Source organism: Dendropsophus ebraccatus, chromosome 6, assembly GCF_027789765.1.
Source record: "Dendropsophus ebraccatus isolate aDenEbr1 chromosome 6, aDenEbr1.pat, whole genome shotgun sequence".
NCBI classification, from domain to species: Eukaryota; Metazoa; Chordata; class Amphibia; order Anura; family Hylidae; genus Dendropsophus; species Dendropsophus ebraccatus.
In genome coordinates this window covers 109,263,157-109,335,245 of record NC_091459.1, presented here as the reverse complement: position 1 = coordinate 109,335,245, position 72,089 = coordinate 109,263,157, and the positions used below count along the sequence as shown (strand labels likewise).

Here is a 72,089-nt window from a genome sequence, read left to right as displayed (position 1 = left end):
ACTAGCCTGGTGTTCATAGTACAGGACAGATAATGTCATGATGTCCTGATTTGTGCAAAATTGCCATTAAAAAACAGTGATTTTTTGCAAATCATGGCGGAAGTGTAGCCAGGAGACAGTACACCACTGAAAGTATAAGTCTTTTTGGGTGGTCATGGGCCCCCCAGGAGCTCAGGGCCCCAGACTACCGCCCGAAACGCCCCTATTATAATCCACTACTGGATGTGTGTATATTTTGTGCATATTTGTATGTAATTACAGTCAGGGGTACGGCATGTGGCAGCATTACAGTCAGGGGTACGGCATGTGGCAGCATTATATACAAGGGCACAGCATGTGGCAGCATTATATACAAGGGCGCAGCATTATATACAAGGGCACGGCATGTGGCAGCATTATATTCAAGGGCACAGCATGTGGCAACATGATATACAGGGGGCACAGGTGGCAGCATTAGTCAGGGGCACGGCATGTGGCAGCATGATATACAGGGGGCACAGGTGGCAGCATTAGTCAGGGGCACGGCATGTGGCAGCATGATATACAGGGGCACATGTGGCAGCATTAGTCAGGGGCATGGCATGTGGCAGCATGATATATAGGGGGCACATGTGGCAGCATTAGTCAGGGGCACGGTATGTGGCAGCATGATATACAGGGGGCACATGTGGCAGCATTAGTCAGGGGCATGGCATGTGGCAGCATGATATACAGGGGGCACATGTGGCAGCATTAGTCATGCTGCCACATGTGCCCCCTGTATATCATGCTGCCACAGCTGTGCCTCCCGTGATTCCCCCGCACTCCTGCTTCTGATTCTCCCGCTCCTGAGTCTCCCGCACTCCCGCTCCTGATCCCCCTGCTGCTGATTCCCAGGCACTCCTGTTCCTGAGTCCCCCACACTCCCGCTCCTTATTCCCCCTGCATTCCCACACCTGATTCCCCCCTAGCTCTCCCCCGGAGCCTCCACCTGTCGGACACAGCATGTGGCAGAGGATGGCGCGGAGGACAGTCGCTGGTGTGGGAGTGGACACGTGCGTAGCGCCGCAGCGGACGGCCACTGCGGCGTAGGCAACCAATAAGCGGGAGTGACAGGGGATGTGGCCTATCGCACGGCGGCCTTGTGCCTGGCCACCTCCACCTCCACCTACTGTATCCCTGCTGACTTCTTTACCGTGCTCCTAAGCAGTCAGGGAGCGCGGTGAAGAAGTCAGCAGGGATATTTTACTATTAGCCGGGGGGCCGGGGGCCAGATCGAAGGACCTTGCGGGCCGTATCCGGCCCGTAGGCCAGATGTTCCCCACCCCTGATTTAGAAAGTTATAACGACAGTGAGTCCCCCTGTTGACCAGTGTCCTGATAGTTTGAAATTTTTTTTCTTCTTGTGGCCATTTTTATATAGAAAAAGGAGAAAAGTGTACACTGCCAGGGATGCAAAGATAAGCATCTATTAGCAATAGAGATAAGCGAACTTGTCAAAAGTTGGGGTTCACACAAACCCTATCGATTGACATTTGAATGCTGCTGCCTGGAGAAGGTGGATGCTGCCCAAGTACTGCCTGTGGGTACAGCATGGTGTCCCCCTGTTTTCCAGGCAGTCTTCGAGATGCATCCACCTTCTCCAAGTGGTAAAATGGTTCAAATGCTGATCGTTTAGGCTAGTGGGAACCCAAACCATCTGTAAGTGCACTCATTTCTAATTGCTAATTATAAACACCTCTAAATATTATTTTTTAAACTCTTTATTAAAAGGGGAACTCTAGGTAGAGGTAAAAAAATGAAACTTCTGCAGAAGCAAATTTACCCATCTATCCCAGGTTTGAAACTACCAAAAATCTATTTGCTTTGGGGTTTTTTTGTTCTGTATTGTGTTTCTGTACTTCCTGGTTGAGCAGTTGTACACAGTACTGGTTCCAGAATGCAATGCTTTCCCTCAGCTGTTCATCACAGTCCCCCACCCTGCACATTCCCCCTCCAAATCTGTTGCAGAACATCTAGGCTGTTTTCACACATTGCAGTTTCATTGTGTTACTGAATTATTTTCAGTACTTTATCATTTCATTGTCGTCCCACCCACACAGCAGTGTATTTTATGAGCTCTATTTTCTCTCTATACTTGTACACAGCCTACATGATTGTCCCTTGCAAAATGCCTTCTATCTGCTCTCCTCTCTCTCAGCTAACACCCTGGATTAGGCCACCTGCTACCTAAAGTGTATAGGCTACTTTAATGTATCCTTAACTAGAGATGTATCTTGAAGCTTGTGGCTTCCAGTACAAAGACCATACCTAGATCAGTCACTTGTCCGCTCTGGAAAATTTATAATGTAGGGTGGCAAGAGACCCATCATCAGAGATTAAAGGTTCTCATACACCTTAGACTAAAGTGACTGCACCTGCCACCTTCAGTGGATTCAGAGGATTGTCTAATGTGTATGGTGGCCTCCTGGCGTTCACCGACAGATGATGATGTTCTTAGAGGGATAAGTCAGCACCAGAGCAGTCTGGCTGCAGTTTACCCTTCCTAATGGAGAACACATGATGAATGATATGGGAAGTTCAGGAAGTATAGCTGTCAGCCAAACATTCAGCCACCAGTTATGGGTCTTCCAAGGGAGCTCAATCTACAGTAGTTACAGCATTGGCTACTTAGTACATGTCATTGCTCTTTAAAACATAAACCTCTATGATCATATGTGAGTCTCTACTGCCACATTAGAAAGTTGCAAAGTGTGGCAATAGCTATATGTATTGTGATCTAGAGCAGTTATAGGGTTAAAGGTACTATCCCCAGTGGCCTAATTTAATAAAAAGGGTTTTGATAACCCTGGGGGCCTAGGCTATTGCAGAAAAAGGTGTTTATATCCACGTTCCTGACAATGGGAAACAGGTGGAAGTCAGAGGAGTACCACTATAAATCATCAGCCCAGAACAGTACAAGCCTGTTAGTGCACTTTCATCAGAACTCTGCCATGGTATAGCAGAGAGGATTATGTGATGTGTTCTGCTGTGGTTGGCTGGAGAAGTAAGAGCTTTCCAAAACAGTAGCAAATCCCCATGGAAAACCTTCCCTGCTCTGGACAGTTCCTGTCATGGACAGAGGTGGCAGCAGAGAGCACTGTGTCAGACCATAGAATACACCACTTCCTGCATGGCATACAGCAGCTGATAAGAGTCCATTTAAAAACATTTTTTTTCTCCAGAGTATCCTTTAAGGCCTGTCGGGGTGTATCAGCCAATTATCATGTACACTTTGCTCTGTGACCCTCTCAATTTACCTCTAATCAAATCCAGATGACCCATGTAAAATTCCTGCTCTCATCAGTGGCTCTGCCTTGGGCCTAACCATTGTGGCAGCAGAGCAGACCAACTTTGTTACATGTGACTGCCATCCTGGCTGAGTTTTAAAGGGATTTTAAGGAACTGAGCTGTACCTTTTTTGTATTGCTGCACCTTAAAAATAACATATTTGGCTGGAATTTATCACTTTGCTAAAGCCCACTGTTTGTGTGTTTTTTTTTTCAAGTTTTCCCTGACTGTCCAGTTTTAGTCTGGTATGTTGTTAATGGGTATGTATGATTGATCATCCACATTCTGGCCGATCACAATCAAGTTTTTGGTTCCAATCCCCTTGAAAATCAAGTCACTTCTTGCATTTGTTGACTGAGATGTGAAGAACATCACTTCTGCTGTTACTTAAAGGGAATCTGTCACCAAGACAATGCCATCTAATCTATTACCATAATGTTATAGAGCAGGAAGAGCTGAGCGGATTGATATATATCTTTGTGAGAAGATTCAGTATAACTTGTATCATGTTTAATGAAATCCCTGCTCATTATGTGTTAAGGAGTCTGACTATTTAGCATAGAAACATCAGAGATTTCAATCAATAAATTACAGATTATATTGAATGTTTTCCAGTAAAAATATATATCAATCCGCTCAGCTCCTTCTGCTCTATGACATGATCGCGATAGCTTAGGTAGCATTTTTATGGTGACAGGTGCCCTTTAACCTCTTAAGGACATATGCCGTACCTGTTTTCATTAATAAAAAAAAAAAACCTTCCCCTAATAAAAGCTGAATCACCCCCCTTTTCCCATTTTATAAATAAAAATAAATTAATTAATAAATAAACATGTTTGCTATCGCCGTGTGCGTAATCGTGTGAACTATTAATTTATCACATTCCTGATCTCGCATGGTAAACGGCATAAACGCAAAGACCCGCCAAAGTGCAAAAATTGTGCATTTTTGGTTGCATCAAATCCATAAACATTGTAATGAAAAGCGATCAAAAAGTTGTATATGCACAATCAAGGTACTGATAGAAAGAACACATCATGGTGCAAAAAATGACACCCGACACAGCCCCATAGACCAAAGGATAAAAGCGTCATAAGCCTGGGAATGGAGCGATTTTAAGGAATGTTTTTTTTCTGTAGAAGGTTTTATTTTTTTTTAAAGCCATCAAATAATATAAAAGTTATGCAAAGTTGCCTATCGTTTTAATCGTACCAACTTAAGGAACATGTAAAACATGTCAGTTTTTCCATAGAACTAACGGCATAAAAACGAAAAAGCTACAAAGAAAAAGAATTAAGTTTTATTTTTCAATTTCACTGTGCATATAATTTTTTCTGGATTCACAACATATTTTATGCAAAAATTAAGTATGCCATTGCAAAGTACAATTAGTGATGCAAAAAATAAGGGCTCATGTGGGTTTCTAGGGGGAAAAATGCAAGTGCTATGGCCTTTTAAACACAAGGAGGAAAAAACGAAAATTGTCTACGTCCTTAAGAGGCTAATAACCTCTGTGCCTCCCCTCTGTCGATGGATCACCTATTCTTCAGTGTTATGTCCATTTCCAAGTGGGATACCGAAGAGCCCTTCATTCTAGTCCTTCATAACTTCATTATACTTGTACTCTTGGGGGTGCCCTGTCTTATAGGTCATTTAGCCAGATTCATTCTGTGCCCACTTGGATCAATTACTTCTTTGGTTTGGCTTCCTCAACAATAAAGAGAATATGAATATCTGTCCAGAGCAAGAGCGGTTTTCTGTGGGAATTTGCTGCTGATCTGGACAGTTCCTTTCTCAGACAGAGATGTCGGCAGAAAGCACTGTGTCAGACTGAAAAGAATACACCAGTTCCTGCAGCACATTCCGCATCTGATAAGTACTGGAAGACTTGAAATTTTTAAATAGAAGTGAATTACAAATCTAAATAACTTTCTGAAACCAGTTGATTTGAAAGAAAAAGTTTTTTGCTGGATAACTCCTACAATTGTGCCATTCTGCTGCTTCAAAGATTTACACCTCCCAGGAGTATATCTATTTAGCCCACTAAAGACAAAGGCAATGTTGGCCTTTTTGGTGTGAAAGATGGTAAAAGGGGGGGGGGGGGGGGGTTACATGGATATATGGGGGGTTATATGGATAATATGGTCTCCTAGCCTTAACTGATAAATTATGGTTTTGGACGGATAGGAGCAGTTTTTCATTATTGTGCATTGACACATGTCTACAGGGCAATTGAGTTGTCAGAAAATTCTGTAGGTGTTGAAATTGTGGAATTGACATCTGTGGTTGTTGTACAGATAGTTCCTAGACACGACAAGACAGACTGACATAATACTCTTGCTATGTTCATATCGGAGAAAAATCTATTGTAAATATTATACTTCATGTACTTTTAACGCATACCTAATAAAATTGTATATTTTAGTTCAAGCGCATCCTTTTTCTTCCAGTGATTTGTATACGCAAGGATACTTTGACTCAAATTCTGGTGGGTGTACCATTGTTTACACTATATGTTTCTATTACAAACAAGCTTAGATTATGAGTAGGAATTTAGCAGGGTTACATTTTCTTAAGGGGAGTACCCCTTAAATTAAGACCCTGTATTTTTGTGGTCAAGATACAAGTTGAAAACATGTACCTACTTATGTTGACTTCATATATATTTGATTGAATCAAAAGATCTGTTAGTTCTCCAAGATGGATCTGCATAGGGCATTTCACCTAATTTGGATCAAAGAGGGAAATGAATGGAAGATTGCTTAAAGGGGTACTCCAGCGTGTAGGCACTTTTTCCCTGGGACCGGGGAGGAGGTGGCAGAGGGAAAAGACGTCCACTCACCTCCCCAGTTCCAGCAGCGGGTCCCGCATCGTGGCGCTCCGGTGCCCGGCTGCTTCCGGGTGTCTGACGCGGGCCCGAGACGTCTCAGGTCCGCTCAGCTACTCAGTGAAGGAAGCGGGATCTGAACGAACTTGAAACGGATCCCGCCTCCTTCACTGAGTGGCTGAGCGGACCTGAGACGTAACGTCACGGGCCCGCGTCAGACACCCGGAAGCGGCCGGGCACCGGAGCGCCGCGATGCGGGACCCGCCGCTGGAACCGGGGAGGTGAGTGGACGTCTTTTCCCTCGGCCACCTCCTCCCCGGTCCCAGGGAAAAAGTGCCCCCACGCTGGAGTACCCCTTTAAATAACTGGGATGGAAAGTAAGGGGGTATGTATTATTTGCGCAATAATTTTTGCTCTGTGCAAAAGTCTCTGTTCCATAAAAATGATCTTTAATTATCCTTATTAAATGAGGATCACCAGCCTTGATAAATGTTATTCAATTTTGCACTTTTTTTTGGCTAAGAAACTACACCAGGGTTTGACTGGAGTACTGCTGCACAATTGTTTATGCACAAAACAAAAAAACACACATTATAAATCTGGCTAAAAAAGTAGCTGACAAAACCATTCCCCCCTTTCAAGCGGAAAAAAAATAATCTGCTCAAAAATAACACAAACAGCTTGATAAATGCTGCGAAACAATGTACACTCTCAGCAAAAACACCTTTTTTTTACCAAAATAATGGTCCAAAAAGAAGGATACATATGCCCCTAAGAGTACATGGGGATTTGATTTGAGCAACACCATGCAGTCCTTTCATAGTTTGTGATCAGCATCTTCAGGAATGTTCTGTACAAATATGTTCTTGTCTATCTGGACGATATTTCCATCTTCTCTGTGGACCCATCACCAGATTTGTTCTGTGCTGCTGTGGTTACGAGAGTGTACACTTTAAAAAAATATGTTAATGATAATATATTTAAAAAAGCACTAATTTAGGCACTCCATTGAGATCCGTATCTGCTTTTAATGTTGGCCAGGCTGGAAGCGATAACAGATACCTTCAAGCCTCCTCAGTTCTTTGACCTATTTTAGCTGAGCCTTGTACTGATTTCAATGGACTTTATCATTGTCTTGCCTCACGCTTTCACTTCCATCTTAATGGTAGTTTATTACTTCTCAAAAATTGACAGTTCTGTCCTTTTGTCCTATCTAGGATGCCCTTTGCTCCTTAATTAGATCAGAACGTCTTCAAGAAGATCAGCTCCCACTCAGATTGTCCTACATCAGGAAGTGCAGTTTTCCCGACTTCTGGAGAGCATTGTTTAAGACATTGAGGAAGGTCCTGAACTTCTCCCCTGGATACCATCCTGAGAATAACAGCCAGACGAAGTGGATCAACCTGAGGTTAAAGGAGGTGGGGAGAGTAGTAGATGAATGTCATAAAAAAAATCAACAAATGTGGATAGAGGTCTAAAAGAATCTGGTTGCCCCTGCTGATAATGCTAAGGAAGCACTGACATCCAGGTCCCAAAATTGCTCCAGGGAATACAGTCTGGTTGTCTACTAAGGACACCCATTTAATGCTGTGTTACAAGTCTTACAAGTTTGCTCCCAAATACTAATTCCTTGGGTTTTCATCAGGTGTCAAGATTAATCAAATTCTTGATTGAGTCAGTGGAAAACTCTTATTGGAACTCTTGATTAAAAGGGATATGGTCCTTAGAAAAGAAGATGGGTTCCTAAGGGGGACATTCATGCTCCTTGGCTCATCATCAAGAATATTACCCTTAAAGTATCCCCTCAAGCTTCAAAAAATCTCTAAGGGCCCTATGAGATGGGATACAGCTACTCACCTTGAAAGTTTCCAACCCTACATTCTACCGAGGCTCATACCAATGGCGGCATAGTGCTGCAATTCAACCTGAGGCTACCACCTATTCTGCTCCAGTCTCCATTTTCCACTGCAGTCCTATGGAACCAGATCACGACTCTCCTCTCCTGGCTGCATGGCGTGTTAGATTGTTAGGGCAACCATCACTTTAAAGTGACGCAAGGCTTGGTATTTAAAGAGGAATCAATCCGCCATGTCTCATCTGCTAATTTAGAAAATAGCAGTGTACATTGTGGGGGGGATTTAAGAAGACCGGTGTACAAGTGCGCCGATCTTATATTAGGCCCTGCCCCCTTTTCCGCGGCAGGATTCACTAAGAGGCGCAAGCGCCTGAACCAGTCCCCGGCGTACTAAATCCACACCTGCTTCCAGCAGGTGTAGATTTGGATCATGATTTACGCCTGCGAGCATGATGAATGAGGCACGGGAGGAGGCCATGCCTCCTCCCCGCCTTGTCAGCCCCCTCAAGCTCCCTCAGCCCACCCATCGGGCGAGCGGAGCATACGGTAGGCGTACGCCAGGGAGAAGGGGCAAATCTGCATTTCATAAATGTTCCCCTTTGACTCTTGATCCTCTTGTTTTTTTGTGCCATCTTTCCAGGCTTTGACTCATTGATCCTTGGCCTAGTTCCTGAATTTTGCCTCTGTCTCACCCTTGAGATTGATTGTCTGGTACCTGCTGTTCTACACTGCTCTTAGCACTAAGGGCCGTATTATATGGCTTGATGCCTAGTGTAAGCAAGTGCCAATCTGCTAGATCGGCATTCGCTTACTGAGTCTATTATATGGCTCAATAATTGTGCAGGAAGAGCTGTATATATATTGTTAGCGATGTCCGTGCAGCCCTTGCCGTAAGTGTAAAATAATAAACTGTATAAATACCTCTCCACACTCCCGTTTATCTCCTTGCTTCTACTTACTGTCCACAGCTGCCGTTGGAACTTTAGTGCTAATCTCTAAAGTGACAGGCCGCTCAGCCAATCACTGGCCACGGCGCTGTGTCGTCTCGGTCAGTGATTGGCTGAGCCGCTACTTCAGAGACCAGCTCAGAAGTTCCAGCACAGCGAGCAGAAGCGAGGAGAACACCAGTCATCATGATGATTTTTAAGCAGGTTGAAAGACATCGATCAGCTAATAATCATCTCTTCGGCTGATCGTTGTCTTTATTACACACAGTGTTAATATGCCCAATCGGCCTAACTGGCCAGATTATCGCTCCATGTAATAGGCCCCATAGACTCTGCACTGTCATCTAGTCAACACCCTGCAGATTACAGTTTAGAGAATCCATAACCCCAGCAGCTACACCGCACATGCTTGCATAGACTTTAATGGGATTTTTTCATATGCCTTAAAAAGGCAACAAAAATAAATTATTTAAAAATTACTATTAAAACAGCAGTACAGTAATACCTCGGTTTTCGAACGCTTTGGAACTCGAACTGCTTGGTATTCGAACGAAAATTTACCCAGAAGTAGTGTTTGGAATTCGAACTTTGCTCGGTTTTTGAACGTTTTTCGAACGTTTTTGTGAGCGTGGATGGTGGGTTGTACCTGGCGAGTTAAGCAGTGGTGAGGCTTCACATACAGTACAGTGCTGTATAAGACTGCTGGAGTGCATATACAGTGCAGTAGTAGTACAGGCAGTGCACCACCATCTCCCATACATTACAGTGCTTGGATGGGGGGGACGCTATACAGTAAAGGATGGGTGAGGAGTTGGTGACTACTGTACTATAATTGCTGGTTCTGATGAACATTTCTTATGTTTAATGTCCTGTACAGTATATTGCTGTTCTGTACTGTACTGTAGTGATTATACTGAGCACTTATCAATGTAATAGATGATACTGTAGGTAATTATTGGTGGCTGCTGTAACCAATTAATCACATTTACATTATTTCCTATGGGAAGACACTGCTCGGTTTTCAAACTGCTTGGTTCTCAAACTGCCTTCCGGAACCAATTAAGTTCGAGAACCGAGGTACCACTGTATAATATTGCGGGGGGAAAAAAAGTCTTTAAAAATTTTGCAAACAGCAGGTGTTTTACTTGTGGTTTTTGATCCACCCAAAAACATGTGTTAACCAGAATCTGAAGTGGGGCAGCTTTTATGTGCTCGTGCAAAACTGCTAAGGATACATGCGGCCTAGAAAAAATTTAGCTGGGGAAAAAAAAAAAAAAAAAACTGTAGAAATTCTTGTATACTTATACACTATCCTTTTTTTCCCTGCCGCTTGAAACTGTCCGGCTCTGTACACGCCTGTGTTTAAAGATGCGCCCTTGTGAACCGGCAGCTCTTGTAACCCCATTTTACCTCTGCGTTTCAGACAGGCCCCCCTGCTGTTCTTTCTAGTCTGAGCTCTCCCCCTTTTCACAACGCACGCTGCTATTGTGGCATCTCCTGTCGCTAAGATCCTCCTCCTCAAGCCAGTACAATTACCATCAGCCATTGAATACTTCCAAAACATTTTACACCCCCTGCAATCACATTTTATGACATTCCTATGGCACATGACAAAATTCCTGCATGCCACCCAGATTTACTATGTCACCTAAGCAATTAAGTCTACGCCCTGCATGAAACTTACATTACATTATGATGGAGCTTAACATGAGTTTCTCAGAGGCAGCTTATTCTGGAAAACTTGAGATTTCTGTGATTACACATCTACAAGTGATCTCATTTTGATTCCAGAGATGCGACGAGTTAAACCCATATAAAGTCAGTGGTGCGTACATTTTAGATGGCATACATGTGACATAAGGCTGTGAAAAGCCACATGCCACCTGTTACACGGCCTCCTGGGATGAAAAATTAACCGATTGTCTTCTGCAGATGTTACACAGAGAGGCAAACACCGCTTCAGCCCATCTCCAATGTCTTCTTCTACTGGTAATGCAATATGACATATGATGATCTAATGACGTCAATAATATCATAAGGTATAGAATTATATAGATTAAAAAACAACTAGAGGATCCTTGAATTCTCATTGTGCATCAATGAATAAATGATAATTAATATAATGGTCATTAAAGGAATTATCTGGTTTAGAACCCTACAATACTCAGACAACCCATTGATTTGAATAGGCAGTGTGTGAGGAGATATACTGTAGCTATACTAGGGGTGACCTTGCTGAACACCTAAGGTGCCTAAACATATTAGATTATAGAAGGCCAAAGTGTGAATGTGTATTTATATAGCCGAATGAGCATGCAATGTAATGTATGCCAGGTTTCCTCTGTAGATGGGTGCAGTGGGTGTGGAGTCATTGTGTCACCTAACTGGTTTGGCTTTGGGCCACCCCTGAGGGAGTTGTCTAAGTGGTCCCCTGGTTTTTACCCTTTAACTCCTCTACAGAGATTGAGATTACATTGTCACCTGGTTGCTACCTCTATCAGTGGTTGTGGTATAGGTGGCAGTCGGTATAGGTTGCAGGCCAATCGACACTGGTGAAGTACCAAAGTCAGGCAGAGAAAGGTTTGAGCACAGGCCGAGGCTTGTTATGGATGGTCAGTCAGCTGGTCAGGGCAGGCAGTATAGGTTCAGGATATTTCTGTCATCAGTTGATATACTAGAAATGTCTAAATGAGAGGAGTCCAACCAATGGAGCCCCGACTGGTCCGAATAATTGATAAATTGCAGTCTGTTAAAGTATGTTTGAGACAGAGAAACAACTCAATACTTGTCTCTGAATGGGCAACTGAGTATCCTAGGGTGTCTGTGCCCTAGGGCTGCGACACCTCTCTGTCCCTCCTACCCGCCCTCTTCACCATTAGAACACCCCCAGTCAGGATTTCTCCTAGTCATCACTTCTCTGAACACTGCACATGTGCCTTAACAATCCAACACATGTGCAATGTTTAGACTAGTTATGATTAGAAGAAATCCTGCCTGGGACGTTCCTAATGGTGAAGAGGGGGGGAGGAGGGATGGAGAGGTGTCGCAGGACTAGGGCACAGACACCCTAGGCCATGCCAATTTTACACAGGGCTGCAGGTTTAAAAGTTGTTTTTTAGGACAATAACTGCATCACCTGCCGAACGGACCAGAGGACAGATCTTGGATTAAAAGCAGCTTATGGTACAAGCGGTTTGGGGGGCAGATTGTGGGTACAGAGTCGCTTTAAGGAGATTGTGAGATTGTTGCCAGACATTTTAACTTTTCCACAATTAAAGGGGTATTCCAACTTATACATTTGCTGCTGCTGCTTCATTCATTGTCATTGCTGATGACAGCCAAGTGCTGTGCTCAGCTATTTCTGGCAACTCCATAGACCATGAATGGAGCGGCAGCACATGTAACTTGCTCTTTCATCCCAGAGAGACTGGGGTGCTTGTTTTTAAAATTGTGGGGTTTCCAGTGGTCAGACCTTCTCTAGTTAGACCTGTTCTGAGTATAGGGCATAAGTATTATAAGTTGGAATACCGCTTTAAAATATCAGCTCACTGTATGTACACAGTCCCAGAAAACAGTTGTCGGGACATTGGTCAGTACTTTATATTATCACTCTATTTAGTTAAAGAGATCCTTGGATTAAAAACAATAGAAGGCAAAAAACTTTGTGCTATATTTTATTATTACCTGATGGACCAATCATTACTCTGTGTAGAAGATGCACTGGGATTGGTCAGGCCTATAAATCATTGTTGGAGGAAGGCATTCTTCTGTGATGAGACATTATGTTATCTACACTTTCACTATTGATTACTACTGGTTTGTAGCTGGAAGAACACTTTAGCAATTGTTATATAGTGCCAACATGTTTCATAGCCCCGTACAGAGAGCTTCATCTCAAAAACGGACACTAAACTCAATGCTCATGGGATGCAGTACTGCAAGGAAGAAGTGCTAACCACTCCGCCACCACACAAAGTGATTACTGGCCGTACTCGGCTGATATCGGCCGTTATGGCCAATAATCGTTTTGTGTGATAGAAGACAATGATCCGCCGACTTGCATGATGACGGCTGATCGTCGTCTTTCAACAGGATGAAACGCCAACAAACAGCCTGGCAACAATCTGCTGCTGTCGCTCCGTGTAATAGGAATGGTGGCAGCAGACCGACGTTAACTCCTATGGGCTCCCCATATGATCTGACGATCACCCAGGCAGCCCCCCCACAGGGTCAGTGCTCACTTGCTCCTCTGAATCGGCCCGTGTAATAGGGCCTTAAGGGCCCGATCAATAATTTAAACAAGCGCCGTTCTGCTAGATCGGTGCTCGTTTACTGGGCCTATTACACGACCCAATAATCGTTTAGTGAAGGCTGCAGTGCATTGTTACCGATTTCCTTGCAGCTCTTTAAACACCATACTTAACCTAACCATGTTGCAGGTCTTAGCTGACAGACCGCTCAGCCAATCACTGGCCGTGGCTGTCCCGGACGGTGATTGGCTGAGCCGTCTGTCAGCTAAGACAAGCCGCACTGAAGCTGCTGCTGCGCACGGGACCGGAAGAAAGAAGAAGTGCAGGAGAAGACCTGCAACATGGTTAGGTAAAGTATGGTGCTTGTGAAATCATCGGTCGCCCGCCGCGCATCACTATTCCACACAGCGATGCACGGTCGGTGCCCGATGTTTTAAGGTTTGAACCGGCTCATCGTTGTTTCTGTTCCACAGAGCGATAATCGGGCGATTAATGCTCCGTGGAATAGGCCCCAAAGTAATTGATAACCCTTTGCTGAATCATTAGGAGCAGTTGCTACACCAGGCAGACATGGCAGGTGCCAGGGCTTAGGTGTTCATGGTGATCTTCTGGGTAAACATTTTCTACCATTCTTCCATTGTCAAGATAAAGATGACCCATCAATCATGTATATCCCCCGCCAGCCCTAACCAAGACGTCCATTTTTATTTTGACCTATACCTCTATATATAAACCCAGCTTTAATTGAATAGCAGAGATTTTGCACTTGCTTTAGTTCACAATGTAATGTCAGTACAATACCTGCCCCTCAGGATTTGCATAGACAGCTTAGACCTTGGATATTTAAATACACATTTTCATTTGGAATAAAAAAAAAAAAAAAAAAAAATTGTCAGCCTCCCATAAAGTTTGCAGTGGAGGTGTAGTCCATGTAAAATCCCCTGCACAAATCTTGCAGCTTTGTTTGTTAAGTTATAGGCATCTGAATGAGGCTAGATAGCAGATGACTCTGCATATGTGTCTCTGCATGTAACTAGATAACACCAGTCAGGGAGGGGTGAGAACACCTTAACTATTTTACTTCCAGGGGAGCTGCTGTAACCAGTGAAGAGGAATGTGTGTGCCCAGGAAAACAAGACAAAATAACTAATCCATGTGTGCATATCTCCCTGCAATGAATGAAAGGGAAATGCAGTTACCCAAGCATGTGCAACAAAAAACACAGAGATGTATGGGTGAGGATTCTTTTCTACAATCAGACCAATAAGCATTTCATTGTTATCATTATAAGTAAGCAAAACAATGCTTAGATGTTGTAGAAGCGGGTCTGCTGGTCATGGAGGCTTCCGCTGTGTTCAGTGGGATCTACCTATCCAGCATCTATAGGGCACTTCCTAGAGGCCCACCTTTTAGAACATGGATGGGTAACCTTCGGCCCTCCAGCTGTTGCAAAACTACAATTCCCATCATGCCTGGACAGCCAAAGCTAAAGCTTTGGCTGTCCAGGCATGATGGGAATTGTAGTTTTGCAACAGCTGGAGGGCCAAAGGTTCCCCATCCCTGTTTTAGAAGAAAGGAATATATATCTGGTTGGATTATAACCTGTCCAATGCTTTTAGACAGGAGGTTGCTGTCCAGCAATCACCTATCGGATGTATATGTACATATTGCCATAATGAAGAATTATTTTGCTGACAGCTATTTGTCTAACATGATTTCTTCGTCCCTTCCTCTTGAGTTCCAAAAAGTACAAAAGATCCTGCTGCAGCTTCCCCTCCTGACTTCCTTCCCTGTCTAGTACTTATTGGTAGTTTTTAGCGACTGAAGCGATTTCTCATTATTTAAGGTGAATTGACACCTTGCTGCAACAACTTACAGTGTAATGGATGTGGATAATGTTATAAAAATTCCATTCACATGTAATGGAAAAAAATCTGCACCAGAAATTAGGGCATCCTGCAGAATTTATAATCCACAGCATGTCAATTCTATTGTGGATTTATCTTAAAGGGGTTATCCAGAATCAGCACAGCTGCCCCCGTCTTGCAAAAACAGCTTTACCCCTGTCCTCATGTTAAAGGTGGTATTACAATTCGCGCCTTCTATTTTTCCACTACTACAATGGAGTGCCACCTATTACTTGCCTTTACCCCTTTAAGGTGGCCGTACACCTTTCATTAATGTCAGATGAACATTCATACATCCATTGATTATCTCTCCCAGCTTGACCAATACAAATGAAGATGAGCTCAACATGAGCATGCTTGAGTCTGATTGTTCTGCATTTGAATACCAGTGCCTGAAGAAGTTGGATACAGCCCTAGGGAGTCCTGGGGGGGGACATGGATACAGCCTATGGACTATAGCTGTATTTATGTTTTCCAGGTCGCTTTAGGGTTGCACTCAACTACTTCAGCCACCGGTATCTAATGCCGAACAATCGGATTTGAGCATGCTCGTGTTGTGCTCATTTATATTCGGCACATGTGAATGTTCATGTCTTCCCTAAAGAGAGGTGAGTGATAATCTGCAGCCAGACAGTTCTGGCACTTACTTATCCCTTTGAGAACATAAGGGTTGAGCAGCAAAAATCCGGCCTGCCCGACCCTTCTCTCTACTGATATCATGGGTGGGAGGAAAGTCGGGAGACCCCCCCAACACACACCTTATACTATTGGCTGGACCTACTTCCAGTGGTGGGTTTAGAGACCTTTAATATAAGGTGTATAGGCACCTTTAGATATTCACAATTATCTTTATATTACTTGAAAAAAAATTCAATAAAAATTATTAAACAGGAAACAGCTTTATGGCAAGTGTAATATGGTGACATTTTTGTGTAAAATCATTTTGGCGCCTGTTGTGGAGAGCATGAGAAGAAAGCATGGCTACTTTCTACCAGAAGCAGTGTCACTCTTGTTCAATGGCTTTTACGGATTGTAACTCAACTTCATTTCATGAAAAGTTTCGATACCCAGACAGCTGATAAAAAGAAAGCAGCCATGTCACTGCCAGGATACCACACCGCCTGCCTGCCACAGATGGGTGTGAAGATCTGTGTCGGTGAATTGGGCTCCTACACGGAACTCACTGGGCATGGGACAGCAACCACTCAAACAGGTATGGAGCTGGTAAATCTGTGTCCCAATGGTATCTCCAAATCCTGGCTTAGTTAATGACACCAGTAACAGTGTTCCTGGATGCTATCCTACAGGCGGAGGAGGTGTTGGCCAGAGATATCTGTGTGATAGGTTTGGTCTACACTGCAAAAAAAAAAAAAATCCTCACATAGAGGCACAACACACTTGACAGTTTCTGTCACATAGCTGTAATGATTACAGTTACAGTCTCTGTTAGAAGTAGATAATTTGCTCACGTGTGGTGGATATAGTCCCTTTAACAGCAGTTTAGTTGCAGGTACTTGTCTTTTTTAAGCCGTAGGTAAGGTTGGGCCTCAACAATCATGTATCATGTACATGTATGTAGCTTGCACACCAAACGCACACGCATCAACCCCACCTAGAGCCCTCACCCCATAGTCAGGACATGATATTTTTGTGTCTTTATGTAAATGGGAAACACTGCAGTGTACAAAACAGCATGCACAAAACGCATTACATTTATTACTGCTGTGCGGTTTCCATAGAAACAGTTCTAGAACCTTTTCCTAGAAAAGAAGAACATGTGGCAGAACCATATTAGAGGGCATCACCATTCTGCTTTGTCTGTACTCTGAGGGTATATGTCAGAATACCATCAAAAAGTTACTCTAGCATGTATTGTGGCATGCCTGCAGTGCGGCCATAGGCTTTAATATGTAATCTCTGTCTGACTATGTCTCATCTGTTTTTTTATGGGGTGCAAAAGCATAGTCTACTCTGTCTACCCTGCTTTTATATCCTACAAAAAAAATGCTGATAATAAAACGGATCAAACAATCAAACATAGCCACAAGCAGACTAAAAGTCCTTACACACTTTATACCTTTGTCGGCCGTACCTGCTGCTTATGGTGGGTTCAACCATGAGTATACTGTGTATGGGGCTCTCCTGAACAACCACCGACAGATGATGATGGTAGAGAGAGAGGTCAGGCGTGATAGAGAGTCACCACCTGACCCCTTTGGTCTGGGAAAGATAAGCCGCAGCCAGAGCTCTCTGGTTGCTGCTTAACCCTCCCCTCCTGATAGGGGCTGGATGGGAGATATAACTGTTTCGCCATCAGTTATTAAAGATGCGTGGCCACCTTAAAGGGGTATTCCGCTCAAACATAATTTTTCAAATATGGCTGCACATGGTGGGAAAAGAAATATTCTTACCTTTGCTGCACTCCCCCGGTGGCCTCCTACAGCACGTTCGTGTCCCGGTCAAGATGATCCCGTCTCCACTTCCGAGATGGACTCCTGTGAGGGTGCCAGCCCGTTCAGCCAGTCAGAGCACGGAAAGGTAAGAAAAGGTTGCTTGTTATTTTCTCTCCATGGAAAGCTATATTTAAAACGTCATGTTTGAGTTGAATACCCCTTTAAGTGTAGTCTATTATTATCACTTTCATACTGCCAGAACTATAGGAGGGTTGGGTGGTCCCTTTGGGTTTGGCTATCCAGGCATGATGGGAATTGTAGTTTTGTGACAGCTGAAGCTTCCCCATCACTGTTCATAGACATAAACCCTATGAACACTAACACCCACTGGGGGCTCGCTGTTTATACAATGGAAAAATGAAGCAGTTGCCCATAGCAACCAATTAAACGGCTACTTTTAAATTTAAAAAACCAAATAGGGGCTGCCTTTTGATTGGCTGCTACGTTTGCTCGGCTTTTCCCTGCACAAATTAAAAAAAAAAAAGAAAAAAAAAAAAGAGATCTGCACATAGTTGCCATATGTTCATTTAAGGCATTATCAATCAATCAGGCAAATATATAATAGACCTTTTGGGGTCAGATAATTGGTGTTACCACGGTAACATAATCATAGACACGGGCAAATTTACCCTGGTGGGGGTGGAAGGATCCTAATGACGGCCGTATTAGCTGTCGCTTATCTGACCAGAACATTTTAGTTTGTGATTTTCAATTACAGGTATTGGAACAGATCATATAAAGAAAAGAGATTCGTCTTCCTATCCTTTTTTTTTTTTAATCCATTCCTGGCTTTGTATTCAGTTACTGCAATAAAAAAAAAACTTTTTATGTTTTTTATTTTTGTTGATTTTTTTTTTTTTTTTCAAGCAATACCTTCTTCTTCTTCTTTTTTTTTAATCCATTCCTGGCTTTGTATTCAGTTACTGCAATAAAAAAAACTGAATGTGTGATCATAGCCTCAGAAATTTTACTTTTTTAAATTTATTTAGCAATACCAGCAGCTTTCTATCCTTTGCTTTAAACATAGATAATGAGCTTTCTCATTGTCTTCCATTCCAACATGTGATGCATAAACTTTTCCCTATAACACAAATGAGAGTCCTATCCCAAGCTGCAACAGCAGAGGGACCAGCCAGGCTGAGCTGCAGACAGAGCCCTGTACAAGGAGACAGCCTCCTCCACAGCCTGGTCTCACACAGCTCTGACTGGAATGTATTGCAGCTGCCAGCCAGCCCAGCTCTGTGACTGCTGCGTTGGATGAGCTCGGCGCTCGGCTGCTCACGCCTGCCTCATTTTCAAGTTTTCAGGGTATGCTAACAAAGAGTGGCTGTAGTAGTGAGCAGAGAATAGTGAGCCAGTCGTGTCCTGTGTGCAGGTAAGTGTATCAGGCACAGCCCTCCTGCACCCCACAACACACAGGCTCCCCAGCCCCCCAGCCTGTGCTCCTTCTCAGCCTGTGAGGCAGCACAATGCACTAGTTTCCTGCAGCATGCTCTGCTGAAGGGGGGAGGGTGATTCTCTGCTTTATTTCCTAAATATTTCATGATTTCACTCTTTTACCATTGCAGCCTGCTGGTTTTTGCACTGTTCTGTACTGGGGGTCGTTGCTTTGGTTCCTATGTAAACATGACTGTGCAGGAAGCCATGATTTCTGGGTATAGTGGGGGGCTGCTGACAGTGGAAGTTGGGGTACACTGTGTTTGCTGGCTGTAGAAGTGGCCCAGACTGTGCAGGGGGGGATTCTGGGGTTATGTGACCATGCACTAGAGTTTAGAAAAGTTCTCCTAGCATCACATTAGTGCAAAGTGTGCCCTGTGTGTGTCCTGTGTGTGCCCTGTGTGTGCTGCTGTGTATGACAGCATGGCCTGGGCTTCTCTATGGGTAGCATGCATGCAGCCTGGGCTAGCTCCTGGATCACTGTGGGAGATGTAATCATGGAAAATATCTGATGAATGCTTTGGTTACTTTCATGGTTCCCTTATGATTTGGTCTCTGTATCCAGCCTGGAGCCCTGTGAGAGTACCATGTGTGTGTATGTATCAATGTGCAGGACTGGGACAAGGATATTATTAGGTCTTTAATAACTTTGTTACTATAGAATCTGGAAACATTTTCCCTTTAAGTGATAACAAATATAATTTACATATATTCCCCAACCTGTGGCTCTATAGTTGCAAAACTGCAACTCCCATCGTGCCGTCTGTTGGGGCCTGATGGGAATTGTAGTTTGGCAAATGCTAGAGAGCTGCAGGTTGAGATAGATAGATATATATATATATATATAATCATGGACACATTGTTTTGTAAAAAAATGTTTTCCTCCTTGTAGAATTAACCCATTCCCTGCTGCATATCAGCGCTCTGGCGGGGAAAGGGTTAAACCGAAGTGTGGGGGTGGGTTAAGGTCCCCATTTGTTCCTGCAGCCTGCTTCCTGGGTCAGACTGTCTCCTGGGACCACATGCAGCTCAGTGGGACAGTCACTGTGAAAAGAGGCAAGTGTCAGCTGTATGCTAATGCAGAGGACAGTATTGTCTGCTGCCGGGGAGGAGGGGACATTCCACCGGTCTTCAGGATCAGACCCACTTATATCACTGCCACACACTATGCTGGTCGCCACTGATTGGGGGGGGCTACAGAGCCGGGAACCGGAGGGTGGGTGTTATGTGCTGTGGAAATGTGTAATGGCTGTCACGTGTCAGGGTCTATATACATAGTATGACCTTATAGCTCAGTGCTCCCCAATGTGTGGCTCTCTGAGTGTTGAAAAACTACTATTACCATCAAAGGCTGTCCGGGCATGATGGGAGTTGTAGTTTTGCAACAGCTGGAGAGGCATGGTTTAAGGAACATGGTATAACCTATAGAGAGAGATTATATATCATCCATATAGCCTCTGATGTTTATTAACACCTGTATATACAGCTAGACCAAGGAGACTACCACCTGGATTTTCTAGGTGTCCCAGACAGTTGTCCTACAATCAATTTTCAAACCTAATATCACTGATACAGGTGTACGGAACCTTGGTCCTCCAGCTGTTGCAAAACTACAACTCCCATCATGCCTGGACAGCCAAAGCTTTAGCTTTGGCTGTCCAGGCATGATGGGAGTTGTAGTTTTGCAACAGCTGGAAAGCCAAGGTTCCCTACCCCATGTCTATTAGAAAGATTGAGGCTTCGCTTATGAAATCCATTTCTGACTTTGGCTTCCAAAACTGCATTAAAAAAAAACCCTGAACATATGAGTACGCTATAAGGGTGTGCTCACACATTCAGGTTTTTAATTTGGTTATTAAATACAGAGCCAGGAATGGTGGGCACGTCTAAAGGAAAGAGACCTCCTCTTCCCAGATCCATTCCTAGCTTTGTATTCAGTAATTGCAATTGAAAACCTGAACGTGTGAATACACCCTAGTAGTGGGAGTGATTTTTAGCCATGAAAAAGCATGGCTTTCTTGCTTTATGGCAGGTGCTGTAAATGGCTGTGATGTTTATGGTAGCCTGCATTTTCACAGGAGCTTTTATAGGCACGTTGCCATTGAAGCAATTCTGAAGGGAAAGCGATGTCTTGTTCATTTAGGGTACGTTCACACATGCAGATTTTCTACATTTGTTGAATACATTGATTTGTTTTGGTGCAGAAACCTTGCACATTTTCTGCAAATCTATGACGTGTGGACATACTTTGGGTGTCAAACTTGTGGCCGTTCAGCTGTTGCAAAACTACAATTCCCATCATGCCTGGACAGCCAAAGCTTTAGCTGTCCAGGCATGATGGGAATTGTAGTTTTTGCAACAGCTGGAGAGCCACAAGTTTGACACCTACGCTTTAGGATATATTCACTTGTTGCAGAAAATGTGCAGCGTTTCTGCAACCAAAGCAAATCAATGTATCATCAGTTGCAGAAAATCTGAATCTGAATGGAAATTGGCCAGCCTGTAAGGCATGGGTCTCCAAACTGCAGCCCTCCAATTGTTGCAAAACCACAATTCCCATCATGCCCTGATAGCCAAAGCTTTGGATTTGGCTGTCCAGGCATGATGGGAAATGTAGTACTGCAACAGCTAGAGGACCTCAGTTTGGAGACCCATGCGGTGTAAGGGTGCTAACATACACAACTGATGCGCAGCAGATCTGCAGCAGATTTGATGCTGTGTTCAGTTATTTACATCAATCTGCTGCGTATCGCAGCAGAAAATTCACTGCGATACGGTGTGTGTGAAGCTACCCTAAGGGTACAAACGCACACCGCATGTACGCTGCGTATTTACTGCTGCGATACGCAGCAGATTTGATGTAAATAACTGCTTAAAGGGAAAGTGCTTACATTGCAGCTCCATAAACTAAGTAGTGTGTCCCCATCTATGGGCTTATTACCAGGTAGCATTGTATCGGCCCACAGCCGCATTGTATGCATTTATTGAAGTACAAAAGTTTTTGTTTTTTCACCTAAGAGGCTCCTTTGATAAATGAGAACAAGACTGGTTTACATCACGCAGGCTCCTGACATGTTGAAATGTAAACTGGCACGGTGTCCGATGACCTATTTCTGAATAGAGTCAAGAGATATTCGAAACCGTCCTTAGTTACAGGTGTATAATGGTGTCAATCTGGAGAAATCAGAGCGAGGTGGTGGCATCAAGTTCCTGTTTCTGGAGTCGGAGCATCGGATGGCCCTATTTTAGTGCAGAAGCAGGAAGTCAGTAGAGAGCACATGTCCCTCGCTGCTATTCCAGAGTTATTGCATCTTGTCAGGAGCTGGAAGAATTGCCTGCATGCTGCCATACCTGAGCTGCATGGCAACTTGTGTGGCGATGCTGCCCACTTGTGGCAACTCCACCTAGGGGCTGAGTGTGCAATCACAGCCGAGCCTGTTCTTACTTGCTTTGTTGCTACTATACATACAGATGTAGCAGAGCTGAATGTGCGTAATATGTGAAAGATATTACACTACAATAACTCTTCAGCAGTCTATATCGATGGATTTTACTGACCGGTATGTTGTGGAAATGAGTGGAAATGTCTATTTGTTGGCACATGTAACTATTCTAGAGCCACCAGAAATGAGCGCAGAACAAGTCAGTGATGTCTCTTGAAATACTAATGTGCTATGCTGGAACATGTAGTTCAACTGGGAAACTTATGGCAGAAGAAATGTAAGATGAAGTATAAAGACACGTATACACAGCTGTATTCTAATTCTATTTTATACTAAGCTGTCATAAGGCTTCCTTCAAGATATATGGATTTATGTTATACCGCCATACGTGTGGCATCAAGTGAATCCTATACAGCAGTGTAGAGGCCTTGTGGCTCATCCATCTCTTCCTGTATGTATCCCATGTAATCACTGAGACCACTGTGGTTGGTTCTGCTGCATCAGATGCATGTGATATCTTAGAAGAACTACCAGCAGGAGACACCAGAATGAGGGTAGGTTCACACTGAGGAATAGGCGAGCAATTGAAGAGGAATCCGCTCTTATTTCAGCTTGAAATTCCTCCCGTAAAATATATACAGAGCAATGTCCCATTGTGTTCAATGGGATTTCTTCTCTGTTTACACTGCAGAATTTCAGAGCAGAATTTTCTGCTGCTGATCCGCTTTCTGCCCAAAGAATTTTTTATGTCAATTCTATGGGTATGTGCACACTGAGTAATTTTGACGGAAACTCCGTTGTGGAATTCTCAGCTCGCGCCCGGCGGGTGCGTGTGTCTCCTCCCGTGTCATAGACTCCATTCTATGCACAGGCGGATTCTTTCATCCGTCCAAAGAATGATCAAGTTCATTCTTTGGACGGAGGGTGGAATCCACCTGTGCATAGAATGGAGTCTGACACGGGCGGAGACGCATGCGCCCGCTGCAGTCCGCACGCAGGCGCAAGCTGTGAATTCCGGGACTGCGTTTCTGTCAAAATTACTCAGTGTGCACATACCCTTTGGGCGGATTCTGCTAAAGGAATCCTATAGAAGTCAATGGGGCTCAAATTCTGCCAGAGCTGAATAGACGAGGAATTTCAAGCAGACAACTTTCCTCTACAATTTCTCGAGAATTCCTTAGTGTGAACCTACCCTGACACCAGAAGTGGCAAATTTAGGATTACTTTCTTTTTTTTTAATTTATTTATTTTACTCCACTTCTAGCCTGTAATTTAAAAGAAAAATTCAACTCCTAAGTAAGTACAGTACTCGCTTAGGGAATGTTAACACATGGAGGATACGCTGCAGATTTATTGCAAACGCCAGCTCCGCTATTGACGTTAATTGGAAAAAAAAAGTCTGCAGCCTATCTGCCACATGTATATATTCCCCTATAGACTGCCTTCTCTGCATGCTCCTCATCTGGCCAACTCATTCAGTTTACATTCATCTTAGACCCCCGCATCCCCCTTAGGCGGGAAACTTTAGTGTGAAAGTCACAGTGACATATGTCATAATAGCCACTGCTAGGATTACTTTAGCGGATAGCAGCTTCTAGTGCCATCCTAGTGGAAAGGACGCCGAGGTTGAATATTATTCCTTACATCTAGACACGCATCAGTTTGGTGGCTGATCGCTGGTCCTCTTATGTTAGCTGTTTAGGAAACAAGATTCACGTGACCAATGGTAAGCACTTTTATTTAGTAGTGCACTCTAATGGTACTTTTACACGGGACGATTGATCGTTCGTTTTTGCACGATAACGGTCGAATTCGAACGATAATCGTACGTGTAAACGCAGCGAACGATCAAACGACCAGCAAAAAATCGTTCATTTTGATCTTTCAACATGTTCTTAAATCATCGTTGATCGTTCGCAAAAAATTCGCAGATCGTTCCGTGTAAACATTCTTTCAGCGATTTTCACCTATGTGTTAGATAGGCTTAAACGATCGCATAGCGAATTTTCCGTACTATGTATCTTTCCGTCTAAACGCTGATCGTTATGAAAAAACCATCGTTCATTCAAAATCGTTAATCGTGCGATCGGGCGAATTATCGCAACGTGTAAAAGTACCATTAGCCTACACAGCATTGGGTTGTTTTTTTTGTGACCATGCTATGTATGGCAGCCTGTGTTGTGTGAATGGAATGAGCACTGCTGCTGTAATGGTTCCTACCAGCATATCACTACAGCCACTCCCCATGCTCTGTTCCTACTCTGCCCGCTGTAAATTGCTATCGCCCTTCATTATAACCTGAGCCATGTCTCATTGTTATAGCAGCAAAGTTTATCTCCTGCCTTCTTCAGGTCGGATGCTCTGATCGCTGCTTACCTCCACTCTCCATCTTCCATAGATATATGGCAAGTCAGACATCAAATGCCTTATTCCTGGATTCTAAGCTTCCTCCTTTTTTCACTGTCTCAAAAGGGATTGTGTTTCACATACTGGGCAGCAGCTTTAAAGAACAGTGAGGCAGTTTTGAACTGGGCAAGTAATGCCTGCAAAACTGTGTGTCTAACACCAATAAATCCGTACCAATCTGCTGCAAAACACCAGGACTGCACAATTTTTGGTTATGCTTTGGCTGCTATCGGGGAAGGGGGTCCTCCGGCAAAAGTCTTTTTCTCTCAAATCAACTGATTTCAGAAAATTATATAGATTTGTAATTTTCTTCTATTTAAAAATCTCAAGTCTTCCCATACTTATCGGCTGCTGTATGTCCTGCAGGAAGTGTTTTTTTTTTTTTCTTTTCAGTCTGACACAGTGCCCTCTATTGTGCCCTGTCCAGAGCAGCAGCAAATCTCCATAGAAAACCTCTCCTGCTCTGGATGGTTCCTGTCTCTGACAGAGATGTCAGCAGAGAGCACTGTGTCAGACTGGAAACAAAACACCACTTCCTGCAGGACATACAGCAGCTGATAAGTATGGGGATTCGTATGAACCCGAACGCTCGGCAGCAGATTCCTGCTGTCTGCCCGCTCCATGGAGCGGGTGGATCCAGCGGGAGTAACACCTGGAAAACTGGGATACAGCCTATGGCTATGGCTGTATCCCAGTTTTCCAGGCGGTCCTCCCGCTGGATCCATCCTCTCCACGGAGCGGGTAGACAGCGGGAATCATTACCAAGGGTTTGGGTTCGTACGAACCCGAACCGAAATCGGTTCGGACCATCCCTACTTGAGATTTTTAAATAGAAATAAATTACAAATTTATATAACTTTGTGAAATCAGTTGATTTGAAAGAAAAAGATTTTTGCCGGAGTACCCCTTTAAGGTTGGCCAGGACATGTGTCTGTGATACGGATGAGTATATGTGAGTAAAATATACTGTGTGTTAAAGGGGTTATCCAGCGCTACAAAAACATGGCCACTTTTTCTCTTGTCTCCAGATTGGGTGGGGTTTGGGACTCAGTTCCATTGAAGTAAACGGAGCTTAATTGCAAACCACACCTGAACTGGAGACAAGAGAGGGGGAAAAGTGGCCATGTTTTTGTAGCGCTGGATAACCCCTTTAAGTTAATTTTCTCACAAACTGTTTTTCAGTCCCAGAGGTTCTGCAATAGTTCTAGTATAGATTACTGTAACCTATGACTTATTTATTAGAGGTTTTCTTTCTTTTTTCAGTTTTTTACACTAGATAGCATTCATAGTGGCTTCACATTGATACAGAAGTGTTTGCTGTATAAACTAAGTTAGTTGTGGAAACCAAGGGGCCTGTTGTATGCTCACTCCGCACCTATGTCGGCTTGTTAGACAGGAACTTGCAGCATGTGAGGAAATGGGGTTTAGGTGTGCCCTCAGTGCTGCAGCTTCAGCTAGGTTTTCTATGTGGCGGCATGTATCCAGAATATTTGTTACATCACAGACTGTATGTACTATACATCATATAGTAGAGGGGCTATAAGAATTCAGCCAGGAGTCGAATTTAGGCGACAAGAATAATGATACTGTGTTTACTGGATATTGTCCAGAATTCTGCATAGCTGTAAATCTACAATACAGTAGTGGGGGCAAGGGGATGATATGTAAGGGTTATGATTATACAGGGCACAGGGTGCCATAGCAAGGTAGATAGGCTTTTCAGGGTTGTGGGTTAGCTGGGTAGCTTTATGGTAGCTGTAATGGCAGCCAATAGCCAAAGACCTCCTACACATGGGTGTTTCGTACAGATATGTTATAAGGTTGCTGTATCTGGAGTTCAATTATTTTGCTAATAAGCTGAAGATTTATTGCACATCTCACTCATTGACAGCTGCTGAAGATTTTTAAACACATTTTTTATTATATATACAGTGGTACCTTGGTTTAAGAGTAACTTGGTTTAAGAGCGTTTTGCAAGAAGAGCTCACAGTTTTTCAAAATTGTGACTTGGTTTAAGAGCATTGCTTTGGTTTAAGAGCTCCTGGTATTGGGTGGGAGCGTGAGTGGGGGAGGGGCATGGCCTGCATAGCGGTGTCTGCAGCACATTACTCTGACCCAGGAAGTCTCTCTCACCTTCCAATTTATAGCAGATCCACTTCAGGCTGGGGCTTGCATCAGGGGACAGGACTGTGGGGGGTAATCTCTTTATAGCTTTAACCCCTCTCTCCCCGGACAGAGAGTGCTGCTATACTGTGTCCACATCTGCCCTGCTCATTCCTTCATACTCCCTGCAGTCTCTATTAGTCCTTGTGTTTCCCATCCTCTCCATTCCTGCTATAATGTGCCTGCACTTACACTCAGCTATACACACTGCTGCTATAATGTGCTTGCACTCACACTCAGCTATACACACTGCTGCTATAATGATTATAAAATGATTTTTGGGGTGTGGAACCAATTGTCTACATTTCAATGATTTCTTATGGGAAAATTTGCTTTGGTATAAGAGTGGATTTGGATTACAAGCACAGTCCCGGAACGAATTATGCTCATAATCCAAGGCACCACTGTATTTGTAATGCTGCGTTTATACAGAACGATTGTCGTTCAAATTTTCGCAATAACGATGGCATTTGAGCGATAATCGTTCCGTGTAAACGCAGCGAACGATCAAGCGACGAGCGAAAAATCGTTCAGTTTGATCTTTTTTAACATGTTCTCAAATCGTCGTTCGCTAAAAATTCGCTGATCGCTTCGTCTTTCAAAGATTCACCCTATGTAAAAGATGGGCTTAAGCGATCTTAAAAACGATCGCAATAACGATTTTTCTTACGAATTTTCTAACGATTTATTTGTCTAAACGCTGATCGTTATAAAAACCAAATCGTTGCTTCAAAATCGTTAAACGATCGATTGGGCGAATTATCGCTCTGTGTAAACGCAGCATCATTTACTTCTATTAAAAAATCTCAAGTCTTTTAGTACTTATCAGCTGCTGTATGTCCTGCAGTAAGTGATGTTTTCTTTTCAGTCCGACACGATCTTTGCTGCTTCCACCTCTGTGCGTGATAGGAACTGTCCAGAGCAGTAACAAATCTTCTCCTGCTCTCCACACTGGAAAGAATACACCACATCCTGCAGAACGTACGGCAGCTGATAAGTACTGGAAGACTGGCGTTTTTTTTTTTTTATATATAAGTAAATTACAAATCTCTGGCACTTTCTGGCACCAAATGATCTGAAAGAAATCTATTTTTGCAGGAGTACCCCTTTAAAGGCTGTAACTATAACTCCCAAGTAACTGTGTTATTCTGGAAATAAAACAAGGCCTTACCGTTATCTATACACTACAGTATACTAGTTAGAGATGGGCGAATCTGTTCGTAGATTTGGCCCAAATTTGCGCACTCATGAGGCGGAGATTTTGCCCTGCCATGGTGGGAGGTAGCAGGTCACTTGTTCAGCTATGGTCTGCCTGTTCTCTGTCTCTGTGACATAGCCTAATGCAGATACCCGAAGAAAAAAAGAGTACATTCACACACAGTATAAATGAAGGTATCGTTACTACAGATTCCTTCCCTTCAAGGCTCCTACTCCCACCTATAACACAAATGAGGCAATGGTGTAAAGCCTGTCTACACTGCCATGTTGCAAATATAAAGATGCAGGGAGGCAGGAGGAAGGGTATATTTTGAGTGCAGGTCAAAGGTGACAAAAAAAGCATTGTCCTAGAAATAACAGGTGCCTGCTAATGACCAGGTGACAATGGTGTATACAGGATATTGTAGTGTGCAGGACTGACATAGACAGCTGGGGCTCACAAGTACTAGACTGGGTTGGGGGTTGTGTGACCTTAGTACAATGCTTGTCGTGTCCACTCTAAGAATCTGCAGGCTTAGCAGTCTGTTCACATACCAATATTTTCTGTGATTTATGTAAATTAAGGGTCTTTTCATTAGGGAGGCATTCTGATCTCTCCAGGGCCATCATTCATCATACTGTGTCAGTACAGTAGCGCAAAGATTTGAAAAGTTTCAAGGTGAGTACCGAATTCCCGCACGGACCATAATTATGGGATGTATGAATGCCCTCTAAGGATTATCTAGTATGTTACAATGAACGGCCTGTGTTCAGGTAAACTGTGCAGTGTTGCAGTACCTAGCATAGTCTTTACTAACTTCTTTCCCCGAAAAAAAGACCGTGTCTTCTATTAATTTTTGCTCTCAAAGATGCACTAGGTCTTATTTTCAGGGGATGTCTTATTTATTTTATTTTTTTTGCACATGTCCCTGCTGTGCAAATGACAGAGCGTACAGTATAGTGGCTTCCGGCCACCAGAGGGAGCTCACCACAGCACACTTGTACAACACAGCAGGGACAGCTTACGGTATGGCAGCAGGAGACGGGATAGCGGCAGACTGTGTGCAGCTCAACATCTGGTAGTAGGGAACAAAGTGAATGGCGGCAGACGATGCCTTGTCTGCACATTTACAAGTGACGGCCGCAGAAGGGAAAATCAGAGTTGGCGGCAGGTGACGTTCTTCATGTCCTGCATGCAGCTGCTCTGCAACGGACAGTGGAGGTGGGGGACAATGGTGGCGGGCTAAAAAGAATCACAGCTAAATGCCCTGGTGTTCTGCTTGGCGGACATGCTTTCGAACAAAAACTTGGCTAGGTCTTACTTTCAGGGGAAGACTTATATTTAGCAATTCAGAAAAATCTCTACTAGGTCTTATTTTTTGGGTAACTAGGTAATAGTACAGTGATTGAAGTATGAGTGCAGCAGCTGGTGGTGTGCAAGGAATTGGACCCCCGTCCATTTCATTCTGGTGAGGACAGGAAATTATGGGACTAGGAATCTGTACAAATCGATTTAATAAAACAGGAATACTCATTTAACAGCCATAAGATGCCCCTTTAGGCTGGGTTCACACTACGTATATTTCAGTCAGTATTGTGGTCCTCATATTGCAACCAAAACCAGGAGTGGATTAAAAACACAGTAAGGCTCTGTTCACACAATGTTGAAATTGAGTGGATGGCCGCCATTTAATGGCAAATATTTGCTGTTATTTTGAAACAACGGCTGTTGTATTGAAATAATGGCCGTTATTTACTGTTATATGGCGGCCATCCACTCAATTTCACCATTGTGTGAACAGATCCTTTCTGTGTTTTTAATCCACTCCTGGTTTTGGTTGCAATATGAGGACCACAATACTGACTGAAATATACGTAGTGTGAACCCAGCCTTAGGGTGCCTTCACACGTACCGTATCGCTGCTTATTTCTTGCACAAAACTCACATGAAAGTAGCTGCGTTTTTTGTGGTGTTGAACTCGCCTGTGAAAATCATATGACAATCAAAACTCGCATGCAAAAATCGCACCAAACACGAAGTGAGAATACACATTGGCTTGATAGCAATCAGTATCGCTGTGGATTTATGTGCGAGAAACTCGCAGCGATAAATACACAGCGATACGGTAAGTGTGAAGGCACCCTGAAAGGCTTTCTATAGCATGTCTATCCTTTTACTTCAGCTACGTGCATATGTATACAATCAAATACAAGGGGGGAGATTTATCAAACATGTAAAGTGAAACTGACTCAGTTGCCCCTAGCAACCAATCAGATTCCACCTTTCATTTTCCAAAGAGTCTGTGAGGAATGCAAAGTGGAATCTGATTGGTTGCTAGGGCATACCTCCCAACTTTTGCAAAGAGCAAAGAGGGACATGTGCACCGCAGTCCCCATAGCCACGCCCCCATAGCGACCCTCCATAGCCACGCCCCCATAGCAACCCTCCATAGCCACTCCCCTACAGTCACCACATCCTGCTGACTGAATAGTGCCTTATATAGTATCCAATCCCCCCAAAAATGCCCTATATAGTATCCAATCCCCCATTATAGTGCCCCACATAGTATCCAATGCCCCCATATATGCCCCACATAGTATCCAATGCCCCCATATATGCCCCACATAGTATCCAATGCCCCCATATATGCCCGACATAGTGTCCAATCCCCCACATAGTGCCCCACATAGTGTCCAAACCCCCACATAGAATCCAATCCCCCATATAGTGCCCCACATAGTATCCAATGCCCCCATATAGTGCCCCACATAGTAGCCAATGCCCCCATATAGAGCCCCACATAGTAGCCTATGCCCCCATATAGTGCCCCACATAGTAGCCAATGCCCCCATATAGTGCCCCACATAGTAGACAATCCCCCCATATAGTTCCCCACATAGTAGCCAATCCCCCCATATAGTGCCCACATAGTAGCCAATCCCCCATATAGTGCCCCACATAGTAGCCTATGCCCCCATATAGTGCCCCACATAGTAGCCAATCCCCACATAATGCCCCACATAGTAGCCAATCCCCACATAGTGCCCCACATAGTAGCTAATGCCCCATATAGTGCCCCACATATTATCCAATCCCCCATATAGAGCCCCACATAGTAGCCAATGCCCCCATATAGAGCCCCACATAGTAGCCAATCCCCCATATATGCCCACATAGTAGCCAATCCCCCCATCTAGTGCCCCCCACATAGTAGCCAATCCCCATATAGTGCCCCACATAGTAGCCAATCCCCATATAGTGCCCCACATAGTAGCCAATCCCTCCATATAGTGCCCCACATAGTAGCCAATCCCCCATAGAGTGCCCCACATAGTAGCCAATCCCCATAGAGTGCCCACATAGCAGCCAATGCCTCCATATATGCCCCACATAGTAGCCAATCCCCCATATATGCCCCACATAGTAGCCAATCCCCCATATATGCCCCACATAGTAGCCAATCCCCCATATATGCCCCATAGTAGCCAATCCCCCATATAGTGCCCCACATAGTAGCCAATCCCCCATATAGTGCCCCACATAGTAGCCAATGCCCCCATATAGTGCCCCACATAGTAGCCAATGCCCCCATATAGCGCCCCACAGAGTAGCCAATGCCCCCATATAGTGCCCCACATAGTAGCCAATCCCCATATAGTGCCCCACATAGTAGCCAATCCCCCATAGAGTGCCCACATAGTAGCCAATGCCCCCATATATGCCCCACATAGTAGCCAATCCCCCATATATGCCCCACATAGTAGCCAATCCCCCATATATGCCCCACATAGTAGCCAATCCCCCATATATGCCCAATAGTAGCCAATCCCCCATATAGTGCCCCACATAGTAGCCAATCCCCCATATAGTGCCCCACATAGTAGCCAATGCCCCCATATAGTGCCCCACAGAGTAGCCAATGCCCCCATATAGTGCCCCACAGAGTAGCCAATACCCCCATTAGTGTGGCCCCAGCGGAAAAAAACAAAAAAACAGTAACTCACCTGTCCTCCGGTCCCAGCAGCTCCTCTCCCGGCAGAGTGCGCACTCCCGTCATCCTCCGGGGCGGGCAGCGGGGTATACAGACACTGACTGTGCCGGAAGTGACCTGCAGCCTCTATATGAATTACTTCCGGTACTGTCAGTGACTCTGTTCCCCGCTGCCCGCCCCGGAGGATGACGGGAGTGCGCGCTCTGCCGGGAGAGGAGCTGCTGGGACCGGAGGACAGGTGAGTTACTGGTTTATTGTTTTTTCGCTGGGGCCACATATATTGCGGGACACGGGGGGCCGTTCCGGGACCGCGGGACAGCACCCCGAAAACGGGACTGTCCCGCGAAATCCGGGACGGTTGGGAGGTATGTGCTAGGGGCAACTGAGCCAGTTTCACTTTACACCATGTTTAATAAATCTCCCCCCCTAGTGTATGTATAATTATCTTTATATATACCATCCAGACCACTGCTTTTAGAATAGAGTGGTCGTCGGTAACCTAGACAAAGATCTGTCAACAATGGGAAGGAAAGAGTGGCATAGGAGGCAAGTTTGGTAAATGAATCTATTCTATTTACCAAAATATTTTATTTCATGAACCCTACACATATAACTATATAAGCTACAATGGGAGTACCTGTATAAAACAATGGAGTGTTTTAAACAGATAAAGAGCATCCAGAAGAGAGAAGTGTATTTCCAGACACCCTTACCTCATCATTTCTGTACATGTGCAGCACGTCACTATTGTCAGTAACAAGCTAGCCAAATATTACAAATTGTTTAGCCGCACCCATGTGATACTTTTCTTTCCCCAAAGCTGTGACAGATGCAGTGATCACATAGGAGCTCGTGTGTGTCTGTGCGCGCTAGTACTCTCTAGTTTACCGCCATAATTCAGGTGATTACACTGAATAGTTAGAGAGTTTTTGCCTCCCCAAGCCTCAGAAGCATAGTTTCATGCTCAGATTGACAGCAGCGCCCCCAGGTGTTTTGACCCCTTGTCAGATTTGAAAAAATGTGCGTTTTTACAAATGCGATCAATTGCCGAGGACAAGAAATTTTCATCAGCAATACGTTCAGAATTAGCTTTGTGCTGTGGCCAAAAATTCATTCAAACGTTTTCAGCATCCGCACATTATGGTTTTAACCCCATAAGGACATTTACTATGAATTTAATTTGTAACATATAATATATGTATCCTAGTTGGAGCTAACTTTCCAAAAGTTCTGGTTTGCACACACCCGAACGAACAATATTTGAATCCCACTGCCTTGATAAGGTGGATACAACTATAGGCAGTATCCATGTTTTCCCGGACCCCCTAGGGCAGCATCCAACTTTTCCAGTCACTGGGAGTCAAATGGCAAGTATTTAAGTTTGGCAGGTTGGCTTACCACTAGTTGGGAGCTTTTCCCACATACATTATAAATGATTTGACAATCCTATCCTGTATTAATTGACATTTAAGGGGTTATCAGACTCTCGCATTTTTAACATGTTGCTGCCATATAAGAAAACATAAAAAACATGTTATACTTACCTCCCCGCACTCCCCCAATGCGGTCGCCGGTGTCCACCGCTGTCTGTAGCTGCCACTACTTCTGTGACAAGCTTGTCTTGTGAGTGACAGCACACTCAGCCAATCACTGGCTGTGGCGTTGTTCTGTCTCAGTCAGATTGGCTGAGCAGGCTGTCCATCGCTAGACAAGCAGCTAAAGACAGCGGTGGACACCTACGACTGCTTCAGGGGAGTGTGGAAAGGTACGCTTAAAATGTTTTTGTTTCTTTATATGGCAGCAACATGTTAGGGTGCATTCACACTGAGAAAAAGAGGCAGAAATTTCGAGCAGAATCCCCACCATTGACTCCACTCTGAATTCTGCCTACCTCACTCTCTCAATGTTAAGTATAGGATGCCTCTGCTCTCCACTGAAAGGGTGGGTTCATACTGAGGAATTCTCGCAGATAATGTCCGTGGAATTCCGCAGTATGTCCGCGCGCACGGCCGCGCACCTTTCCGCCGGTTCCATAGACACCATTCTATGGGCCGGAGTATTCCGCTATCTGCCGAAAGAAGTGACATGTCACTTCTTTTGGTGGATAGCGGAATACGCCGGCCCATAGAATGGTGTCTATGGAGCTGGCGGAAAGGCACACGGACATACTGCGGAATTCCACGGACGTTATCTGCGAGAATTCCTCAGTATGAACCCACCCAAAGAATTTACATGTCAATTCTTTGAGCGGAGAGCCGTGGAGAGTGGAGACGCCCTATATTTAACATTGAGAACTTGAGGCAGGTGGAATTCTCGGCGGAGTCAATGGCGGGGATTCAATTTGCAATTTCCATCTCTTTTGCTCAGCAGGAATGCACCTTTTAATGTGCGAGCGCTGCATAACCCCTTTAAAGTGATAGAACCTTGCAGGACGTGTCACATTTTCCTTATTCTCCTATTACCAGGCTAGTGTTTTACAATGACTGTCCATTGCTGTAGACCAGTGCTTCTCAAACTTTTTTCCGCTGGAGCCTCACCCAACAGACCGAGGCAATGCCTGGGCCTCACCAGACTGACCAAGAGGGTGCCTGGGCCTCACTATCTCTAGTGAATGTCCATATAAAAGCTGAAAATAATGCTAGAGCAACCTTTCACCCGTCTCCCAAGCTCTATAGACTAATAAAGCAAGTACAAAATAAATTAATAATGTTGTTAAAATTGAGATTTTGGAGGATTGTGCAGATCATAGTTACTTTTGTGAAAACTGGCTCCCCAGCTGGGCCTCACCAACAACTAGGGGGGCGCCTCAAAGTTTGAAAAGCACTGCTGTAGACCATGGGTCTCCAAACTGCGGCCCTCCATCTGTTGCGAAACCACAACTCCCATCATGCCTGGCCACCTAAAGCTTTGGATTTGGCTGCCCAGGCATGATGGGAAATGTAGTTTTGCAACAGCTGGAGGGCCGCAGTTTGGAGACCCATGCTGTAGACATTGTGAAAATGAAAGTCACTCGGTGCTGAGCCGATCATTGTGAAACTATGAAGTTTGTACTCTGTTATAACCCACGCATAACCTATAGGGTGAGGATTATTATCATTAGCATCCTGAGCCCGGAGGCCATTGCTATACCTCACACGTAAGGCTTTCAGGATCACCATGTGCACTGTTCCATAGGAACCTCCCAGTTTTCATTGAAATTTTCACCTGGGTTACTCAGCCTCCGACATCTGTTCTCTTTCAGGGCTTGATGACCAGCTAAGCGCGCTCCTCCATTGCTTGTAAAAACCACCAAAGAGACATTTCTTCAGATCCATTAACCGTGAATGCTGAGCTCCAAATGGTGAGTAGCACATTATGTGTAAGCGGGCCGGCAGCTTCATGAGACGTGCGAAGGCGAAGAGACATTACCATTGAAGATTATTTTTATTATTTAGATTATTTAGATTATTTTTATTATTTAGATTATTTTGGATAATTGCGTTTATATGGATCTTCACGCAAACGCTCTTCCATAGGCTAACATCATAATATGACAGGAAGATGCATAAAATGTGTGGGGTAAAGATACTCCTTAAGAAGAAGGCCATAGAGAGACTTACAGGACATACTTGCTCCACTCCACTCAATTATGGGGAAAGAATATGCAGAATTAGGGTACTATTACATGGGCTAATGAAGGCCCAATCAAAAGTGTAAACAATCTCTGATCTGCTAGATCGGCGCTCATTTACTGGGCCTATTACACGGCCGGATAATCGTTTAGCGAGGGCTGTATGGACATCTTTAGCGATGTCCGTGCAGCTCTTGCTCAAACAGTTCATACATTACCTGTCCACTCTCCCGGTCCTCTCTTGCACTCTGCATGCTTTCCGGTCCCGGACGATCATTGTCTTTTATATGGAGCAATAATGGTCCGAATAGGGCCGACTATCACTCCATGTAATAAGGCCCTAAGGGTCCATTTACACAAAGATTATCTGCCAAAGATTTGAAGCCAAAGCCCAAAACAGACTATAAACACATCCGATTTTTCCTCTTTTCAAATCCATTCCTGGCTTTGGCTTCACATCTTTGGCAGATAATCCTTACAATTTATAATTCAAGTTTTATTCAATGTTTACTGTTTCCATTAGTTTTCATATTATCTGATCCATTGACTTGAATAGGGGCTGTTTACAGACTGAATACAGATTGTAACCTCTAGTGGAGCAAATGCATCCAGACCTTTCTAAGCTGTCAGGCAAGACTATTTTTTTTTTTTTAGTAGAATATAGTCTTAGTAGAAGATATTACTATGTATGCAATCCCTGTAGAAGAATACATTTTCATTATTGCTGTAGATTTTGTATTGAAATAGGCCCACTAAATACAATAGGAGTTAAAGGGGTATTCTGGTAAGGTAAAATACTTGTTCAATCCTCCCCTTTCCTGGAGACTAGCAATTTGTTCTATACTTAAAGTGACTCTGTACCCACAATTTGACCCCCCCCCCCCCCCAAACCATTTGTACCTTCAGATAGCTGCTTTTAATCCAAGATTTGTCTTGGGGTCCGTCCGGCAGGTGATGCAGTTATTGTCCTAAAAAAACAACTTTTAAATTTGCAGCCCTGTGCCCTACGGCCGGGGCTTAGTTTGTGTATGCATTAGGCTGGCACACCCTCTCAGTCCCTCCTCCCCGCCCTCCTCATCATTAGGAATGCTCAAGGCAGATTGTCTCCTATTCATCAGCTGTCTGAACACTGAGCATGGGCTGGATCGTTAAGCACCTGTGCAATGTTCAGACAGGAGAAAATGTTCCAGTGGCATTTCTAATGATGAAGAGGGTGGGGAGGAGGGAAGGAGGGGTGTTGCAAAGTTAGGGCACAGATACTCCCATTGGACACAGGGCTGCAAGTTTCAAAGTAGTTTTTTAGGACTATAACTGCATCACCTGCCGAATGGACCCCAGGACAGATCTTGGATTAAAAGCAGCTATTCGAAGGTACAAGTGGTTTGGGGGGGTCAGATTGTGGGTACAGAGTTGCTTTAACTATCTCGGAGGAGGTGGGTTCTGAGTGGAAACAGTAAACAGCTCAGACACAGGTTTCTGTGTCTTTAGTACAAAGGGGAAGGATCGGAACTGGGGGAAGAAGACTGAAAAGATAATAAGTATAAAATGAATTGTTGGTCTCCAAGCAGGGGAATGATTCAACGTGTATTTTACCTGAGCGGAATATCCCAATATGAGCGTCTGCAGCAGAAATTAGAATTTTAGCTAGTGAATTCTTCAGTGCATCCCATACTACTAACACTACCATTGATATCAATGGACACACCATGGCTATATTCCTGATTTAATCAATCTGTTTGGAATTGGTGTGACTGAAACACCGGAACGTAGTAATAATTTGTGGTGTTAATGTACGTTTGGGCATATATAGAATTTTTACTCGAAATTTTACTTGAAAGTGTACCTGTCACTTTAAATAAACTTTTGACATGTTGTAGAAATTGTTTGTGGTCTGGGTGTCCACACCCCATCAATTGCTAGAGTGTGTGGATAGAAGCATTCAGCTGAGTGCTTCTCTTCCTGTTCTCTGTTTGCACAACACAAGGCAGCCCCATAGACTAAAGAGGCAGTCCCAATCACACGCACCGTGCTGGTCAGAGAACACGCATAGTATGCACATCTCCCGTTCTAGTGATCAGATAGTGTTTAAACACTCAGACCCCAAACTGATCAAAACTTTTGCTATGCCTCTTCCATATGTCAGAACTTTTTTTTTTTTTTTTTTAAGTGACAGCGCACACATAAGAAGCTTGTATTTTGTGGAGACATTATTACATCAGTGGAATTTGTGGAAGCAAAAAATTATTCTCTAAAGAAAGCAGAAATGATAATAACCATTGAGGTGGAAAATGTTAGTGAAGCGATTTATGTACGTGATGTAATCTTTTTACACATGACCGTTACCATCAGCTACAGCACTGTGACTCCCTGGTAACTGTGTGTTGTACTGAATACAGACTGGTCCTGCACAGTTTGTGATCTCCAACCTAAAACTAAAAAAACCCTCAAACCCAGAATAAATAATAGCAGATCCACTTCAGGCTGGGGCTTGCATCAGGGGACAGGACTGTGGAGGTAATCTCTTCATAGCTGTAACCCCTCTCTCCCCGGACAGAGAGTGCTGTATTTATGTGCCTACATCTGCCCTGCTCATTCCTCCATGCTCCCTGCAGTCTGTCAGTTCTTGTGTTTCCCATCCTCTCCATTCCTGCTATAATGTGCCTGCACTCACACTCAGATATACACACTGCTGCTATAATGTGCCTGCACTCACACTCAACTATGCACACTACTTCTATAATGTGCCTGCACTTACACCCAGCCTTTCAAATTGCTGTATAGAAAACTTTCTGTCACTGTTCTCCTCCACAGCTCTGTGATTCTCACTTCCTGATTGGTCGATGCTGAACACACAACCCCTCCCCATTGCTGTCATGTGACCACACAGACCTCTGACAGCAGCCCTGCTTTGCTTTCCTAGCCTAATGTACTACGCTACTGCATTATGGGGATCTGCACCTCCTTTCTGTATCTACAAACTGCTGCTGTGTTTTCAGGTTTTGCCCTTACTATACATTATACTCCACATGCTGTTTGCTATACTGCACAGTAACTTATAATATCACATATTCAGCTGTTTTTTGATGGTTTGTTTAATCTGTTCTACATGTTAGGCCCCATTCACACGTCCGTTTCAGTTTTTACTGTCAGGAAATCCTGATCAGGAGGCCCCAAATGTCATCAGGAAAGTATCAGGATTTCCTGACAGTAATCCGTTTTTACCATCAGGAAACCATCAGGAAAAACCTTCAGGATTTCCTGATGAGATAATATGGTCTAGTATGCCAACATAAATCACAGGTACCCACACAGCCCCTAGTGTACCTGGATGGCCACAGGCTGCAGAACTACAACTCCCATCATGGCCTGTCAGCAAGGCATGATGGGAGTTGTAGTTCTGCAACCTGGATGGCCACAGGCTGCAGAAGTACAACTCCCATCATGACCTGCCAGTAGAGCCATGATGGGAGTTGTACTTCTGCAACCTGGATGGCCACAGGCTGCAGAAGTACAACTCCTATCATAACCTGTCAACAAGACATGGTGGGAGTTGTAGTTCTGCAACCTGGATGGCCACAGGCTGCATAACTACAACTCCCATCATGGCCTGCCAGCAGAGCATGGTGGGAGTAGTAGTCCTAAGGGGTAATCTCACCTGTCCTGGATCCTGCTCTGTCGGGGCAGCGAGGTTGGGGTCCGGGTCCGGGGCAGCCCCCTGTGGTGAGGTCTGGGCAGAGTGCAGTGCAGAGGTCCGGGCGGCGGTCGGAGGTGCGGAGCATCCGGCGGGCGGCCCTGTGGTGAGTTCCCGGGGGGGGCGTATGGGTGGTTGGAGAGCGGGCGGGCCGGTGGTGAGTTCCCGGGGGAGGGGGGGGGTTGGGAGAGGATGGAGAGCGATCAACGGGCGGGGGTGCGGGTGATCGGCTGGCGGCCAAAGTGCAGGGTGGGTGGTGGTCCTGTGCTGGGGTCCGGGGCTGGCTCTGTACCAATCCGGAATCGCGGGCACTTTCCTGATATACATCAGGAAAATGCCCGTGATTCCGGCGCTCCCATGGACTTCTATGGGGGCGTCCGTGCCGGATTTCCGGACAAAATATTTTCCGGAACGGACACCCTTCTAGAAAAATCCGGAAGGGTGTCCGTGTCTAATGTTAGCCTATGAGTCCGGAAATCCGGACAGATTTTCCGGACGTGTGAAGGGGGCCTTATTCAGAAGAAAAAAATCCTATTTTTGGGTGGTGGAACCAATTGTCTACATATCAGTGATTTCTTATGGGAAAATTTGCTTTGGTTAAGGAGGGGATTTGGGTTACAAGTGTGGTCCAAGGCACCACTGTGTGTGTGTGTGTGTGTGTATGTATATATATATATATATATATTATATATATATATATATATATATATATGTGTGTATACACCTTGCAGTATAATTTTTTTTTTTCTTTTAATTAATGTTTACGTTGTCTACAGCTACTATACAGCAGCTCACTGACATTGGCATGCATGCATTAACTAAATCTGCTTACAGTAAACAGGAAAGCTACCAGGGTGTTTAGCCTTACAATGGCTCTCAGTGCCTCGCCTGCTCCGCGTAAGGATGTATAGGAGCACCCGAGGGCCGTCTCATTTAGGACATTGTTGTTCTACAGTTAAGAGACTCTTTATTGGAAACAATGAAGGAATTGAGGAATTAGATTAATGAATTCCATCAGGTAGCAGATCCTGCCGCTGTGTGTTTATGAAAGCACGAGGCTTTGTAGCCGACTCTGCAGCACAGGAAGCTATTTTTGCCTTTCTTACTTCCTTTTCTGTAAGTCAAGATGTTGCCTTGTCGTCCGATAGCGTTGACTGGAAAGACCGAGATCATTCACACAAAGCTTTGCTTCCGCTCTGTGAATGGAGAAGTACATTAAAGAGGTTGTCCGGGGCAAAATTAACTTGCCCCCTACAGGATAGAGGACAAGTAAGAGATTGTGGGGGGTCCAACCTCTCTAACCCCCACCGATCTCTGTATTGGGCCCCTGGCTTCTTTGTTATGAATACAGTCGTTGGTATGGCACCTGCTCCGTGGCCCTATTCATTTCTATGGAGCCACCTGAAAGTGCTTGCTTGACTCTTTCCAGTGGCTCCGTTCTTTTCTATGGAGTGGCCGGAAAGTGCTTACTCGGCTCTTTCTAGCAACTGCAACGGCTGTATTCATAACAAAGAAGCTGGGGGGGGGGGGGCTGATATGAAGATCGGCAGGGGAAAAGAGAATTTGGACCCCTGTGACCTCTTGCTTGTCCCCTATCCTGTGGAGTTAGTTTTGCCCTGACAACCTCTTTAAATCTTAATTCTTGTGGATTGGAATACAGTGGTACCTTGGTTTAAGAGGGTTTTGGTTTAAGAGCTCAGTTTTTCAAAATTGTGACTTAGTTTAAGAGCATTGCTTTGGTTTAAGAGCTCCCTGTACTGGGTGGGAGCGCAAGTGGGGGAGGGGCATGGTCTGCATAGCGGGGTCTACAGCCCTGTTCTCTGACCCAGGAAGTCTCCCTCACCTTCCAAATAATAGCAGATCCACTTCAGGCTGGGACTTACATCAGGGGACAGGACTGTGGAGGTAATCTCTTCATAGCTGTAACCCCTCTCTCCCCGGACAGAGAGTGCTGCCTGTATGTGCCCACATCTGCCCTTCTCATTCCTTTCTGCTCCCTGCAGTCTGTCAGCCCTTATGTTTCCCATCCTCTCCATTACTGTACAGTAACTAATAATATTACATATTCTGCTGTTATTGAATGTTTGTTTCGTTTGTTTTACTTGTTATTCATAATAATAAATCATTATTTTTGGGGTGTGGAACCAATTGTCTGCATATCAGTGATTTCTTAAGAGAAAATCTGCTTTGGTTTAAGAGTGATTTGGATTACAAGCACGGCCCTGGAACGAATTATGCTCGTAATCCAAGGCACCACTGTACCTCTATATGAATTACAGTGCGTTGCACCCGTGATTTGTGTGTGTGCGTAGTGGCGCTTGATTCAGCTCAACATCGTATGACCTCACCATGCAGATGCAAGTAGCAAGAGTTTAGCAGCAGCTTCCCTCAGATTTTATTGATGCAAAATTTACCACTAGTAATGTGGGACAATGACTTTATTTTTGTTGTCGTTACCTGATCTGCATGCTTCTGAAGAGAATGATGGCAGAGGGATGCTCAGTGTCCCTCCAGTGCCCTGTGTCCCTCAGTGTCCCCCTGCCATCATCCTCTCCAGCAGCCACAGCCCGCACAGCTCTGGGAGTCGCGTCGTGACATCACCATTTTATCCAGGAAGTGACATTACCATTTTATCCAGGAAGTGAAGCCTTGATGCAGTAGTAAGTGCAGGGAAAAAAGCACTTTATAAGCATTTCCCGTAATAAGTGTATATTGGGGATTTGTATAACTTTTGGGAGGAAATACAATACTTTTATATATACCTTTTAAGCTGCTGCTGCTGCAAAAAAAAAATAACTGCACAGTGTAAGAGCAGCCTAAGAATGCAGCATATAACATTGATTGCTATGGTGAGAGGCTATGCTATGGTTATTTGGTCTGACGCTGACTGACTTGGTCTCATCCACCCTTCCGTGCGGACACTGAGAGTATTAGTAGATAGTTTCACTGTCAGTGATGCACAGGAGTTGCTGGTTTCCTGACTGATATCTAGGACTGGTAATTGTAGTTCAGGAATCCTCCTAGGCCGCCTCTGTTCTGTATTGATAACAATGTATTTTATGTGTTATGTATGTCTTGTTTTTGTTGTGAACACCAAATATTAACAAAAACCAATGGCTTTTTTTTCCCATGGATGATTATGCCACAACTGGTTTTAAAGGGGTAGTTCACTAAAAAAAAAAAATCTTTCAAATCAACCGGAGCCAGAAAAATTAGGAAATCTCAAGTCTTCCAGTACTTATCAGCCACTGTATGCCCGGCAGGAAGTGGTGGATTCTCTTCAGTCTGACACAGTGCTCTCGGCTGCTGCCTCTGTCCATGACAGCAACTATCCAGAGCTGTAGCAAATCCCCATAGAAAACCTCTAAGGGTGCCTTCACATATACCGTATCGCTGCTCATTTCTCGCACAAAACTCGCATCAAACTCGCATGAAAGTAGCTGCATTTTTGTGGTGTTGAACTCGCCTGTAAAAATCATATGAAAATCAAAAATCGCATGTAAAAATCGCACCAAACACGCAGTGAGAATATACATTGGCTTGATAGCAATCAGTATCACTGTGGATTTATGTGCGAGAAACTCGCAGCTATAAATACACAGCGATATGGTATGTGTGAAGGCACCCTAAAAAAAATAACACTTATTGCAGGACATTCAGCAGCTAGTACTGGAAGACACAAGATTTTTTAAATAGATTTTCTGATTTTAGTTGATAGCATGCCAGGCTATAAATAAAGCATACTCGCATCACCTGGCCCAGTGCCAGCGCTCCATCCACCCCGGTGTCTGTGTACTGGGGCTACAGTGTGTGCAGGACATCATCTGCAGAGCAGGGAACATAAACAGAGGTATCAGGGTGGACAGGAGCAACATCACTGAATCGGACAAGGTGAATGACCTCTGTTTTGTTATTTTACAGCCCTAGCCAGTTGTCATCTGCTATTTAAAGGAGAAGTCCGGAGAAAATTTTTATTAAAGTATTGTACTACCCCTCAAAAGTTATACAAATCACCAATATACACTTATTATGGGAAATGCTTATAAAGTGCTTTTTTCCCTGCACTTACTACTGCATCAAGGCTTCACTTCCTGGATTACATGGTGATGTCACTTCCTGGAAAACGTGGTGATGTCACTTCCTGGAAAACGTGGTGATGTCACTTCCTGGATAACGTGGTGATGTCACGAGTTGACTCCCAGAGCTGTGCGGGCTGTGGCTGCTGGAGAGGATGATGGCAGAGGGATGCTCATTGTCCCTCCAGTGCCCTGTGTTCCTCAGTGTCCCCCTGCCATCATCCTCTCCAGCAGCCACAGCCCGCACAGGTCTGGGAGTCGGGTCGTGACATCACCATGTTATCCAGGAAGTGACATCACCATGTTATCCAGGGAGTGAAGCCTTGATGCAGTAGTAAGTGCAGGGAAAAAAAGCACTTAATAAGCATTTCCCATAATAAGTGTATATTGGGGATTTGTATAACTTTTGGGGGGCAATACAATACTTAAATAAAAATTTTCACCAGACTTCTCCTTTAACTAAATCAGAGTAGTACTTAAATGTACATAGTGTCTTCTCCCTGGACTGGTTTAGTTATTGCAGCTTTTGTAGTAGCCACATCTGAGTATGGCAGCTAAACTCTAAAATCATAGTCATTTACTGGTGAAAAGTATTGTCTATGCTTAGTGAACCTGCAAATGAATGACCTCTTACAGTCTTGTAAACTGGCGTTCCCTTAGTGCAGAGTACCTGAGCCCACGCCTAATAGGCAGGTACAGTAGACAAGATTAACTCTTTACAAGACAGAACGGAGTGGTTGCTCTCGGCTGGTATATGCTGGTGTAAGAGTAAAGTCACGTCCTTAATAGCAATAACCTGTTACTTAGAACTGACTGTCTCTGTAGGGTGAAAGAAGCGTCTCCATGTAGTAGTTATGCTGCTCACCCTGGTACTATTGTGTATATGAGTATTGTGGTAACCGGCGTCATTATAGCCATGGCTGGGTAATTGATGTGTCACCCTGTGGCTTAAGGCCTAGAGATAAGCTCAAGTTCACATGAAGTCACCTCCTATCTATTGAGACCAAACCTAGGGAGATTAGTAGTTGAGGTTTGCAGTTTCTTAAATTATGGCAAAACCATAGAAAACAATGTATATTGTGTGCTAGAATAGTCCTGTATGGCGATTATCAGTAATACAGGAGCCTGTCACCTGGAGAGACCCCCTTTAGGTCATTGGGGTATGTTCACATGAGTATTCCCATCTCAACTAACATAGTTATACTTGTAGGGTTTGTCAGGTACAAATACAATTATTTAGCAAACTCTCCTCCTTCTGCTCCTGATATGCCACTTTTTCCTCCCATTGTTGAAAATTCATTGTGTAGGTTACAGACCACCACTCTGCTCTAAAAGCAGAGTAGATATTAGCAAATTCGTCTCAAGTCATATTTGTTAAGATTAGCCACTGAAAGCGCCCCATTGCCCTGAAAACTCATGTAAGACACGCTGAGGCCCATTTTATTTCTCCTCTGCAGGGTGGGGTTCCCGATAGTAGCAGTACAGTGTAAAAGATGATGGACTAGGCACAAGATGAAGGGTAGCGGATGCCATTTTGAAAGATTAGTCTGAACCTAATCTTAAAGGGGTTGTCCAGCGAAAATCTTTTTATTTCAAATCCACTGATTTCAGAAAGTTATATAGATTTGTAATTTACTTCTATTTAAAAATCTCAAGTCTTCCCATACTTATCAGCTGTTGTAGCAGGGCTCCAGACTAAAAAATTTACCTAGGAGCCATTGGCTCCTAACCTGAAAAATTTAGGCGCCAAATAGAATATTTGGTCGCCAACATTTTAAACCATGTAAAATTAATGTTATGTTAAATGGGACTTACTGTGTGCAGAGGCCACGGCAGCAGCCTCCTCCTTTAGATCCTTTCTTTTCTTAGTTTGAAAACGTTCAACATGGAAACTTGCAACTTGACAACCATATACAGTCTGACTCAGTACTTCAGCCTCACTTGGCTAGCCTTTTAATGAGGCTTACTCTTCTGAACTTGAACTTAAAGGGAACCTGTCGACCCCCGTGCCGGGGTGACAGGCTCCCAACCCCCCGTTAGAGCCCCCTATATTCACCTCATCGCGCCGGGTCCCGCTTCTGAAGATGGTCGGGTCACGGAGATCTCAGCCGCTGCAGCCCGGCGTGCGCTGAGAGATGAGTCCAACGCTCATAGAGAATGATGGGAGAGTCCAGCGCTCCGTCATTCTCTATGGGTGTTGGACTCATCTCTCAGTGTGCGCGCCGGGCTGCAGCGGCTGAGATCTCCGTGACCCGACCATCTTCAGAAGCGGGACCCGGCGCAATGAGGTGAGTATAGGGGGTTCTAACGGGGGGTTGGGAGCCTGTCACCCCGTCACGGGGGGTGACAGGTTCCCTTTAAAAGCTTGCAACAGTCTATACATACTGAGCTAGACTTCTGACTGCAGCCATAGTGACCCCCCACAAGATGTGTATATAGATAGATATATCTCTCACCTAGTGACTAATGCAAGTGACCCCCTACAATACAGACACCTGAGGGGCCCTGATAATAATAATTGTGCATATATCTATCTCCCAGTGTCTGCAGCCAGTTTGCCCTACACTTATAGATGGCCCCCTCCCCTTATAGATGGCCCCCTCCCCTTATAGATGACCCCCTCTACCCCCATTATAGATGCCCCCTCCTCCCCCCCATTATAGATGCCCCCTCCTCCCCCCCATTATAGATGCCCCCTCCTCCCCCCCATTATAGATACCCCCTCTTCTCCCCCCCATTATAGATACCCCCTCTTCTCCCCCCCATTATAGATACCCCCTCTTCTCCCCCCCTTATAGATGCCCCCTCTTCTCCCCCCATTATAGATACCCCCTCCCCCCCCCCCCCATTATAGATGCCCCCTCCTCCCCCCCATTATAGATACCCCCTCTTCTCCCCCCCATTATAGATACCCCCTCTTCTCCCCCCATTATAGATACCCCCTCTTCTCCCCCCCATTATAGATGCCCCCTCTTCTCCCCCCCTTATAGATACCCCCTCACCTTATAGATGCCCCCTCTCCCCCCCCCATTATAGATGCCCCCTCTTCTCCCCCCCATTATAGATGCCCCCTCTTCTCCCCCCCTTATAGATACCCCCTCACCTTATAGATGCCCCCTCTCCCCCCCCCATTATAGATGCCCCCTCTTCTCCCCCCCTTATAGATACCCCCTCACCTTATAGATGCCCCCTCTCCCCCCCCCATTATAGATGCCCCCTCTTCTCCCCCCCATTATAGATGCCCCCCCCCCCTTTCCTCTATGCTAAGCAATATTTAAAAAAAAACAAACACACAAACTCACCTGACAACCCGCTCCCCCGGCGATCCTCTTCTTCTTCAGGTGCTGTCCCCGGCTGATGCGCAGCTGCCGGGGGTGTCCCGTCCTATCCCCGGCAGCGCGGCGCATCAGTGAGCTCCTGTACGCCGGGGCTGTGACTTCTGACACAGGAAGCGTCTCTGACGTGCGCTTCCTGTGCCGGAAGTCAGGGCCCCAGGCAGCTCACTGATGCGCCGCGCTGCCGGGGATAGGACGGGACACCCCCGGCAGCCGCGCATCAGCCGCGCATCTTAAAGAGACAGCGCGCCGCCGCCGGGGCCAGTCGCAAATGGCGCCCAGATTAATAAATCTGGGCGCCATTTGCAAAAAGTCAGTCGCATTGGCGACCATTTTGGTCGCCATCTGGAGCCCTGTGTAGGTCCTGCAGGAAGTGGTGTTTTCTTTTTTCAGTCTGACACAGTGCTCTCTGCTGCCGCCTCTGTCCGAGACAGGAACTGTCCAGAGCAGGTAAGGTTTTCTATGGGAATTTGCTGCTGCTTTGGACAATTCCTGTCTTGGACAGAGGTAGAAGCAGAGAGAACTGTGCCAGACTGAAAAGATAACAACATTTGCTGCAGGACATACAGCAGCTGATAAGTACTGAAAGACTTTAGATTTTAAAATAGAAGTAAATTACAAATGTATGTAAGTTTCTAAAACCAGTTGGTTTGAAATAAAAAGATTTTCGCTGGATAACCCCTTTAAGTTTCAGGTTCACCAGATCAACTTAGAATTAGAATGGTGCCAAATCTGTTTCTGGGCTCTGTACTACAGACCTGTATGTAGTCCATGTGCTATCATAGGTTGCTGTATATTGCGGTCCACTACTTTTCACGCAGTAGTACAGGCATGTACCTAAAACCTAACTGAACTCCCTGTAAAACCAGTGCTGCCCTTTTGACACCTTTCTAGCCTGTTTAGGTTTTGAGGGTTGGAGGGAAGCCATCTTGGCACCTCTGGCTATAGATACTACTAGATGTAGATGTATATTCTTTATCACACGCAGTGCTGGTTTTTCTAGTTGTTCATAGTGCAGGGCTGGGTATCTAGATTGTAGGGCAAAGTATAGCCCCTGTATTCACATGGGAGCTGAGCGGCAGGCTGTCAGTTAGCCATGCAGAGGATGTCAGTTTATGACAGCTGTTAATGGCAGGTGTGTTATATAACAGGAACTTGTAACGTCTCTTTGTGTTTTCTGTTATGTGCCCTCTATGGAGCCACAAGGTTCTAAAGCCCCTTTCAGTATGTCCCGGGAAGAGTCAGGAGTAAGGACTCTGAATGAATGAAGGACGGTAGGCCTCAGTAAGGGCCCTATTACACGGGCCGATGGGGGCCCGATAATAAATGTTAACGAGTGCCGATCTGCTAGATCGGCGCTTGTTTACTAGGCCTATTACACAGCCAGATAATCGTTTAACAAGGGCTGCATGGACATCGTTACCGATGTCTTTGCAGATCTTGCTTAAACTCTACACATTACCTATCCATGCTGCAGGGTCCTCTTGGCCTCTGCTTCTCACCGAGTCCCGTGCACTGTAGCTCCGGAGCGGCCTGTCTCAGCTGACAGACTGCTCAGCCAATCACTGGCTGCGGTGGTCCCGACCAGTGATTGGCTGAGCGGTCTGTCAGCTGAGACAGGCTGCTATGAAGCTGGAGCGTGCGGGACCCGGTAAGAAGCAGAGTGCGAGAGGAGCCCTGCAGCATGGATAGGTAATGTATACAGTTTGGAAATCGCTGGCCGCGCACCGCTATTGCACGTAGCGGTGCATGGTTATCGCCCAACAATTATAGGTCCAAACCGATATCATTGATCAGCCGATGATCGATGTCATCGGCTGATCGTTGTTTATTACAAGGAGCCATAATCTGCCGGATAGGGGCGATTATCGTTCCCTGTAATAGGGCCATAAGAAGACATGTCTGCTGAGGGGAACCATAGACCCAGCAGTATGAAGTATGTCAGTCCTGTATAATAGATAATAGTGCTGACATTAATAGCAATGATTGTATATTCTCATACATCCCTACGTCCATAGCACTGAGTTATGCAGAATAGGTTGCCCCCATCACCCTGTCATTGGGGTGAATGAATATGTTCACTGTATTGCAGTATATGAATATGCAATATGCAGGAGTATGTATGAGTTTTCTCGCTGAGGACTTTCCTGGCTAGTAAGCATTGGCCTTTACTGAGCTGCATTGAGAGGGAATTAAAATGCACGGATGACTTTGTAAGTAGTTGATAGAGAAGGGTGTGCGTTACCAGGATAGAGGATGCTAACACAGTGCAAATGCTGTCTACCACCTTCTAGGTAGAGGTTTGTGTACTCTATAAACCTTCTGCCTCAGAGGTGTGAGAGGCAGCTGCGCTGTTTGCTCATAGCACACAACAGTTTTCACTTTCACAGTGGAAACCTTTAAATGCCCTGTTTTCAAGGTGGACATCCTAGTAACAGGTGCCCTTTAAAGGGGTACTCGAGCAAAAATCTTTTTATTTCAAATCAGCTGGTTTCAGTTAGTTTATATAGATTTGTAATTTTACTTCTATTTAAAAACCTCAAGTTATCAGCTGCTGTATGTCCTGCAGGAAGTGATGTATTCTTCCCAGTCTGATACAGTGCTCTCTGCTGACATTTGCCCAAGACAGGTACTGTCAAGGTTTTCTATTGGGATTATCTTACTGCTCTGGACAGTCGGACAGAGGTGGCGGCTGAGAGCACTGTGTCAGACTGAAAGAAAACGCCATTTCCTGCAGCACATAAAGCAGCTGATAAGTACTAGAAGACTTGAGATTTTGAAATAGAAGTAAAGTACAAATTTATATAACTTTCTGAAACCAGTTGATTTAAAAGAAAAACATTTTCACCGGAGTACCCCTTTAATAAAACAAAATCTGTACTAAAGCCAGTATGACTTGTCCTTCTCAAACATGAGTCTCTTTATGCTGGACACTGAATGCACTCACTGTTTCTGAAAGCTTTAATATCTCCCTCTAGTGGCTGAAGACATAATTACATGCTATGCAAACCCACAAGAGGTGTTACATGCTTCCCTCCAGTGGGAATTTTTGTTATACAAGTCTGCCGTATGAATCCCACCAATAAAAAAAAAAAAATTGTAGCCATTTTGAAGATAAACCAAATGTAGTCACTTGTGGACCATGCTTGGTCCATTATAGTTAGTAGGCCTTCTGTGGGTACACTACATCTACTCCAGCAGCCACAGCCCGCATAGCTCTGGGAGTCTGGGCGTGACATCACCATTTTATCCAGGAAATGACATCACCATTCTATCCAGGAAGTGAAGTATTGATGTAGTAGTGAGTGCAGAGAAAAAGCACTTTATGTGCATTTCCCGTAATAAGTGTATATTGGTGATTTGTATAACTTTTGCGGGGCAATACAATACTTTAATAAAAATTTTTTGCCAGACTTGGCAAAATTTGTAGTTCAAAAACTTTGCCTTTGGTAGCTGTCTGGTAGATGCCATTGTCAGCCATACTATATCTTAGGAGCCCCTTTTCAGGGGTCACCTAGTCCCTTTTTTGCTTCCTGGTAGTTGGTCACGGTGCAGAGACATCATGTCCTCCATGGGATGTCTGAAAATCATTTCTGGTATCAGTGACCAAACATGTTACGATCATGTATTGCTTGTAGGGTAACAAAGTAAGCATGTGAAAAAATAATTGTTTAAAAAAAATAAAATATCTTTTATTAAAAACAATTCCCAGTGTCCTAAAGGTTTTTATTTGTAGTGCATACTTTGGCCAGTAGGTGTCACCATTGTTCCACTTGTGTTCCCAGGACCCAGCTGTGCAGCACTTGTACCTTCCTATAATTCGCACATGACATTTATTTGCTGCAGTCACTGTAACCTGAGTCTCCCTGCTTGAACACTGAAAAAGTCTGTACAGACTGCATTTCTGATTCTGTTATTTACCAACAAGCGGCACACCCTTCCCTTCCACAATGCTTATTTCCTGTTGTTTATGTGCTACGCTGGTTATAGTTACATATATTTCTGTCCTGAGGGAGGCTCAATAACTTTTTTTTTTTTTAATCCTTGCTAAGCATGCACACATAACAAGCCAATGCAACTCTCAGTATGGAAATATAACACTGCCATTTAGGCTCTTTGGCCACAGCAGAGGGTCAAATAGAATACTCAAAGCCAGTGTATATATCTGTCATAATGCATGCCACAAGTATACAGTTATACATGCAACATTACACGTCCATATATTTCCTTGTGCCACATGTATAGTCAAGGATTGGTACTTATCTCGGAGTAAGATTCCATTCGGCAAAGTCTTAAAGGGACTCTCCACTCTGGATATTTTCTAATGGTTAATATTGTCCCTTAATAATGAGCTGATCAGGAAGTGTCCTCCTGATAAGACCCTCAATGATCAGCTGTAATTTTGGGGGGAAACTGTCAGTAAGGGTTCAGTTTCCCTGCAATGCTCACACAGGGAGAATTAAAGGGTTAAATGTAGAGAGAGAAAAAAAATAAACTGCCATAAAAAAAACATACATTTAATTTATCTGTATTAAAAAAAATCCTAGCATTCCAGGACCTCACAGCTGCTGTGTGCCTAGTGGAATCTACTGTATATAGTGTTGGATCAATACAGTGCTCTCTGCTGCCCCCTAGAGAAAAGTGAAAAGTTTTGATTCTTCAGGGTCTGTGAGCCGAGACCCCCACCATTTGCTAGAATGAGTGAACAAGTGCTTAGCTCTCCACGCTGCAGGAGATGGATTCTATAGCAAGTCTGTGGAGCCCACCTCCTGCAGGGAGGAGAGAGATGGAGAGACAAGGGCTTCATTCAGCTTTTGATGTGGTGTAAATAATAGAAATAATTAAAAAAAATTATGATGGTAATACTTTTATATTGTAAAAGCTCCCAGTGTGGGGAAGGATACATACAGGGTAGTAGTTGTTCCTGCTTATACTTGCCCATGTAGAAGAAGTGACAAGTTCTGTTGGAGATGTGCCTCAAAAACCATTGTACTTTTTTTTTTTTTTTTCCCCCGACAGGTAGTAAGGAACTTGAATGTTGCAGGGGGGAAATGACAGAGTTCCATTCCATCATTTCCCTGAAAGGGGTCTGGGATTTGATCAAATCCCTGATGCTATCATCTAACTGCAATATATATATATAATATAATATTCCGAGAACATTCCTACAGGTTAATATTTGGCTCTTGCCATATCAAGAATACAATCCTGGTTTAGACGGTTGCTCTATCATGGGGCAAAGTCTGGCAGCAAAGAAAGCTTTAATATATCATAGAGCAAGGAGATATCTAAAAGTATTATAACATTATTTATAACCACTTTTTTATTTCCATCTTGTAGAAAATTTAAAAAAAACTATTGAATGAAGACGTTTGAGGTAGTGTACAAGCTCTGAGGAGAGAGCAATAAGGAGGCCGCAGAGGGGAGGACGGGGAATAACACAAACAACTCTCCGCACCATCTTATTTTAGTAAGACGCCATCCTGTGCGCAGTGAAATAACAAAGCCTGGATCCTCAGTAATTCTCAGTAAATAGGCAATATAGACAGGGGTTGGCCATATATAGAGATTGGCTTAGCTATGCGGATGGTATCTGACTGACTGTTAGTTATTTTTTTAGAGAATAAATTAAATAAAAGCAAATCTTTTACATTCACTCTATAGCCTTCTATTATATTGTCAGTGTATATGTTACATCAAGTAGATGTAAAAAGAGTGCAGCGCAAGCATGCTCAGGTCGGATCACTCTTCATTTGAATACTGGTGGCTGACGAAGCTGGATGCAGCCCTAAGGAACCTTGGAATGGGCTTATGGCTGTATCCATGTTTCCAATGACTCCCTATGGCTGCATCCAACTTCTTCAGTCACCGGTAATCAAACGCCAAGTGATCTGACTCAAGCATGCTCCAGCCGCGCTCCTCTCTAATATTGACTACAATAGAACAATGACCTTTCCAACAAACCGTGAGGTTTTCTTCTTTTTATACCAACTACATGCTATACTACACATTTGCTGCTTTGCCTTGTCGTCGCTCTGGGCACCACAGGAACAGAACGGGTTAAGCCAGGGTGATGTGAAGTATTGGAAAACCAAAGTGAATTTTCTGTTTGTAAGAAAGCGCTCGGAATGTCTGACTGCACATGTAAAAATAATTCCTCTAACAAACCCGCTGAGCAGGAGAGACACAAGGTAACATTACCCGCGGTATTCTGGCAACTATTGCATGATAAGCAAACAGCTTAATTGGTTTTCACAGGACCAGACGGCTGTGGCAGTATTTTCTTTAACAGTATTAGGGACCTGATTGGGAATGATTTGTTCCCATGTCTTAACACGCACACCCCTTCCGAGTAGGGTTAAAGCGGCAGCAGTCTGTAGGGAAACAAAAATGTCCCAAAGATGGACATTGTCTAAATGCTTTATAAACTGTGCCGCCATCTTGGGGAAGGGAGGGAGGACATACCAGGGTAGATGTAGTAGTAGAGCTTGCCATAAATGTTACCATCTTGTTGGAGCTATGGAAACCATCTATTGTTTGGGTTGTGTCCTAATAATTGAGGGGCACAACTGAGCAACCAAAAGAATGCTTTGGTGATTATTGTACTATACTAGATTGTTGGATCATGTTTAACAAGAGTATAGCATCGTCAGTGGTCCCTGAACTCATAGAAAGGGGGGGTTCCCAACAGAGACTGGGGGTGTCGTCACTTGTATGGCTTCTTTCTATCTGTCCTGATTCTAAGGCCCTCACACACATTAGACATTTGTTATCCAAACCGATCACTCTGGATGGAACCTGCTGACCAAGACTAATGTGTATGTGTGTGTGTATGGCCTCCCAACTCTTGGGGAAAAGAGGGATCGGGCATGGTGGATTTTATCTATCCTTAAGGAAACCACCACCACCAGGGGAGCTATTTACCCCCACCTCCATTCAGAACAACACAGGACTGCTTGGCCAAGTATTAATATTATGGAGGGATTGGGTATTCTACCAACAGCTGTCATGTGTATGGGCCTAATAGATTGCAATAAGGCTGTGTTCACACTGTTTTGTGTTTACTGTACATTTAACATATAAGTTATCCTTTAGAAATTGATGGAAACTTATACGTGAAAACATGTTCACATCACAATTTGCCTCTCCTTTGCTCTGCACTTGCCCCAATGCTGTGGGGATTTGGTTTTTCTGTGCTTTAGGGCCAGAGTTCTGGATATAGTCACTAGCTATTATAGGGGCAGCCATCTAGTTTGAGCTGTTTTAAACTTCATTTAGAGATCTCCGACTGCACATAGCACTCTGACCCTATTCACTAGAATATGTTAAATTTCTAGGCATGCACTGTGACCTATGCAGACTCAGGGAGAGGGAGCTGTGAGCTTCGGGTATTGTGAATGGTGTCTAATCTTTGTATTGGTTTCACCTTCACCTTTTACCAATGTCTGTGATAAGGAGGAAACTGCTGCAAAGTGATCTCTACAGATCAGTAAGCTCCATCTTAATGGTACACCTAGTGGCCAAACTGGAAACTGCAGGATTAGTTAATAATATGGATAATAAAATGTAAAATTAGAAAAAGCTGACCAAAAAATTAGTTGATAGTTTAATGATGCAGTGATTGTTATAGCACATGAGTGTATCCTGCATATAGCTGCAGCAATCTCTCGTGCCCAATGCATATTAATGGCAATAATCCCCCTTCATCCACAGAGCAGAGCATTACATAATCTACATATGTAGCCTTTACAATTCAATAGCTAAGCATTCTAGCCGGAAAACTGACCTGGAATGGTTTTTATAAATCCCTTCTACAACACATGAATGAGCAGAACAGAGTAGCCCGATCCAGAGCCGTGCGCCGCGGCTACAGCTTTAAATGTTTTTGCAGCCGGAGAAGATGTGTGAATGATTGTCACAGTGCGGCTGTCTTTCTCTGCGGGTCTCTGAGACCTGCAGTAAAGCAACCAGTGCAGGGTCGCAGCCTGGGGTCCCAGCTTAGCTTCCGGTGGAGATCAAAGCGGAGAGGTGGACCGGGGGTCAGCCAAGAGCAGCAGTGACGTGTGTTCTGGGGGGCCTCTGACTGCACTGCCAGGGATTGGGACCGTTTCTGGATCCCCCATGTGACCATCATTAGTCTTTATTCTATACACCTGCTGCGGGCTTCTTGCTCACAACTATTAACCCATTTTTGACTGTATTTTCTTTGTAAGTGAAATGGCGGATTAGACTACAATACCTGTATTTCATTGTATGCGAGATGTTTGCCTTGACTATATACATCCACACTATACTTATATATAGCAATTATTATATAATATGCTGTCTAAATGAGGTTGATAAATGTGACGCCTACGATGGTGCTTATGTGGATCAGTTTATGCTTAGAAGCTCCATGTTTATATAGCCTTTTAGAATTCTATACTATTTCTTATCCCCTGCAGACAGTGCTCTCAGGTCAGTATTCTCCAGATGCCCCATCTCTTCACCTAAATGACTGAGCTTGCTGAGTGTAGTAGTCCGGTAACAATTTAAAGTGTCACTGTCGTATTATGTTTTTGTTTTTGCAGAAATCTATAGTCCAGGTGAATTTTAAGAAACTTTGTAATTGGGTTTATTAGGCAAATATGCCATTATGTGCATTCAAAAAGACTTTCCCCAGGTCCCCCCTCCCCCCCTCCCTCCTCTCTCTTATTCACTGCTCATTATTAGAAAATCTTGACTCTTCTACATCAGTCGGATCCTGTCTGTTCTATGGAGAGGGGAGGAGGAAGATTAATCGGCAGCAGAGAACAGGATTACACAGTGGGAACTGTGTGAAAGCCAGTCAGAGAGGTCAGTGCTGACCTCAGAGGAGATAGTCTGGTGATGTAGCTGTAAATTAACTCTTTGTTGTCCTGTTTTGGTGCCTCATCTCCCTCCACCCCTCGCCTCTCCATATAGAACAATGAAGACAGGGGGGAGAGCTTCAAACTGCTTTTTTATGATAAAAATGCATTTTTTGGCTAATAAACCCAGTTACAAAGTTTTTAAAAATCGCCTGGACTATTGATTTCTGCAAAAAATAAAAATAAATAAATTTAAAAGACAGTGACACTTTAGAGTCTCTCACTTGCAATGGCTGGTCTATTGTATTGCACACTAATTTATTATTGTTCAGAACGAGTCGTGAGGAATTGCTAGTTTGCAGTAGAGAAAATAAACAGGATGACCGTACTTGTACTGTGCCGGATTCGCTATTACAATGTCACTTTTGTTGTTCTAGATTATAAGCACTCCCCAGAGACTGAGCGCGGGAGCAGATCTTCTCATAGGGAGACAGTTCACCGCGGCCACCTCAGCCATGGTCACTCAGAGTCACATCACAGATGCCACCAGCTGGATTCCTGGGTAATTGTTCTCCTTGACCTCTGTGTGTCTGCAGTGTGATTTAAGGGAGCTGAAAATCTCAGCAATGTCTGGTAATTGTATAGAAGTCCAGCTTGCCTATATTTCTTCCTCCTCCTCCTCCTTTTGTTCACGGTGAGCTCATTTTCGCCTCCCATCTTTACTACCTCCTTTTTTAGTTCCTGTCAAATCTTGTTTTCTTCTGTACAATCGGAATGACTATGTAAGGGCAAACTCCATTAATGTTTAATGTGTATAAGAGAAGGCAGATGGAGAAACGTATAGAAGCTTCTAATACTCCTGATGTCAGAAACGGTAGATGAGAGGCATAGGAAAATGGGCCTATCCAAAAGGTAAAGGATATGGCAGAGAAGATGGAAATCAAGCCACCAGATCACTAAAAGGACTTGCCGTTTCATTGTCTGGTCCCATACATGCCCACTAGCGGCAATGACTCTGAGCACCTATTTCTGATAACTAAGCACATCCACTGCAATGTAAGCTAGACACTAGATACCGATGACAGCTTTCTCCTTTAAAGGGGTATTCTATCCCCAGAAAAAAATGTAGTAATGTAAGTAATATAAAAATAAAGAAGATACTTTCCTGCCCTGATTTCCCTCCCCCCCCCAGTTGCCGTTTCAACTGCTTCTTGGTTCCTGTGATAGGTCGATCATGCAGGGATTGCCACCCAGTCATTTGTGGTCAGTGATTGGCTGAACTGCAGTTGCTGGGTTAGCTTATTACAGGAATTCAAAAACAGTGAGGATATGCAGACATCAGAGCGGGAGATCAGGGCAGGTGAGTATCATGTTTTTATTTTTTATAATATATATAATATTTATATTATTATTTTTTTATTTTTTATTTTTCCTGGGATTGGAATACCCTTTAAGATACCCATACACATGCAATATCTGATGATTAAACAATTATTCAGCTAAATCTCGCAATCCCTTCATACATATGTACATTCAGCTTGGCTGAGGGTTCACCAGTTCTAAATAAATAGTGAACGAAAAGATAAGGTAGTTGAAATCCCTTTTCTCCCTTGACGTGACTTGTCGGGGACAGTCAGGAAGCCCTCATACAAATGATTTGTCTGGTTTTGTGTAAATTGAGGATTACAGAGTGCGGACTTTGTGCATGACGGCGTTGGCTAGTGCGTTCAGCTCACACAACAGCTGATCAATAGTCATCTTCTGAAAAGGCTGAGGCAGGCGTGTGTGTGTTCTAAATATTCAGAGGGGAGAAAGCCAGTACCAGTTACTTCCGTCAGCTTATCTCCCCAAGAACTAATAGATCCAGACATGTTGAAATCCCCAGTAGATGTCAGAAAGACTCCCAGCCAGTCCCTCTAAAATCTGCATACAGACATTGATCTAATGTATATGGACAGCTTTTGGGGTTGAATCTGTCTTGTTACCTAGGTGTGCATGTGTCTTTCCCTCTTTAGAAGATAAATTATACTTTTAGGTGTTTGTCTTAGAATATATGCACTTTACATTTAACTATGACATTTTCATACATGCTACCTTTTTTTTCTTCTTTCTTTATTCCATAGGGATCGGAAGCGTACTCGTGAGTTCATAGAGTCTGATTTCTCAGAGAGGTAAATGCACAAAAGAAATGATGGATTGGAGTGGGGGAGAAGGATGTCATTTATGATAAAGTACTATTCTGCCCGGTGGGAGCCATCTCTTGCGTTGTAGAATTCCAGGCGTAGTGGTCTCCTTCTATTATACGTATGTAGGATATCATACATGTATATGTATACTCTGCTATACAGGTCATTACACTACAACAGAAGTGCTATGAGAAAAGAAGCGAATACAGAGCAGTTCAGGCCAGTTGCCCTCTGGCAGCGTCCTGACTCTTCCACTTCTATTCACTTCCTCATCCTATTCCTAACAAGGAATCTGGAACTAATCCTTCTGGATTTTTTTCAGAGAGTGGCTGGCCACTATGGCAACCACTTGCCAGGAACCATCTCTATCATCTGCCATATTTCTCCTTGGGTCTTTGCAATCTAAATTAGTTGCAGGGTGGAGTGACTCTGGATAAAAGCAGGAAATTTAATGCAATGAATCTTTTCAAAGAAACTATTTTATGCCTGTGTAATTATAAAGTGTGTGTGTGTGTGTGTGTATGTGTATATATATATATATATATATATATATATATATATATATATATATATATATATATATATATATATATATATATAAATAATTATAATATAATTTTGCACCACAACATTCTCTGGATCTATATAAAACTGATACAGTCCTCCGCCCCGACTCCTGGCTTCTATCAGTTACAATCGGAGAGCATGACATGTCAATTCTTTGAGTGGTGAGGCGCGGAGAACCGAGGCACGCGCTCTCCTGCTGTTATAGATAGAAGGCAGGAGTCGCCGCCGAAAGCGCTCGGAGGAGTTCCCGCCCAGAATCTCGGCGCTGTTTCCATATTGTGAACGGGGGGAGATTTATCAAACTGCTGTAAAGTGAAACTGGCTCAGTTGCACCTAGCAACCAATCAGATTCCACTTTTCATTCCTTACAGACTCTTTGGGAAATGAAAGGTGGAATCTGATTGGTTGCTAGGGGCAACTGAGCCAGTTTCACTTTACACCATGTTTGATAAATCTCTCCCTAGATGTTCTTATATGGCTCAGGATTAGAAGTAAATACATTTTGAAACGGTTTATTTTCCCAAAATAGAGTATAACCTTATCAAGCTTTATAAAAATATCCAGTTTTTCTTTGTAATTGCACCTCGTGCTTATATACTTTTGTTGTGTTATGTATTCTTTCCCACAGAGGCCTGCTATCCTCTCTAGGGTGCTGTGACATCCTTGTAATGTTACTCATCTAGGGCGTTAGCCGTCTCTAGTTTATCACCGACGTAAGATCAGCCTGCAGCCCTCCCAAATACACTGCTTCAGCAACATGTGTCTGAAGTCTTTATGCCTGTAAAGGTTCTTGTATTTCAGGATATAACAAGCTTCTATGTTATTGGGGTATTTACTTCCATTAACACAATATTATTAATAATAAGCCCAGATAGAGATGTTGTTCTGGTTAGACAGCGGGCCTTGCAACAATATAAAAGGCTACTTCAGGGTAGTGTAACACTTGGTGGGACTTTGAGAAGGGACACATTATTGGACTGAGAGAAGTAAAATGGTCATGTCGTCGAATTGCTTTTAGGATGTGTTGTGAGCATTAATACTCCTTGTGTTTCATGCTGTGGTAAGATGTGGTCACTTCTGCCTCATGGCATCAGTGGGTTGGCTGCAGGTAAAGTTCTGGAGTTTACAATCAGATTTATAGAATTATTGATTATAAAGGAAAACTGATGCACTATCCATAATCTCTCTATTAATTGTTGGTTTTCCATCTACAGTAAGAGAAGCAAGAGAGGGGAGAAGAGCGGGAAGGGTCTGCGGCATTTCTCTATGAAGGTTTGTGAGAAGGTTCAGACCAAAGGGACAACGTCCTACAATGAAGTGGCAGATGAACTGGTGGCCGAGTTTACCACCTCTGCTGGACAGCTTCCCTCCGACTCAGTAAGTTAAAGCTACCTTTCATGTTCCTATACCATTTGTGGTTTTCCTTTCCGATGTCGGATAAAAAAAGAACAATACTAATAATAGTTTTTTGGTGGAAGACATGGGTCTTGAAAGTCATGAATGCAGTGTGGATCGGGCACTGTCAGAATGGTGGCTGTGGTGGTACTTACACAGTCAGTATGCTGGGAGTATTAGCTAACGCCTTGTTCTATACTCAGGCCTATGACCAGAAGAACATCAGGCGGCGAGTGTACGATGCTCTTAATGTACTGATGGCCATGAATATTATCTCAAAGGAGAAGAAGGAAATAAAATGGATTGGTTTGCCGTCCAACTCTGTACAGGAATGTGAGAATTTAGAGGTATGCTAATACTATTGTACCTTTTCTGTATGTTTCTTTATTATTTTTTGTTATTTTGTTGTTTATTAGATCAATTATTTCTATTCGGGCTCTACTTCAGGACTATGGCCTTCACAATTGTTTAGGGAATTGCTTATACAACACTCCCCAACTGGGAACTGCTATGGCATACTGGGAACTGCTATGGCATCCAGCAGTTTAGTGAGTCCTGTGCCACTATGGTTATGTTGATGCTGTATTACCAAGGGTAAGAGACAACCTTTATGGTGTCTATCTGTCCTGGTAGGGGGTAGAGGCCTCCCCATAGGAATCCTATTAAGGTAAATTGAGAAAACAGTTGCAATAATATGCATTATATGGTGATGCCAAACCCTAGAAGAGGGACAGGGACTGATGCAGACTGCCACTATAGTATATGTAGATGCTTTGTCCTCTCCTATTTGCTGTGTTATTTATATGCACAGGCCGCTCGTGGTAACGCTATGTTTAGATGCATAATATGTACTTTTCTATGGTGTTCTGAATAAGCAAGTCCTTATTATAGGCTGAACTGGGTTATTTTAGATGATTTTTTTTATATGTTAGGAGACAATCTCATGTAATGTGCATCATCTTTGATTACTAAGCAAATGCATGCACATTGCACAATATCCATACAGCATCTGTATATCTCAAGCTTAGTAAAAGAGTGTTGTATTGCAGGCTGGATACGTACAGAGTGAAGGTCCTCGTACCCAGCTGTGGGGAGCAGCTGACTCGGCAGCTCATTTAGTGCAGTTCATCAGACCATGGCTGCTCACATGAGCAGGGGTGTAGATCTATGCCGATGAGAAGCTGCATAGCCTCAGCCTGCATTACATAACAATGTAGAAAACTAAAAAATATATATATTTTTCTCATGCACAAGGAAAGTACTATCTACACTGCTTAGGATATTACACCAGTCTTCTTCATGGTGTCTCCTATTATTTTATTACTAAGAAGTAACCTTTGGAAATTCTCTGCATGCGTTATTACTAACATGCATACAATGAAAACGCATCTCTGTACCTTATGGTAACTTATGGCATCTCTGTACCTTATTGTAACTTATGGTTTGAAATATGTATAAGAAGGGCCAAGCGGAGCTTAGGGGTTGCTAGAAGTAACCACAGTATTCTCTCCATAGCTTAAAGGGCAGCTTCAGTTGTGCAATAGATATCACTTACTGCAATTGCCGGATATGGTTCACTGTATTATGTGAAAACTGTTTAGTTTAGCCTCATGTTTGTTTTTGACGTCATAGATGGAGAAGCAGAGGAGGATAGAACGCATCAAGCAGAAGAGCGCTCAGCTACAGGAACTGCTGCTACAGGTAAGCTTATCACTTTTATATAACATATTATAGAAATACCTCTTTCTTTAAAAAAAAAAAAGTGGGTGTATATATATAATATATGTATGTGTGTGTGTGTGTGTGTGTGTGTGTGTATATATATATATATATATATATATATATATATATATATATATATAATATATAATATGTATGTATTGCATTTTACTTTAGGGGTTCCTCCTGAAAGTTAAAGGTATATATTTTTATCTGTGACCACCCCATAATCTAAAATGTTTGATAATACAGAACCCAGTATGTCCTATTGATGCAGGATAAAAGCATTTTTCTGTGAATATACACACACATATAAAGGTCTACAGATGTCGTGGTCCCAAATACAGTGGTGCCTTGGATTACGAGCATAATTCTTTCCGGGACCGTGCTTGTAATCCAAATCCACTCTTTAAATCAAAGCAAATTTTCCCATTAGAAATCATTGAAATGCAGACAATTGGTTCCTCGCCCCAAAAATAATGATTTTTTATTCTGAACAACATGTAGAACAAATGAAACAAAGATTTAGAAACAGCTGAATGTGATATTATAAGTTATTATACAGTATAGCAATCAGCACGTGGTGTATAATACATAGTAAGTGCATAACCCTGATAACACAGCGGCAGTTTGTAGATACAGGATGGGGCTGCAGATCCCCATAATGCAGTCGCGTAGTACAACAGACTAGAACAGAGAAGGAGGGCTGCTGTCAGAGGTCTGTGTGGTCACATGACAGCAATGGGGAAGGGGTGTGTGTTCAGCATGGACGAATCAGGACTGACAGAGACTGCAGGGAGCATGAAGGAAAAAGCAGGACATAAGTGGGCACATACATGCAGCATTCTCTGTCCGGGGAGAGAGGGGTCACAGCTATGAAAAGATTACCTCTACAGTCCTGTCCCCTGATGCAAGCCCCAGCCTGAAGTGGATCTGCTATGATTTGGAAGGTGAGGGAGACTTCCTGGGGCAGAGTACAGGGCTGTAGACCCTGGTATGCAGACCATGCCCCTCCCCAACTCGCCCTCCCACCCAGTACTAGGAGCTCTTAAACCAAAGCAATGCTTTTAAACCAAGTCACAATTTTGAAAAACTGTGTGCTCTTAAACCAAAACGCTCTTAAACCAAGATACCACTGTACGTGTAAAAAGTTTTAGTTGGTCAAGGTCTGGTTGTTCAACCCTGCCCTATTTATCACTAGAATGAGCAGGGGGAAGCATGCTAACTCTGTAGTATGTCTATGGAGCCCGTCTCCATCAGCAAGAGAGGGAGAGAAGCGCTTAGTTGTGCACTTTCCCGGCCTGTTCTAATGGTTGGTGGTGTTATACAATGCATTTGCACTGCATTGTATAACATCTATGTAATATCTATGGGTAGATTAATGTATGTACCCATGAAGCTGCACACTTGCAGTAATTCTCAGCGTTACATAATATTGCTACATCCATATTGCCTTTCTTAATGAATGTTAGCCATGCTGCCTCAGTAACTTTATAATAGCTTGTTTGTAAGCCATACGAGACGATCCTCCTTCTACCCTGGGCATGGAGCCTTCTAGTTACAGAGAATGACTTTGTTTTGTTTTTTTTTCCTCCTCATGCACTCACTTTCTTGAAGTATGCGCCCGTCGTATGCTTTTCATCTTCTCACAAAAAGATTCCTCTCCTTAGCTGCCATATTCTAACACTGAAGGTCCTGTGTGTGTTTGTTAATGTAAGCGTGCGTCATGTGAGACGCCGGTCAATGGGCCACCCGTGCAATTTTTGCTGCAGAGAAAGAATGAAGCCTATGACAATGGAAGTATTTGTTCCGTCCCATCAGATAGCCGATTCCCTCGTGGATGGTTTGTCATCTGTTTAGCGACTCTTTAGACTGAGGAAATTATCAAGACATAACAATCTGTATGCTTTAGTTGTGTAAACCTATTGCGAATCAATAGAATTACTCATTCATAAGGTTACCAGATCTAGATACAGACCTGCATGGTGTCTCTTATGACAGATCTAGTAGCGCTGCTTTTACGAGAGGGACAGTTCCAATAAAAGTTTAAAAATTTACAGACCATTCATAACCCCCACAGCTTCCCTCGCTGCCTGTGAGACGTTTCACTGCTGAACTTGTAAAAAGAAGGAAAGAATACACAGCATAAGTATAATGGGGATTATACTGCAGTCCCTGTGGGTATATAGTGCAGCTATGGGTTGGTTTGGGAATTTCTTTGGCTGCGTCTACTACATACATGATGACAATGCTGTGCTGTCTAGGTTATGTATGTTCTGTAATGTTATCTATCTTATCCTTTTCCTACAGCAAATCGCCTTCAAGCACCTTGTTCAGAGAAATAGGCAAAATGAACAAGTGAATCAGACGCCTCCGGCTGTAAACTCCACCATCAAGCTGCCATTCATCATTGTGAACACAAGCAAGAAGACGGTGATAGACTGCAGTATTTCTAGTGACAAGTGAGTACGAAGAATTGATAAAAATTGTACAAAGAATTCATATGGCCCTATAGCAGAAATCACTATTGGCTCCGCTGTGAGAGCTCCATTCTGTAGGCATAAGGTGAAGTTAATGCTCTCACTTCTGCTGCTGTTGGGCCCCTGAGAGTCCCCTCCAAGAGGCACAGCTTTTTCTTATTCTTTACATTTCAGGGGGCAGCACCAGAGCTGGGCTATTTGCCAGCAGTTTTCTCACCTTTCCCTTACTTTTCTGGCTAGTCAAAGAACATTGACTACTCCTTTTTTGCTATGGCATGACATAGTGCTGGAAAAAGAACACTGGACTGAACAGACTGGCACTGTGTGGGGATGATGATTTACAGTTCAATACTATAGCATACGGGGGGAAGAAGGGTTACTAAGGCTTGGGTTTGCAGGGTGCTATATGAGTAGAAAGGAAAACAGCATCACAGCAAGAAAGGGGTTACATCATAAAAGCAGCCCTGGTTTAAGCAGTGAATTAAAGGCACAGCATACACCATCTAGAGCAGGGATGGGGAGCCCCAGCTTTAGAACCTGAACAAACACTGATTGACATGTTGTTTCTCACTGGTTCTTCATTGTTGGGCCCCGGGAATAATTTCCTCTGGTGGGCCCCAGGTACCCCAGATATCCCAGTCTGACAGTGTGGACTTTTTTAAGGAGGCCAACAAGCTTACATTACATGTATACAATCCAGGTTTTCGCTTCCAAAAAAAACACTAACCCCCACCCACTTCCTATGTTTGACCTCTGTGTCTCTGTTGCTGAAGACAGTATTCACCTAACAACAGGCACAGAAGTTTGCAGGAAAGTGAGACACAAGTGGCAAAGACTTTAGAGCTGTGTTTCTGGGGTTTTACGTCCTTTTTGGTAAATTGATTGATTTACAGATATGTTACAGATCAGATTTGTTGTCACATGGAAGAAAGTCATTTGAAACAACATTTTCCTAACCTGATAACTGAGACGTTTTGACTGTATGCTGCCACTACTGTGAGACGCTAACTGCTTAAAGATTTATGCAGCTAGTATTGACCTTAAAGGGGTTGTCCAGTTATTTCTTCTCATGTTTAAAGGTGCCCAGGCTGGGCTAAAATCCAAAAGCCTGTACTCACCTGCCAGGATCAGCCGCCATTTTCACCAGCACCTGGTTACTGCTGCTTCCCACTTACTGGTCTCCACTTGACGCAAAGAAGTGCCTGCTCAGCCAATCACCATCCTATGATGTCTCTGCTCTCTTAGGTCTTCATGCATCTCTTATTTATGTAACAGTGTCCACTCATTTTGGGTTCTGCGTTCTTTACAGGTTTGAATACCTTTTCAACTTTGACAACGCTTTTGAAATACATGATGACATTGAGGTTCTGAAGAGGATGGGGATGTCATTTGGGCTGGAATCTGGAAAATGCACATCAGAAAACCTAAAGCTTGCCAAATCCTTTGTCCCCCGGGCTCTGGAAGGCTATGTGACAGGTAAGTGATCTCATTTACACTGATACCCAGGGTCCTGACCCTACTTCTGTAATGTCATTACATGTTACCTAACAGCAGGGGGCAGAGTACATTCATAAAAAGAACAAAGGTGTTTTTTTGTTTTTATAAGTTTTTTTTTGTTTTTTATTAATAAGTTTAGTAAGTAACTTTACTCCCCAGAATCTCACCAAACCAAAAGGCATCATGTTAGCTCTATGTGCTTCTGTAAGTGGAGCAGGAGTTTGTATATACTATCGCAGCTTGTCACTAAAAACAATGATATACTTAAAGAGTCACTGTCGTATTTTTTTTTTTTTTTTGCAGAAATCAATAGTCCAGGCGATTTTAAGAAACTTTGTAATTTGGTTTATTAGCCAAATCTGCCATTATCTGCATGTAAAAAGCCTTTTCCCAGGTCCCCCCCTCCTTCCTCTTTTTCATCCACTCTGAAAAATCTGAAAATTGTGACTTGTTGCAGAAGTCGTACCCTGTCTGTTCTAGGGAGAGGGGAGGGGGGGGGAGGAAGGAGGGAGTTAGCCGGCAGCAGAAAGCAGATAACAGAGGATTACAGGCACGAAGCTGGGTGACAGCTGTAATCCGAGCTCAGACAGGTCACTGGTGACTGTCACAGGAGATATCCCGTGAGGGATTTGTAGATTAACTCTTTGTTGTCCTGTTTTGGTCTTTTCTTTAGCTCTCTCCATAGGAGAACAATGAAGACAGGGGGGAGAGCTTTAAACTGCTTTTTCATGATAAAAATGCATTTTTCGGATAATAAACCCAATTACAAAGTTTCTTAAAATCGCCTGGACTATTGATTTCTGCAAAAAAAAAATCACGACAGTGACACTTTAAAGTGACTAAAATATCCACTGCCTCTTCAAAGTCCGATCTGTGTCAGATAGTGGCCCCCTGCTGCCTGACTGTTGGGGGGTAGTTATATGACCCGTTCCTTGACTCCATAACAACATATTGTAAGTACAAAGAGGAAATCCTTCAGAAACAAAGCTCTGTATTCTTGTTTGTGAGGCACAGAGCATATCTTAATCATAGATGTCCCATCACCTCAGTCTGTCGTCTTTTGCAGTTAACATGATGTGAGTTCCCGGTTATTAATAATAAAATTAGTGGCAGTAAGTAGAGAAGGATGTCCACCTTCAGGATCACTACTTTATATAAACTTTTTTTTAAATTATTTGTGGCCCTTTGATTTAAAGCGTTGAAATCCGCCATCTAATTTGTGATGGTTTCAATTAAAGATAATCCTTGAATGCTGAAAGAGTTAAGTGCACTCGGGCAGGGTTTGGGTGTAGAATACAAAGCCACTAAATGGTGGGGGTTCCTTAGTCTAGGGCATTGTCTGTAGAATGGGGCAGAGCTGGCTGCAGACTTGCTGTGCATATTAACAGGGGCCGTGCTATTCATTTCCTCCTCAGTGCCATCTCTGCCTAATGAAAGGGCTTTTCCTGTTGATCACTCGGAACAGTCTGTCCACCCAAGGGAAATCCCATTCACATTTACTGGACAGAGTACTATCACATTACCCCGCTAAATGTAGAGCGCTGTAAGCCAGATAGAGGGTCGGGATTAATATGGAGGCTGTCACGACATATATATCGTCAGCCTAACCATAATGTATTCCGTTCCTTGGGAGAGTTATTCATCTACGTTCATCGTGATGTCTCACAATCCAGCTCTGAATGTTCTTATATTAGGGCTGTGAGGCCGGACTAATACTAATTGGCTATACAACAAATTCCTAGAAGAATAGTAACGGAGTTGTGTCACCATGACAAACCCTTCTGGACATGAAAACCTGGCCCAGCTAAAAGTTCTCTTTATAAGTAAAGAAAGCATTCCTTTAAAGGGGTACTCCCACTGCAGAGATTTAGAATGCCTTTTTTCTGAAAAATGAGGATCCTGAAGTGTGCTATGTTGCTCCTTGTAATACCAAAGTGGCACATTTCCTTATATTGTCCCTTTTTATATATGGCCATCATGGATTCCGGAGAGGGACCCCCCCTTTTTTATCTCAGTAGCTGAGGGCCTGACAATGAGACAGTAAGGACATACCCTGTGAATATCAGGGGAAAAAAATAAATATCTCTATCTATCTATCTATTTATTTATTTTTTGTTCTGACTAAACACTGAGGAGGAAATTGATATCGAGGACTTTTTTTTTTTTTATTACCCCAAGGACAGAGTGGAGGGGACATGGTCTCCACAGTACAGTGAATATATTATAATATATTATTCTTGCAAAAACAGCGCCAGCCCTGTCCACAGGTTGTGTGCGGTATTACATTAACTTTAAAGGGGTTGTCCAGCGAAAATCTTTCTCTTTCAAATCAACTGTTGTCAGAAGGTTATATAGATTTGTAATTGACTTCTATTTAATCTCCAGTTTTCCTGTACTTATTAGCTACTAAATGTCCTGCAGGAAATGTTTTATTTTCAGTCTATCACAGTGCTCTTTGCTGACACCTCTGGCCGAAACAGGAACTTTGTCTCGGTTTTCTATAAATCCCCATAGAAAAGCTCTCCTACTCAGGACAGTTCCTGTCTCGGCCAGAGATGTCAGCAGAGAGCACTGTGTCAGAACAACATTCCCTGCAGGACATTTAGTAGCTAATAAGTACAGGAAGATTTTTAAATAGAAGTAAATTGCAAATCTATAAAACTTTCTGAAACCAGTTGGTTTGAAAGAAAAAGATTTTTGCTGGACAACCCCTTTAATGGAACTGAGCTGCCAACTTTGGCGCTGTTTCTGGAAGAAAATGGCAGTTTTTTAGGCCTGGATAATCCCTTTAAGACTGGCAAATAAAATGCCTGTCTTTAGTAAATGTTCCCCCTGAATCTATCCTATGAAGGAGGAGGATGAATAACATATATTGTAGCAGCATTGAAGCCAACCGGAGCCAAGTGGCTGTTATCAGCAGATGTTCAGCGTGCACTTGGCACAGACAAGGCCAAGGCCGGCCACTTCTCACTACAATTTAACTACATGAGAATTACCAGTTGGCACCTAGCGGGATGTGTAAGCACCTCATTCCTGAGGGTCATGACATGGTGTTCTTCACTCCTTCATTCTCAAGGACTTGCTAATCAGATCCTAAATCACAAGTGTTAGCGGGTCATGAATGCCTCTGTCCGCGTACACCCTGTATGAGATGAGTGAGAACAGCGAGCGTGACCGTGTCTAACCCAGACGTGCCAGGCAAAATGTCATATTGGTGAATGGTCAATGAGAGGTAGATAAAGTGTTAAGATAGGAAAGCTTTACTATAACATGTATAATAGTGTATTTGTATAGGCCTGGTGTTACAGGAAACAGCTATTAAAATCTTGGGGTTGGATGGAGTTCAGTTGTGGATGTATAGAATATATGTACATCAAATAAAGCCTCATTCATGATTTCATAAAATGTTTATTATTTGTATCTTCTGCATACTAGACATGGCCTCAGGGACGTCTTGGACCGACCAAGGGCTTCCTTTCAGTACATCTCAGACTGCCGCGCACTCCGCCAGCACAACTACTTACTCACAGTCCAGGTAAGGTTTGGTCAAGATTATTCGGATTGCTTGGGCATCATAAAAATGTGTTTGTGCTTGACAAGATTGGAAAGCAGCCATGTTTTTCTATCAACAGCACCACTTTTGTCCACAGGCCACATGTGGTATTGCAGCTCCCCTCTGTTACCTACAAAACAGCAAAGTGGACAGAAGTGGCAAAGTTTCAGGCTTTTTTTTTTTTTTTCTAGTCTTGCAAAATACCATTATTAGAAGAAATTGTGTGTTGGAGGTTAGATCGGTTGGGGTCTGATTGTTCAGGCCTCCAGCAATCTCTAAATCAAGCCAGGAGAAGAGTGCGGTGATGTGCTTCACTCCCTGGGTGCTTTATTTACAGTGGAGCTCATTTCATGCAGTTACACTGAGCAAGCCAAGGAGTGAAGCACTTATTGACATGCTTCTCTGAGCTTTATTTTATGATCAATGGGGGGGTCTGAACACTCAGAGCCCCACCATTTAAAATCTGACAGTAGACTCTGAGATGACTCCAGTCTTCTAACTTTTCTTCTTTGTGGCTATCTCCACAGCATGAACCCAGGATTGTTCTTCGACACTGACATGTCTTTGACAAACAGCAGTCACCACTCCAGCTCTGGTACATCCCACTACACAGAATCTCGAGGCGAAACCCCATGTTCTTTCGATGATGACGAAGATGATGAAGACGATTCCTCCTCCCTGGAATAATGTGGACAAGCCAGAATGTATGTGAACGCGTCTACAAATAGTTTAGTCTTCCAACGCAGTTTCGATGGGAGATCACATCGGGATCAACAAAGATTTATTTTTTTTTTCAAAAATGAAAACACGCTGTGGACACTCATTTCAAGATGGCGTCTTGCCAGCTGAGAGGTGACTACGTTTGCTCCAATGTTTGATTGTTGGGCTTTTTAGACACTGTGTCTGTAAGGATTATGCACAGGGTATGACAGAGGACCTGTATGACCTGCGAGAGTGGGCGCTCCCGTACCTGCAGACTGATGGAGCCATTACTTCACTGCCTTTGGATAACAATGCATCTTTTGTAAATCTCCTATCTTAAGCTTGAAGCCACTTCAGTAACACACAACACCCAGCTACGCTAGAAGCGATGCCTGCCAACGTCTGTGGGAAAGATGCTGCTATGTTCTGATTGCTGCAGTTTTGTTTTGTTTTTGTTTTGTTTTTTAGAAAATCAGAGGATATTTCTTTCTATAACAGAGTCTGTCTTGTACTCAAAGGATTTCTAGCACCATCCGTAGAGAAAAAGGGAACACTATGATGGAGAATGCTGCCAATTTTTTTTTGCCATTTTCTGTCATGACCATTTCCTTTTTTTTTTTTTTTTTTTTTTTTTTTTTTTGTGTTCTAAAAAAAACAAACAAATAACGTCACAATGGACAATGTTTTGTCCAAATGTATTATATAATATAATGCCGTTTACTATGTACTATCACACCACCCCAGAACCTGTGTTTGTGCTGTTTAAAAAAAAAAAACATTTCTATTTGGAGCTTTTTCCTCCACTAGGGGGCAGTTCTCTGGTTTTGTAAAATGGGCAGATGAACATTGGCTCAGTTCACAAATATGGCCGCCTCTACTATATGTGGGAAGTAACTGTAATCCTGCATGGGTTTAATGTTAAAAACCTTTCTTGACCGACAACCAGACCACAAAGGTTAAAGTAAACCTGACGCCTTGACAATGCAGTCCTCATGCTGAGCAGATTGATATATAATGTGGGAAAAGATTCCAATCCCTGCACTTTCTATGGTTAGGAGTCCAGTGGGCAGTCCTCCACAGTGACTGACAGTTATTTCAGTATCTGTCACAGAGTAAGACCGCCCACTGGACTCCTCAATCATAGAAAATTTCAGTAAATCAGTAAATGACAAGTTATATTTCAACGTGGCAGATTCCCTTTAAGATTTGTGACCTCTTTAAAAAGAAAAACAAAAAACCACACACACATACTGTTATTTACAAGCTATTAAGGCCAGTGCCTTTATATGCACAGAGTCTGTCAACTAGGCAGTCAGTATCAATTGATGATAATCTATAGACTGCAGTGATGTCTGTAGACTGTCAATCTATAGACTGCAGTGATGTCTGTAGACTGTCAAAGAAGTGGTCACTTCTTGTCAGGTGTCAATGGGGCGTGAACCTTAGCGCTCTCCCTGTTGAGAACTGAGTGTTGTTGACCAACATTTGACAGTCTAGGCACTCATTACCATATTGACCACCAATACTAATGGGGAGGGGCTAGAAAAATAATTAAAGAGTGCCTGAGTCTCTGGAACATGGATAATAACAGCTGATGATTTTATTTTTTTTTTTTTGAGGAGGAGCATGTGTTTAAATGACTCATTTATCGGGAAAAGAAGCGTTCAAAGGGTTATCCGACAATTATAAACTTTTAATATGTTTTTGCCCCTGTATAAAACATAACCAACCAGCTCTCTGGGCTCCCCTGGTGGCGTCCTGTGGCATCTCTGGGTGCCCTGCTGACCACAGCCACCACTTCCGCAGATGAACCCATCAGGGCAGTGACAGCATGCTCAGCCAATCACAGATTAAGAAAGGACAACGCCACGGCCAGTTATTGGCTGAGCAGGCTGTCGCTGCTGAGTGGCAGCGGCTGTGATCAGTGGAGAACCCGAAGATTCTGCAGTAGGACATCAGGGAAGTTTGAAGGGATAAGAGGTCTATTATGTTTTATATAAGGGCAGCAACAAAAAGTTTAAAAGTGCTGTGTAACCCCTTTAAATAAATCTTAAAGTGTCTGTTTACTGAAAAACTATGTATGAAGTAGAGCCTTTCCTGTCTGCTGTATTCCTTGGGAATGTGTGCTAAAGATGGCGTTGGATTCAGCACCATTTGTCCAAGATTAAGTCAGTCATCTTGTTACTGGAATGAAGCATTCCTGAGAATAAGCAGACTTATGCTTGTACTTATTTTCCATGAACGCACTATGTATGTATTAATAAG

General features: G+C 43.6%; 1 protein-coding gene across 3 annotated transcripts; it reads left to right on the top strand.

Moving 5' to 3' along the window:
* The first annotated feature begins 18,783 nt into the window (after positions 1–18,783).
* Positions 18,784–70,444, top strand: TFDP2 (transcription factor Dp-2). Of its 3 annotated transcripts, none has more exons than XM_069975617.1 (11): positions 18,784–18,922; positions 35,427–35,525; positions 56,163–56,287; positions 57,849–57,896; positions 59,693–59,855; positions 60,077–60,220; positions 61,506–61,574; positions 63,903–64,054; positions 65,382–65,548; positions 69,005–69,104; positions 69,650–70,444. In XM_069975617.1, exons 2-11 carry the CDS (start codon positions 35,523–35,525, stop codon positions 69,807–69,809), a joined length of 1,131 nt encoding a protein of 376 aa, XP_069831718.1. In that variant the 5' UTR covers positions 18,784–18,922; positions 35,427–35,522; the 3' UTR covers positions 69,810–70,444. The 3 variants fall into 3 exon arrangements, with proteins under 3 accessions (XP_069831718.1, XP_069831720.1, XP_069831719.1); XM_069975618.1 differs by lacking the exon at positions 18,784–18,922 and adding an exon at positions 32,716–32,740; XM_069975619.1 differs by lacking the exon at positions 35,427–35,525 and having other exon boundaries at positions 18,895–18,922.
* Positions 70,445–72,089: the final 1,645 nt, after the last annotated feature.

Bases quoted from the DNA above. Each gene is read 5' to 3' on its own strand.
- TFDP2 (XM_069975617.1), top strand. The intron at 61,575-63,902 runs GTAAGCTTATCA...CTTTTCCTACAG, and splicing joins TACAGGAACTGCTGCTACAG to CAAATCGCCTTCAAGCACCT. The intron at 69,105-69,649 runs GTAAGGTTTGGT...CTATCTCCACAG, and splicing joins ACTACTTACTCACAGTCCAG to CATGAACCCAGGATTGTTCT.